The sequence below is a fragment of the Castanea sativa genome, chromosome 1, assembly GCF_040712315.1.
Source record: "Castanea sativa cultivar Marrone di Chiusa Pesio chromosome 1, ASM4071231v1".
Lineage (NCBI taxonomy): Eukaryota > Viridiplantae > Streptophyta > Magnoliopsida > Fagales > Fagaceae > Castanea > Castanea sativa.
In genome coordinates, this window is record NC_134013.1 from 61,326,711 (window position 1) to 61,398,799 (window position 72,089).

At 34.9% G+C, this 72,089-nt stretch overlaps 2 protein-coding genes and 1 pseudogene across 3 annotated transcripts; 2 read left to right on the forward strand and 1 right to left on the reverse strand.

Annotated features, from left to right (window-relative positions):
* Window positions 1–21,458: 21,458 nt before the first annotated feature.
* On the reverse strand, window positions 21,459–47,651 carry LOC142631515 (protein TRIGALACTOSYLDIACYLGLYCEROL 2, chloroplastic-like; annotated as a pseudogene).
* Window positions 42,557–45,903, forward strand: LOC142639482 (uncharacterized). Of its 2 annotated transcripts, none has more exons than XM_075813656.1 (5): window positions 42,557–42,715; window positions 43,149–43,234; window positions 43,330–43,484; window positions 45,236–45,361; window positions 45,480–45,903. In XM_075813656.1, the coding sequence occupies exons 2-5, from the start codon at window positions 43,190–43,192 to the stop codon at window positions 45,607–45,609; spliced, it is 456 nt and encodes a 151-aa protein (XP_075669771.1). In that variant the 5' UTR covers window positions 42,557–42,715; window positions 43,149–43,189; the 3' UTR covers window positions 45,610–45,903. The 2 variants fall into 2 exon arrangements, with proteins under 2 accessions (XP_075669771.1, XP_075669766.1); XM_075813651.1 differs by having other exon boundaries at window positions 42,575–42,715; window positions 43,108–43,234.
* A 4,969-nt stretch (window positions 47,652–52,620) lies between the features above and the next one.
* LOC142631524 (uncharacterized) lies at window positions 52,621–53,504 on the forward strand. Its single transcript, XM_075805694.1, has 2 exons — window positions 52,621–52,935; window positions 53,181–53,504. Exons 1-2 carry the CDS (start codon window positions 52,621–52,623, stop codon window positions 53,502–53,504), a joined length of 639 nt encoding a protein of 212 aa, XP_075661809.1.
* The last annotated feature ends 18,585 nt before the right edge of the window (window positions 53,505–72,089 follow it).

The following is a 72,089-nucleotide window of genomic DNA, read 5'->3' on the forward strand; positions in this document are numbered from 1 at the left end:
TAATAAAAAGAGGTAAAAAATGTTAAATTTATATAATAGTAAAAATGAGTTACTATGATATATTGGGTAACGGTTAAAAAAACTTAATGAAAAAGGTAAAAAAGGTTAAATGCAATATTAGAGTGCCATGTGGCAGGACCTCATGCACTTTCACATGAGGTCTCTGCTTTTTTATATAATAGTAAAAAAAAGTTACAATGATCTATTGGGTAATAGTAAAAAAAATTTAATAAAAAGAGGTAAAAAATGCTAAATTTATATAATAATAAAAATAAGTTACTATGATCTATTGGGTAACGGTTAAAAAAATTTAATGAAAAAATGTAAAAAATGTTAAATGCAATATTAGAGTGCCACGTGACAGGACAATAAAAAGAAGTTACTATGATCTATTGGGTAACAATAAAAAAAACATAATAAAAATAGATAAAAAATGTTAAATTTATATAATAGTAAAAATGAGTTACTATGATCTAATGGGTAACGGTTAAAAAAACTTAATGAAAAAGGTAAAAAATGTTATATGCAATATTAGAGTGCCACGTGGCAGGACCTCGTGTACTTTCACATGAGGTCTCTGCTTTTATATATATATATATATTAATTGATTATTGTTTGAGTGTAAATTACCAAAATAAGACACAAGTCTAACAACAAAGTATACTCATAAAAATATTTTAGTCAAATTATAGTCACCCCACCACTAATAGCTGTTCACTAATCTCAATAATAATATAACTTTCCCAAATTAAGCCCTACCATCTATTAAACCACAAAAACAAAATGGATTTGAAAATTTGAAACCCAAATCACAAATAACGTAGTGAAAAACTAAAGGGAGAGGGAGAAAGAAAGAGCTTGTAGAAATGGGATTCCCTAATTGTGGTGATTAAGCTTGCAGATGGTGCAATTGAGGCTTTGCCAGTGCATCTTCTTTCTACTTCCAATATATATTGCTATATGTGATTTGGCTACACCAAGTTTAGAAACCTCTACCCAGTGTCTTAGCCATTGGAGCTTTGCTGTGATGTTGTTTTGCAACTTGCATAGAGAACAACGAGACGTAGTAGGTACAAGTTGTCATTAAGCAATATTTTTGTCATTAAGCAAAATTTTGAGGATATTTTAAGTATTGATAGCCTTCAAATTTGAATGCTGATGAGTTTTTAAAATTGCAGTTTTGAAAAGGTTCAATTGTATTTCATTTCCCAAATGCCAAATTTGGCATTTTTGAAAACGCAATCACTAAAAAATCACAATGTCAAACGCTGGGAATTTTGCGTTTTGATTAAAAAACGTGCGTTTATGTGGTACAAATGCTTATCCAAATGGGCTCTTAGTCAAAACTACCCACATGTGGGTTTATTACAATTACCACTTACATATTTAACAATATTTTTAATAGAAGTAGGTTATAGAACGTTAGCGTCGTTAGCTCATGTAGGTAAAGTGTATGGGTAAGTTGTAATTTTTCATATTTTTAAACTCCTAAAAGCCCAATGAGTGAAACGTCATCACTTTACCTGACGATTCAACTTCCACGCGATTATTAATGCTCTGTTTGTTGAAAAATATTTTACACATTTTACCATATTTGTTTGGATGTAAAATTTGATCAACTATAAAATATTTGATGGTCTAACTGTAAAATAAGAGCATCTACATCTATAGATGCAAAATTTTTGTAAATTTGTACATTTAAAACTTACTTTTTCTATTTTACAGATCCATTTTTATAAAATACCCACATCAGTCTATCTATTCTACACATTTATTCAATAAAATATTCATTCTTTTATCATTTTTTATTATTTTCTCACTCATGGCCTCTTTCTCTCTCTCTCTCTCTCTCTTAGACCCAACCACCATCATCATCACCTAGCCACCATCAAATCGAAACCCACTCCTCTACTGTGGTTGCGAAGGTTGATCGGAGCCTTCTCTAGCTCTCGCCGAAGTCGACGCCAATGAAGACGATGCCATGTTCTCCGGCCAAATTTGACCTAAAACTCAGAATCCAAACACCTTTTACACAGAAGCACAGATCTAAAAATAGTGAAGCTTCAATCAAAGCAAACAAAAACAGTGCAAAGAGAAACTGCTTCTTTGTTTACCAGATGGTTGAGAGAGAAAGAGAGAGCGATGGCTAAGCATTTGAATCTGACATTTGTAACAGCACAAAGAGAATCGACAAAAAGGTAATGAAGCTAAGAAAGCTAAACAACAACGTAGAAAAACAAATTCTTTAAGAAAGAAGAGCTTACAGATGAGTGGTTGAAGCAGAGACAAGAGAGAGAAAAAAATGAAAAAAAGACGGAAAGCAACCAAAGACAAGAGAGATAAAAAATTAATATAATAATAAATGGATGAGCTACAGTTACTGTAGCAATTGTGTATAAATACACAATTTTACACCCATGAATGTGGGCTTTTTTTTGGGTCAAAATGTGTATTTTTTTTTTCTATTTTAGAAGACTTTACACCTGCGTGGTTGCTAACCTTCCTAAATGTAAAATATTTTCTTCTAAAAAAAAAATGTAAAATATTTTACACTTCTCTCTGCTCAACTCTCCCTCACTTTCACGACTACAATAGCCCCTTTCCCTCGGCCAAAAAAGGAAATTAACAATAATTTCCAAATAATATAATTAGTAATCACTGTTTTAAAACTATATTTTTTACTAACATTTTGAGTTTGAAAGACTCGATTTTTGGTCTATAAATCGAGTCTTTGAGACTTGATTTTCATGACTTGATCACGTATGATGTGACATTTTTTTCACGTGGCAACCACTTGGAAATCGAGTCTCTAAGACTTGATTTACACTCTTTACATATCAAGTAAAATGTTTTACAAATCAGGTCCTCTCTCACTGCTCTCTCTTTTCTTTTCTTTCATTTTCACCTTTCTGGCCCTCTCTCCGCTCTCACCTAATCTGCAATCCTTTTTTTTTTTTTTTTTTTTAATCTAGGTTTATGGACTACATGTAGGTGGTGGTGGTGGTGATGGATCCAGGCGGTAGTAGTTGTTGATTGGTGGTTTTGATGGGTGCGTTTTGATGGTTGCTAATCGGTAAGGGGAAGGGAGGCAAAGGGTCGGGATGGGTTTGGGAGGGGAAGGGAGGCGAAGAGACGGTTGGGTTTGGGAGGCAAAGGGTTGGCGGCGAGATGGGTCGACGGTGGAGGAGAGAGGGAGTGGGTGATATGGAGAGGTGGGGAAATGGAGGGTTGACGGTGAAGTTCAGAGGACAATATCGGGCTGTGGGTCGATGGTGAAGTTCAACGGCGTGCTCAGATCGGCGGCGGCGACGGGTCTGGGCTGTGGTGTCGACGGTGGCTGTGTGGGTTTTGATGGTTGCTGATCGGTGGTTTTGATGGGTGGGTGGTTGGGTAGGTTTTGATGGTTTCTCGCCTTGGGTTTTTTTTTTTTTTTTTTTGTGGTGGGTTTTGCCCAGTCATGATCTTCTACCATAAGTCGATTTTGAGGTGAGATAGGTAAAATGTGGGTTTTGGTGGTTGTGCTTCTGGGATGTTGTTAAATTTTTTTTTGGTATTTATGGGAATGGATTGTACTGACTTAGACTTAAAATTTTTTTGGCTTTTTAAATCGAGTCTAAGAGACTCGATTTTTAGATAGACGCTACGTGAAAAAAATGTCACATTAGACGTGATTAGACCATAAAAATCGACTATCAAAGACTCGATTTTTAGGCTCAAAATCAAGTTTAATAGTCTTGAGATGTTAGTAAAAAATATAGTTCAATAACGGTGACTATTAATTATATTGTTTGAAAATTATTGCTAATTTATCATTTTGGCCCTTTCCCTCGCGTCCTCGCGTCCTCACGTTCTCTCTTCCCTCAAACCAAAGCCACCGAGCCCCTCATCACTCTCAGGTTCGTCGGCTTCATTTGTCTCCAGCGCCGCCGCTACTCCTCGACGACTCGACCTCCATCGTCGTCGACTCATCTACCGATTCTCAGGTCAGGATTTTTTTTTACAACTGCGTTGGTTTTTTGGCTGGTTTGTGGGTTGTGGTGGTTAGCTGGGTTTGTGGGTTGTGGTGGGTAGCTGGGTTTTTGGGTGGCTTTGGTTGGGTTTGTGAGTTGTGATGGGTGGCTGAGATTTGGGGTGGGTTATTCATGGCTTTTCACTGTGGGTTCTTCATGAATTTTCTGGTAAATTGTTGTGGGTGATTCACGCTTTTCACTTTGGGTTCTCTTCTTCTAAAAAAAAATTCTGGTAATTTGTTGTGGGTAATTCCCGGTTTGAGTTTTGGGAATGATAATTTATGGTTTGATTCAGGGGTTGGGTTTTGTTTGTCATTTGAGTTTGTTCATTGAGAATTTTTGAGTTTGGGTTTATTTTGATTGAAGGAAACTTTTATACATTTTCATCTACACATCGAAACAAACAGAGCGTGAAAGTTAACACTACGGTTTCTCTCTCTCTCTCTCTGAATGGCGAATCAAGAAACTGGTTCGTCTTCTTCCTCTTCTCCACAGGTAATCAAACCATCAATTCTTCTTCTTCTTCTTCTTCCTCTTCTTCTAATTTTGTATTAGATTGTGATATGGGTTTCTGAATAATCTTGAGTCAGGGCCATCAAGTTCAACTTCAGCAAGAAGAGGAAGAGTTGCTATCAATATACGGAGCGAAATTGGGTTTGGTTGAAACTCGAACGAGCTGTGACCATCTGGCCTCTCTGTCGTCCGACCTCGCTCACATTCCCACACCCGATACTCCTTGTTACAGGTTTACTTCTTTTTCTCACATCCCAACTCTACTCTACTTTTACCATTTTCTATTTTTAACAAAAGATTTATTTTTATTTAAAAAAAAATTATAATCATACCCATTTTGTTTTAGAATTGTTATGATCAACTACTTCCATCAATTTCAACAATTAAAATCATTCACTAAAATTACTCGCATGAAAATAATTGGACCCACACGGGTTATGATTAGGTGATTAGTTGATTACATCATTATAGTCTATAGATTAAGGATAGCAATGCTTGACACAAACTGTGTACACCATATGATTTTTTGCTGGTTAGTGTTTACTGTTTAGTGGAAATGGGACGTGACATGATTAATAAATGGGTCAATTTTGTGCTGACTTGCTTGACCCGCAATCAACATGAAGAGACCGGGTTCATTATTCATGCTTTGACGTGAACCTATTTAACCTGTATCAATAAGTGTCATTTTCCAAAATAAATTTGGATTTGAAGTATAGGTGAATAGTTAAACAAATTTTTAATGGGTATGTTGATTCTCTTCTTTTTTTTTTCCCCCTTTTCTTATGGACAATGTTGAAAGTCTTTAACTGGCCCTTCTACCAAAAAACAAAGGGGAAAAAAATTCATTTAATTTTATTTTTCTTAAAAATTGTGTATTTTAAATTTGGATGAAAGTTCGTTGGGTTGAACTTAGAACTTTTAGATTATATGCTATTTGGTATTTTAATTGATGTTATTATCGAATAGAATTTTTTTTTTCTTTTTAATTAAAATTATTGTAATTTATGTGTGTATAAATAAATAAATGTCAATGGTGTCAATTTTTGAGTCATATATTCATATTTAAACGAGTTGAAATGAGTTAGGTCTATGCCAATAAACTCAATATAACACAACCTGTTTATTAAATGAGCTAAATATGTCATCTTTGTCAACAAAATACTACATGTTTATTAAGTGTTACGTGAATCATGTGTTTTCTACCTACTTACTAAACCGGCAATGTTAATGTTCTAGGGTTTTGACATGATTGCTAAATAGATCGTGTTCATGTCGACTCATGTAGTCAAAGTATTCAATTAGAAGAACGCAAATTGTAACCCCATTGTGGAGTGATGTGGGTGACTGAGTCTGCAGGTTCAAGTATTTTAGCAGAACAATTGCATATCATGTTATCTTGTGGTGTTATTTGTAATATAGAAGCCTATATAGTGTCAATAGTATTGTATTAAACTGCATTAGAGCATGGTTATATATTTTACCTTTGGCTTTCCAAAAAACTAAAAGACTTTGTTAAGAAGTGAAGTTGTCTAGTTCTATACTCAATTACCTATACATCTTTGAATATTTTACAATTTACACACATTTTTTAGATGAAAGGAAGAACACAGATCCATTTGGGACTGAAAGTAAGAATTAAGGCCCCTTATTTTTCTACAAAAGCTAGGTTTGATTTGAACTATACAGTTGAATCTAAGTAAGGTTCGTATTCTGTTAACAATTTATTGCATACTTGCTTTAGTAAATGTGTGACCTTTTTTTTTTGCTGAGTAATTGTTTATGCAAGGGATAGAACCCCTGAGTTGACGGTCACTAGGAGAACCAGGTACCACTTAGGCCAGAAGGCCCGGTGGTTAGTAAATGTGTGACCTTGACATAATGAAACTAAAACCGGATACAAGCTCAAATTAGAACATTCACTGTAATCTTTCTAAAGATTGTTTACTCTTTCGAGTAATTTATGGGTAATGACTCGCCTCATTGCTTGTTATGGTGTATTTGGCGTGAAAGAAATGCTAGAAGCTTTGAGGGATGTGAACGCTCCATGTTAGAGATTAAGTCTTTTTTTTTTACACACTCTCGTTGATTGGAGTGTGGTCTTTTGTCATTTTTCTTGTTCTTCCCTTCCTGTTTTACCTGATCGTTGTAATCTTGGTTCTTGATTTGTACCCCCATAGTACATTTCCAATGTATCCAAGTTGGCTGTTTTTCTTTGATTAATAAAATTTTCGTTACTTATCAAAAAAAAAAAAAAAAAATTATGGGTAATGACTCATGTCTCACCAATGTAGTCTACCTTTGTCCTTAAAAAGCCCTCAATTGTAGAAACATTTAAATTTTATATTTTGCTATGTATGTCAATGATAATTCAATTATCTTAAGTGAAGCTTGGCTGTTGAACTGTATATCGCATTATCTAATCTGTTGAAGCATTGACATTTGAAAGGTGCCAAGACCCAAATGACAACTGGTTATGTTTATGCTGTAAGGATGTGCTCTGTAGCCGTTATGTGAACAAACATATGATGCAGCATTTTCAACAGTCAAATCATTGCCTGGCACTCGGCTATTGGTATACATATTACAATTAGCATTATTTTATTCAAATTGTCATCTTTAATTTTATTTAATTTTCTTCGCAATGTTTTACAAAGCTGTCTTGGTCATGTTCTGTTACTTTTGGAAACAGTGATCTGTTAGTTTAGTGTTTCTCCTGCAATGCCTTTTTGGATGCTCAAGTGATTATGCAACTGCAGCCTGTTTATGACAGAGCCTACATTCTGAAATTTGGTGAGGCTCCAACATTTTGCACAGTCTAATAATTAAGCTTGCAACCATTTTGGTGCATAGTAGGGTTGGAGTTTGAACTGACTGGAGATTCGTTATACTGCTCACTTAAATCCAACACTAAATAGGAAACTGTAAAAAATTATTGATGTATGATTGTCACATCTATGAAAGGGCGTTTTTTAATCTCATATGGATCCATCAAATAATTATAGTGGGCATATTGCAAGTAGGGGTGGCAAAATAAGCCCAAACCCATTTGCCCACCCAAACCCACCCAATTATTATTTGGGTTAAATGGACATCAACCCAATTAGACCCAGTGATTATTGGGTTTTAACTAAAAACCCATTGAGGCCCATTTATCCCAAAAAAAAAAACCCAAATTCAACCCAGCCCTTCCCATAAAAAAAAAAAAACAGCCCTAAGACGTTTCACTAGGTTTTCAAATTTTCAAAATTTCCGTCATTTTCTCGGCCTCCAATCATGTTTTAATCGGAAACCCAGCAGCTTCAAAAGCTTCGGAAATTTCTGGGAATCCCTTGTCATTTCTCTCAGATCTTCGTCTCCTTAGAAAGCCCACCTGGTAATTTTCAAATTTCAGTCCTTTTTCTTTCTTTCTATTCAACACTTTGCACTGTTTGGTCTCTGAGAAAGTGAGAGAAAAGAAAGGAAAATGAAAATTTGAAACTTTTATCATAAAATGGAAGGTGAATTTTTTTTTTCTGGGTTAGTTTCTATCTTCCTTATGTTTACACTGCAACCAAATGGAGCATTGAATAGAAATAATAGAGAATTTTTTCCGCCCAATTTTCTGAAAACTTTGGTTCATAAATATGTGATTTTTACATGAAATTTTGAGCTTTTCTGTAATTTGTGATCAGTGGCCAATGTATTGGTATTGAACAACAAACTGAAAGTTATGTCTGTGACTGTGAGCTTGTGAGAGTGTGAGTTTGCTACCGGTCATAAAGTAAGAACGTCATATTGTCGTGTTTGGAATTTGAATAGTTGCAAGCATTGAATCCTGGTATATTTGTGGTATTTCATGTGAACTTTTTATTATTGTAATCCCATATTGTCATAGTTTTCAAATTCATAGTTATACCCATAATATCCAATTATTTGAGTGGTCAGGTTTTGGAATGGATGAGAATTTGCTAATTGGTTATGGATGAGAATTTACTTGTATATTTTCATTATCTTTGTCCATTTCTTCTTGGTGTATTGCATATACCCATATTTTGATACTATGGTGATTCTACAGTTTGGTTTTGTATATAGTGTTTGACCATAGATTTGGCCTATTTAAACAAACTCAATCTTTCCCTTTCTGAATGGTTCAAAATGCTGAGTTTTTTATTTCATTTTATTTTTATTGTTGTTGGTTTTGTTTTCCTCTACATTTTAGGTATGGATTCAATGAATGTAGAAAATGATGAGTATGGTGATACTGTTTCAAGTGCTCCAAAAAAAATGAGATGTAGGACTTCTTCTGTATGGTCGGATTTTGCAATATTACCTGAAGGTCCTGATGGGAAAGAGAGAGCAAAGTGTAAAGAATGTCAAAATTCTTTTGTTGCTAGTTCTAGTGGCACTATTTCTTTGTTGCGTCACAGAGCAAAATGCCATGAGGTTGACAATCAAATTGTGTCTTGTCAGCCTTTAAATCAAGCTACGTATAGGGAAATGGTTGCATTGGCAATCATTAAGCACAACTATCCATTCTCATTTGCAGAACATGAGAACAATAGGTTGCTTCATTGTTATCTGAATCCTAATGTTAAGACTATATCTAGGAACACTGCAAAATCGGATGTGATAAAAATATACAAGAGAGAAAAGGAAAATCTGAAACATGATTTAAAGTCAATTACTAGGAGGTTTTGCTTATCATCAGATATATGGTCTTCACCTAATTCTGATGAGTACATGGTTTTTACAACACATTATGTTGATGAACGCTGGGTGTTGCAGAAGAAAGTTTTGAGTTTTTCTCATGTGCCACCTTCATGTGGTGGTGTTATATTGGCAAAGAGGTTGTTAGGTTTGTTGAAAGAGTGGGGCATTGAGAAGAGGGTATTCACCATTACTCTAGATAATGTTTCATATAATGATACTTTGGTGAGTCATTTAAAGAGACACCCTTCTTTTGGACCTTTTTTACCTTATGGTGGTGAGTTCTTTCATGCGCGTTGTGGTGCACACATATTAAACCTTATCGTACAAGATGGATTAAAAGTCATAAATGAGGCTATGTATAATTTACGTCAAAGTGTTAAATATGTGAGAGGTTTGGATCATAGGAAGTTGAGGTTTGCTCAATGTCTTTCAGAGCTTCCTTTTTTGACAAGTAAGAAAGTACAACAAGTCCCAACAAGATGGAGCTCAACATACTTAATGATTGAGACTTGTCTTAAGTATCGAGATGCATTTTTTCACTTGAGTAGGATTGATAAATACTTTCTCAATTGCCTTTCTGAGGAGGAATGGGAAAGGGTGGAGAAGATAGCAAGGGTTTTGGGACCATTTTATGATATCACCAAGCTCTTCTCTGGGACAAACTACCCTATAGCCAACTTGTATTTCCATTGTGTTTGGAAAATTCAGTTGCGTATTACGGAACAGTTGGAAGATGATGATGCGATAATTAGAGCAATGGCAAAAGAAATGAATGAAAAGTTTGATAAATACTGGGAGTATTATAGTCCTGTGCTATCATTTGCTGTCATTTTGGATCCTAGATACAAGTTGCAATGTGTAGAATTTTGGTATGGCAAGTTGTATAAGCAGGAAGCAATATCTATGGCAGCGAATCTTCGTGATAAATTATATGACATCTTTGAGGAATATAAGAATTCTACTACTGATATCTGCAATATGGTTGAAGTAACATCCAGTAGTGGTGGAGTGCGTGGTCATTATGATAGGCATGATGATTTCTCTGGTTTTGAGACATATACGAGCCAACTTATTGGTTTAGATTCAAGCAAGTCACAATTGGATTTATACTTGGAAGAGACTTGACTTGACCATAGGTTTCATGAGGATTTGGATGTTATGGGGTATTGGAAGTCTCACAGTAATTGTTTCCCAGAACTTTCCTTGATGGCACGTGATATTTTGAGCATTCCCATTACTACTGTTGCCTCGGAGTCTGCATTCGGTATTGGTGGCCGCATTCTTGATAAGTTTCGCAGTTCTCTTTTGCGACAAACTGCAGAAGCTTTGTTATGTGCTCATGATTGGCTATATGGAGTACCAGGTATATCATATTTTTTATCACTTATGTGCTTGCAATATTCATTAATTTGTATTTGATGTGCTAATAAATGCTTTGCTTTCCTTTTTCAGCTATACATGATTTTGAGGAAGAAAGCCTCGTGGAGGATTTTGGCGACTTTTGCCTATCTCAATCTAGTTCATATGTTGATGAGGATTAGGTGAAAGGAAGCTATTTTAAGTTAAATTTTTCTGTTGTTTGTGTAATTTTTCTATAGGTTTTGGTAGTGGGAGCTAATTGTTCTTGTTTTAATTATTATGCCTTCTGGCACATTTATTACGTCAGTATACCTTTTCATTAATTGCTAGTTCATGGGATATATCCATTTTATAGAGAATGTTATATTTACTCAGTCTTGTTGGGATGATATAACTTTTGCAGTGAGAGTTGCTATAATATTATACTTGGAACAATGATCCATGTATGCGACAGAAATAACCAAATGTTGTAACTTCAGCAAGTGTGCACTATATTTAGATCATTTGAATTTTGCTGATTTCAATTAAGCAAAAAGTTTTTGAATCTATCTATTACTTGAAGCCATGGATGAGATTTCTTAAATATAGGTCCAGATGTATTGACTAATCTTTTCACTACATGGAGGATATATGTGAATATTTTGGCTTATTGTACTGTCTCTTATGCAACATTCTACTTTCTATTTATTAGAAGCTAATTATTGAAATGTATTGTGTTGTCCATTATGTGTGATTTTGTTAATTTTGAATGTAGAAGGCCATTGCTTCCATTGTTCCCCTCTGTGTTTTCGGCAAAACCTTATGAGCTAATGGGGGACCGCTTCCCTGAAAGTATTTCAGTTCTTGGAGACTATTCTGCTGACTGTCCTTATGAGTTTGATGTGATGTTTAAGTTATTTATTTTTCATAAAGTCAGTGTTTTGCATAGTGGGAGCTTTGTTTATTGAGTATGCAACTTCTGGGTCTTTTTATTGATCTTGTGGGTTTTGGAGGATAATATGACTAAGATGGTCAGATATCTTGCTGTGACAAGTTTTGTACTTTATTGTATTTCATGAAATGGAACAGCATATAGGCTAACAAGGGTCACAGGTTTTTGTTTGTTTGTTTGTTTGTTTTGAAAACTGACCAGTTTTGATATAGATACTAATGTATGATTCATAAACCTTGTTGTCTTCAGTCTGCTATCTATGCTTCAGTGCAATTTAGTTTTCTGGTTTCATGTATATAGTAACTCGCGTTCATGTTGAACACCAAAGCACATTTCTATGCCTATGATTTACATGGCTTAAAAGCTGATTCGTCAATGTCAAATTATCGATCACCGGATTTAAAATTAAATGTTGTATGTGATTCTAGTCCCTCAATGCAGGTGCCTTGACCATACTTCTCAAATTTTGATCCAAGTGGGTGTCTAGTTATCTTGATAGGTGTTGTTATGCATTAGGTGTTGTTATCAAGTTTGTTTATACGTTCGAAATGTGAAATTTTAAGAAATTGTACATAAATAGATTAAGCTAAAAAATTTTTAGTGTGTGATCAACCATACCTAGAATATTAAAGACTAGCAAGTGGTAAGGTGGAGCTTACAACGACTGCGAGGTATGAGCAAAAGGGACTGTTCATTTGACAAGGATTTGCATGGAAAAATCACCACTTTTGGTCCTTTTATATGTTTCGTGGACCACAGTCAGAAATCATCACCAAGAAAGTTAAAACAAATTAAGACCCAATCAGGTTTGAATCTCTCTGCATATATGACTTCTTATTTGACACAGTAGTCTCACGAGTCGGTTTCCTTGAGGAGGTGGGTGTCTATCTATCTATCTATCTATCTATATATATATATATATATATATAAACTTTTGCTAAAGAAGGTACCCGTAGGTCAAGGAGAAATAAATGGTCCTCTGTGTCAACAGTCTTTCCCTTTCTCAAAGACAAATTCTATACAAAAGCTCTTACTAGTTTCATAAACTCACATCCACATTCAAGAGCATATTTGACACACAGTAGTCTCACGAGTTGGTTTCTTTACAAAAGTTCTATAGACAGGTTACAAATATCTCTATAATTAAGAGAATAGAATGAGAATATATTTTTAAGAAATATTTCATATATTTAATTCTCCTATGAATTTAAAGAAAAGGAGTATACTAATAACTAGTAGAAAATGCTATTGCACTATGTTTCTGTCTAACCATTTTTTTTAGTAGTGGGATGAATATTTATCTTTTAATAAAATATAGGTCAAATATTGAATTTTTTAGTAGTGGGATGAATATTTTGGCAAAATTTTTGGGTTTAGGAGGTGGATTGGTCATTTTTGGGGTTTCAGGGGTATTTTGGTAATTTTTGGGTTTCATGGGGTATTTTGGTCATTTTTAGGTTTTGAGGGTATTTTGGTTATTTTTTGGATTTTGGGGGTGTTTTGGGTTTCGGGGGGTATTTTGGTCATTTTTGAGTTTTGGGGATATTTTGGTAATTTTTAGGTTTCAGGGGTATTTTGGTTATTTTTTGAAAATTTTAGAGTACTTTGGTCATTTTCACTTTAGGGGCATTTTGGTAATTTTGATAATTGGGTAATTGGGTGGGTTGGGGGTTTTACCCATAATAATTGGGTTGGGTTGGGTTGGGTTTGGGTTAGAAACAATTAATTAAATGGGTTTTAATGGGTGAATGTTTTATATACCCAACCCAATTATGCCCATCCTAAACCCACCAATTTGACACCCCTAATTGCAAGTCACTTGCAAAATGAGAATTTAGATTTGTGCACATTCTTTGAATTGGTTGCCTTGCCCCTGTATCCTCAGCTTTGTGGCAATGTCTGGCAGTTGCCAAGCTCCAGTTATATGTCTCTTTGTATGTTGATGCACATCACAAAAGGTTAAGAGTAGTACATCAAACTTGTTTCTTTCAATTAATTGTTAATATACACCACCGCAAGGCATGAAATTACAGGGTTCTTATACGGATGCTACAATGTGCCATTTTAGAGGACGTCATTAATGTTTGGTTGTTCGAACATGTTGGACAAGCGGGCATAGGATTTTATCGTTAAGGAATGCAGTTTGTGGGGCATTTTGGGTAATGTCTGTGGAGTCAGAAAGGTTGAGATGTTCCTTCAAGCTGCGCAGGAATGGTGTAAATTTCTCAATTGATGCAGTCATTTTCTCTAAAAACATGTGGCTTCTTTTTAAGTAAGAGACAAACTGGGCCTGGTTGGTTAGACGAATAAATAAGAACTAGTTGAGTTTTCACACGATGTGCGGTGTGATTTATTATTAGTTTTCTTTAATATTTTAATAAGATTTAGTTTAACTGGTTAACATCTCAATTTTTAATAAAGACATTTAGATTTAGATCCTTCATCCTCAACTATCGATGTATAAAAAAAATTCAATAACTTTCCTGGTAAAAAAAAAAGGTAATTTTTCGTTATTTTATAGACAAAATAGAAAGACATTAAGAATAGCGTAGTGATTTGATCATAGTGTATATATACACACACACGTCTATGTGTGTGTTTAAATTGAAAATTGCATGATATATTGGGTCATATAAATAGGCATGTTTCATGCTTACAAAAAATACAAATATCCTTCAAATTATATTTTTTACATTCTGGATTTTGTGTTAATAAAGTTATTTACTTTTTTCCCTTTTTGGTGGAAATTGTTTCAATAGTTGCAAAGACAACTAAAATTTTAGTAAGAATACCATATTTCAAATCAATTGTTCCTCACATAAAAAAAATCAATTGTTTCTCATATAAATCTTAGAAAAATGATATTAAAATTTCATTATGCTTAAAATAATTAACATAACAAAATAAACATATTCATTCTATTAGTTATCTTTCTAATTACATAGAATAAGTATTATAATGTTAGTTCATACATATATACATAATACATACATATATATATATATATATATATATATATATATATATATATATAAATATATCAATCACATGTTATTAGAAGGAATCGGGAAATTTAAAGAAATAAGATAAATTTTTAGTGAATTCACAAATATTTAATTTTTTGTTTTTGTTTTTGTGTCAATTTTTGTCAAAGCAACTGAACATGAGGAATAATGTCATATTGTAAATCTAATATTATTATTCCAACTAAAAATTATTTCTTAAATAGAGTTAATAAAAATAATCTTATAAATTCATTTAATATAAATAATTAATGTACAACTATAAATAATTAGTATATACATTTACTCTGAGTTGTTGAAAGAGTTCCATGATGTGCACAAAAAGGTATCTCATATGGTTTTTCGTAGTAGTGATTCTCGGTGGAAACCTCTGGCTTCTTGTGTGTATAAAATCAACTTTGGTGGTGTTGTATTTGAGGAGCAGGCTTGTGCAGGTCTCGGAGTGGTTATCAGGGATTTGGCGGGATTGGTCATTGGTGCTTTGAGCCAAAAAATTAGGCACCCAGGTTCTGTGGACATGGTGGAGGCTCTAGCTGCTAATAAAGCCATTGTTTTTGCCAAGGAGCTTTGTCTTTAGTCTTTAGTGGTGGAGGGTGATTCCTTACGAGTTATCCAATCTTTGACTACTGCTAGGCCTTCGAGGACTATGTTTGTTCATGTTATTGCTGATATTCATAGTTTAGTTTCTAATGTTGATTGTAGTTTTTGTCATGTTAAGAGAGAGGGGAATAAACTTGTGCATACCCTCGCTTGTAGAGCAGTTGCATCTGCTGATTTTGATTAGAAATGACAACGGGTTGGGTTCGGGCCGGGTTTTTTCATACCCGGACCCGACCTGATTATTAAACGGATTTTTTTACGGGGCCCAGACCTGCCCCGCTGGGCCCCGTTTAGCCCATCCAGATTTGGGTCCGTTCAACAATTTCATTTTTTCCTTTCTACACTATGAAGCACCCAAAAAAAAAAGAAAAGGGACAAGTTGAATCTAGCGCAACTGGGTGAGCATTTGAAGAACCAAGGAGCTTAAATGGGTCGAATGGTCACCGGAAAAGTGAAGGAAATTCTTTTTAAAATTCTTCTTTTTTTCTTTTATTTATAGACATGCATCAACCTCAATAGTCAATACTACATCACCAATTCAATCAAATATTATTTCCTCCCATTCACATCTTTAATCCCAAATTCCACTACCAATTGCACACCTAAAACCCAAAAAATGTCAAAATCTAGTGAACTTTCTCAACCTCCACGGAGAACCCAAATCACAAAACCATTAAAATCAAAATAAAAATACCAAACAAGAAGAAGAAGTTGACTCCTACACTCAATGAGTCACCAACAGCAGCAACTTTCCTCGTCTTGAGCCCAAGTGCCTTCTTTACTCAGACCCAGATCTCTGATTTGGTGTGGCACTGGTGAGGCGGAGCTTCAATGTTCTCAAGAGAGAGATTAGCGGGATTGAGATTGTGAGGGCCATCAAGAAAAAGATCTCTTCTGGGATTGAGGCGTGATGAGGCACTGAGGCGTGAGGGCATGATGAGGCACTAACTGAGGCGTGAATTGAAATGGGAATGAGAGGCGGCTGGGCTGGGTATTGGGTTAGTGAGTAGTGACTTAGGGTTTACAAATTACAATGACATATATATATATATATATATATATATATATATATATATATAAAAGGGGGGGTTTTAGTAATATCACATAACCGGGTAATATCTGGGCCGGGTTTTTTTTAATAAAACCCGGACCCACTTTGGGTTTTTTTTAAAAACCATACCCGACCTTATTCTTTATTAGGCCGAGTAAAATCCAGCCCATTACGGTTGGGCCGGACCGGGTATCTGCGGGTCGGATCTAAATTGCCATCCCTAATTTGATGTGTGGTTAGAAGATCTACCACGTGATTTGGAGGATGTTTTTCAATTTGATTTTCTTTAATAAATTTTCTTACTGGGTTCTAAAAAAAAAAAAAAAGTATATACATTTACTCTATTAGCTGATTCAATGAACTAATAATTTGATATAAATGCAAACTTAAAAAGCACCGATGCGGCAAAATGGGTGCTGCACCAGTGTTTGACGCGGGGCGCGGTGGGCGATGCTGCTGCCCGCGCGGCAATGCCGCATCCAGTTTTTTTTTCTTCGATACGCATCGATTTGTTGCCGACTCGGGCCGATTCATAATGATTCGAGCTGAATTGGTCCGTATTAGTAGAAATTGCCGAAATAGACCGATTCAGGCTGTACTGGACCCGAACCGGCCGATTCAGGCCAAAATTAAAAAAAAAGGGTGCAAAACACACTGTTTGAACTTAATCTCTAAACAACAAAACCCTAAACTATTTGCTCTTCGATTCATTCTTCAGCTCCCACTCTCTGCTCTCCGTCTCCCCTCTCTGCTCTCTGCTCTCCGTCTCCCCTTTCTCACAGACGCACTCAATCACTCCCTAAGACACAATCTCACAGCCTCTGGCACTCACTCTCCATCTTTGGTCTGTTCTTTGCATGACTCTCGGTCTCAAATCACTTGGACCGTGTCAACTCTCAAGTCTCAAGCTCACCTCACCGACCCACTCTCAACTTAGGTATCAAACTAATCAAAGCTTTCAATCTCAGTTTTTCACCCTCCATTGTACTCTCACATGCTCTATTACTCATTGTGAATCTGTGATTTGATTTTTTAAATTTAAATTTTTTTTTTTTATATAAGCTGTAATGTTGTGACTTGGGTTTGATTTTTTATTTAGTTAATAGTTATTATATATTTGTCAAATTATTTGTAGGTTAAATTGAATTTGCAATGGATGAAGTTACTAGCACAGAAACTTCACCTTCATCTAATGAAGAAGTGCCAAAGGATGAAACTCCTCTTTGGCAGTATATGACTAAATTAGACAAACCACTTGATTCTACCTCTAAATCAGGTGGAAACACACAGTTTAAGTGCAACTATTTTGGTGAAGTTTTTTTGGGATCCTATTATAGAGTTAAGGCTCATTTATTAAAAATTAGTAATAAAGGTATTAGAGCATGCCCTAAAATGGCACCGAGCCATAGGTTGGAAATGTAGAGAATGCATAATCAGATTGAGAATGATAAGTTAGAGAGAGAATGCAGAAGTCAAATTCCTTTACCCCCACCTCTCCCAGGCCGTGGGCCTATTCCCTCATTTCGGAGATAAGAAGGGAGTGATAGTATAGATCCGGTTGATGGTAAGAGGAGGAAGGTGACCACGAATTCTCCTTTGGAGAGAGCATTCCAGAATAATGCTAGACATGAATTGGATAGTAGAATTGGTAGGATGTTTTACACCGGTGGGCTTCCGTTTCACTTTGCAAGGAACTCATATTATCATAGTTCCTATGCATATGCTACTACCCATAACATTTCGGGTTATGTTCTTCCTAGATACAATGCCTTGAGAACAACACTTTTGCAAAAAGAAAGAGCTAATGTTGAAAGACTTTTGAAACCAATTAAGGACTCTTGACTTGCAAATAGTGTAAGTTTAGTTTTTGATGGATGGTTAGATCGACAAAGGAGGCTTCTTATTAATATTATGGCTACATCAGATGGGGGTCTAGTGTTTATAAAGGCAATTGATGGGTCAGGTGAGTTCAAAGACAAATATTTTATTGTTAGGGTGTTGAAGGATGCTATAAAAGAGATTGGACATGAAAAAGTTGTCCAAGGTCATCACTGATAATGCTAGTGTGATGAAGTCTGCTAGAGCTCTTATTGAAGGTGAGTATCCCAAAATATTTTGGACACCATGTGTTGTTCACACTCTCAATCTAGCTTTGAAGAATATTTGTGCAGCAAGAAACACTGAAAATAATGAAGTTACATATGAGGAATGTAGTTGGATTACACGTATTGCTGATGATGCATCCTTCATACGTGTTTTTATCATGAACCATTTAATGAGGTTGTCAATGTTTAATGAATTTTGTCCATTAAAACTGCTCCAAGTTGCTGATACTAGATTTGCTTCGGTTGTTGTAATGCTGAAAAAGTTGAAGTTGATAAAAAGATGCCTTCAAGTCATGGTTATTAGGGAGGATGATGTTGGAAAAGCTCAAAAGGTGAAAGATATGATTCTAAGTGATTGTTGGTGGGATGTTCTTGATTATATCCTTAAATTCACAACACCTATTTATGATATGCTACGAGCAGCCGACACAGATAAGCATTGTCTTCATCTTGTGCATGAGATGTGGGATTCAATGATAACGAAGGTGAGGGCAGTAATAAATCGGCATGAAGGCTTGGAAGATGATGAGTATAGCTCATTTTTTAATGTTATGATATACTCATTGATCAATGGACTAATAATTGTACACCACTACATTGCTTGACTCATTCCATAAATCCTAAGTAAGTACTTTTATTTTCTATTTTCCTTAGTTCTCCCTTCTAGTAAAACACATGTTTCATCATCTATATTTATTTTTTAATCTTTAACTAGGTATTACTCCATTGAATGGCTTTCGGAGCATCCAAAATGCATCGCTCCACATCGGGATCATGAAATTTCTATGGAAAGGAGCAAGTGTTTGGATCGATAGTTTAAAGATGAGAATGAATTAAGGGTGGTGAAAGTTGAGTTTGCTGCAATTTCAGGAGGGAGGTTTCCTTCACCAGATGCCTTGACAGATAGGTGGGTCTTACAACCTTTGGTTTGGTGGCAATACCATGGCTCCTCATTTCCAACTCTTCAAACCCTTGCCCTTAAACTTCTTGGACAACCTTGTTCATCCCCATGTGCTGAGAGGAATTGGAGCATATACAAATTCATTCATTCCTTAAAAAGAAACAAAATGGCTCCTGCACGTGCTGAGGATTTGGTATATGTGCATTCTAATCTTCGACTCTTGTCAAAGTGCAATGAGGAGTATGTAAATACAGCAACAAAGATGTGGGATATTGCAAGAGACTCTTGGTTGGAGAGCGACATACATGGAGGAGCTAGAATTCTTGAGAATGCTGCCCTTACAGTTGATGAGCTAGAGTTGGAGGCCATGGTTATTGGAAAATGCTAGCACTAGTGTTACTACTAGTGAGAGTGAAGTTCGAAGTGAAGCTATTGATCTTGATGATGATGATGCGGGTTGTATTTGATTGTCTTGTTGATTATCTTTTATTTGTTTTAGTTTTATACTTGTGGGTTGTGTTTTAATTTCCGAATATCATGGAATGTTTCAAACTTGTGGGTTGTATTTAATTTATGAATATCATGTTTTAGTTATTATCTACTATTACTCTTAAATTTGGTATATGTTTATATAATGTGAAAAAGTATGCTTAGTAATATATAGAAAATATAAATAAAAATATTTTTAGAAATTTTTTAATCCCCGCACCTGCACCTTACTTTTTCAAAAATTGTCAAGTCTTGCACTCGCACCTGAATCTGGAAACACACCTGTGCTTTATAGATGCAAACTCTTTGAGGTAGAAGTCTAAATAAAAAGAACTTCAAGGAATGCGCCACTTGACACAACCCAAGAATTCACAAATATTTTAATTTTTTTTTTAGTTTTTGTGTCAATTTTTGTGAAAGTAACTAAACATGGGAAATAATGTCATACTGTAAATTTAATATTAGTATTCCAACTAAAAATTATTTCTTAAATAAAGTTTATAAAAATAATCTTATAAATTCATTTAATACAAATAATTAATGCACAACAATAGATAATTAGTACATACATTTACTCTATTAGCTGATTCAATAAATTAATAATTTGATATAAATGCAAACTCTTTGAAATAGAAGCCTAAATAAAAAAAACTTCAAGAAATGCGCCACTTGACACAACCCTATGCTCTCCAACATGAGAAATCTACTTTTATATATATATATATATATATATATATATATATATATATATATATATTGATTGTTAGGTTGTTTGGTGTTAGCTATCTATTCATTTATGTTATAAGAGAGCCAGGTGGTTATGCTTTGGACCATTTATTGTTTTCATTTAATGTTCAACTTCTTAGGACCACCATGGTGTTGCTTTGTCTTAACTTGATGGGAGTTGCATGGTGGGAATGGCATTGCCAATCGTGAAGCAAGTGTATCTTGCTAGGGGTTCGCTGCACGGCCTTTTCTATATGAATAGCACATACATCAGATTGCTCATATTGGACTATTCTTGGGGCCAATAAACTTCCATGTCCTACTGTGCAACAAAAAATGGCATTCCATGTAAGTGAGAAGACCAAGGCAGCGCAAATACATGCTCTAGAAGCTGCTGCATGTCCTTGTACTGGAGACGTGTTCTTCGAATATACCGTTAGGGACAAGACAACCACCACCCAATTATACAAGGAGTCTTTGGCATAATCATGGAAATCGAGTCTCAAATTGCCAAGCATATAGAAAAATATTGGCTGAATAGCAACAACTGTTGTCTAGTTATAAGTTACTAGACAACTAGGGTAAAATGACAAGAAGTGAAGAAACAAAGAAACTTAATAAAAGGGAATGTAATTCAGTCCCATTACATCAGTTACAAATTCCAAATGTCACGAGCTAATCTAGGCATTCTTTTTCCTTATCTGCATCTGCAAACTCAAATTTTAAAAATTAAAGGGAAGGAGACAACCCAACAAGAGAAATTTATCCATGCTCATATGTTTGATGTTGCAACAAAACCCTTTGCAATAAACGGACGAAACCTCCAAGCCAAATGCTGAGAATGCATACTTTGACTAGAATTCAAATTTAAACCAGATAAAAGTATGCAACTTGTACCTCTAGCATCAAAGCCTTTCTATGCAAGTGCAACCAAAAGAAAATCCTAAAAAGGACAAACTTTAGTTTCTCCCTAACATGACAATGGAAGAAGAACACAATTTTTAACCATCTAATTAACTGTCATAATCTGTTTCCCCATTTCCAACTTTCATTTGTCTTTACATTAGCCTGGAAAGGGACCTGACAAGTGCTTTCAAATTCTGTTTTGTAGCCTCATCACCTGTAAATCCCTGACTATCAGATCATATATTCTGAAATGGTGGTTGGACCGAGAAATGGAAATGAATAGAGAAGGGGAAAAATTAACAAATAAATAAACATAGCTCACGACTTATAATCAGCAAAGATTTTAGGCAGTTTGTCAATTTAGGATCTCACCTCAATGTTCTTCAAGGTAACTGTTGAAGATGCATAAGCATAAGCTAAACGACAGCAGTAGTTAAACGGGAAAGAAATTTCTAAGAGTGAGAAGAAAACGACATCAAGTTGTTTTGGTGAAAGAAATAAAGCAGCAAAGGAAACGGTAGCGTTTTGTTTAATGAGAAGGCATAGCCAACAAGTGCGAGGTTGTGAATCAAAGAAAGTCACACGCAAGGCCAGATGTCATGATCTGATTGGTCACTGCTTGAAGCCGTTACACAGTAGAGTTTGTTAGGAATTAGTTATAGTTTCCCGCCTTTTTTGCTTCCTTCTTGGTGTTGTATACAAATAGAGCAGTTATTTTATTTTGTAGGGCAAATAACACTCCCCTCCCTTGAGGTTTGAGAAAATAACAAATACACCTCATCTGGTCTCTTACAACCTCTCATCCCATGGCCCAATAATGATTCCATAGTAAATACAACAAAAGCTGAATAACCAGGTAAATGTCAATGAAGCCCTCAATATTTCTTGTATTTTAGCATAGCTGAGCCATGGATTTTTGGAATTTATGTTTAGATAGATTGTTATGTGCACAATGGTATAATATTCACAAAACAATTTGTAAAGCTTTTTTTTTTTTTGTTGAAAAATCTCAATTTTTGTTGTTGTTAATGGATTTACTTCAAAGTTCAAAGACATTTCCGTTGATGGATTTTGTTTGAAAATGCTCGATTTGTTTGTTACACAATGCTTTGGATATTTACTCATGCTCTATTATCTTATTTCTTCTGCATTTTTTTTTTGCGAAGATTTAATATTTGTTGAATGTCCTAAACCAAAATTTTGAAATTAATATAACTAAAAAATTAGTTTTTGAGAAGTGGTTCTAGTATTTGGAAAAAGGCCAAACTATTTCCCTTGTGTCTATAATGCTTGAAAGGTAATTTGCAATTCAATAAGTGGATGCTACTTGTCAATAATTCAGCCAAAGAGACAATACTTGGCAGTAAAGAAGTAAATGTAAAAATGAGCTGGAAAGTAGAAGCCAAGAGCCATTGACATCTCACCTAACTTGCATGAAGAAAAATAATTGATTTGAACTTCTAGAGTTTCTCTTGTACTTTGAATAATTAAAACTAGCTTAATAAATCTATAAATAGATATCCTGTGTGAAAATGTGGTCTAACAAAATAAATTGCAATGAAATAAAAACAGCAACACAACAACACTTTGATAAACACACACACACACATATATATACACACACACATGCACCTATGTAAATTCTATCCAATTTACCCATGTGTAAAAGTTTTTTATATTGATAAGTGACTCTGAAAATTTCAAACTCATTTTTAAACAATAAAAGCTTGAAAGCTTCGACAAATTGTTTTATTTCATAAATTTTGATCCAAAGTGTTGGAGAGTGGTGCGATTAAAAAATCTAAGAGGATTATCAAACTTTAAAAAATTAGTTGGAAAGGTGCTAGAAGAGACTAAAAAATCCACTTAAGCAACATATTTTATAATATGCTCTTTTCATTTATTTTATTTTATGTGAATGCTCTTTTCACTAATCATGGTTAAACTTTGATGAAGAGAATCTTTTAAAAAATTGGAATATTCCGTTACTATATTAACAGAAGGGGGGGGAGTGTTATTTTTTTCAAATCTCAAGGGAGGGGAGTGTTTTTTCTTTTCAAGTTTGGGGGTGAGTGCCATTTCTCCAAATCTCAAGGGAGGGGAGTGTAATTTGCCCTATTTTGTATATACTCGTACAATCACTCTGTGATTTAGATATAGAATTCTATCATATTTAGAGAGCTTTTCCATTCTTGTTCTTCTAGAAAGTTCTTTTCTTACATGGTATTAGAGCTTGCTTGCTCATTCATGACTTCCAGTTCTGCTAATGACGCATCCAATTCTAATTCCACACAATCAGCACCTTCATCTGGTACAACAATGGCAGATGAGCCTGCTAATAATTCTTATTTTTTACCAGTGACTGAGAGTCCTGGAATTGTTCTTACATCGTAGCCACTGACTGGACCAGAGAATTACATGAGTTAGGCGAGATCAGTGTTTTTGGCTTTGAGTGCCGGAAACAAGTTTGGCTTTGTGAATGGTTCAATTCCAGAGCCAGATCTGTCTTCACCAGTGTTTAACACTTAGAGTAGGTGCAACACCACAGTTCTTTCATGGCTGACTAATTCTCTTAGCATGGATCTCAAGGCAAGTGTTATGAACATCAACACTGCCAAAGATTTATGGATTGACCTCAGAGACAGGCTTTCACAAGGCAACACTCCAAGATTGTTCGAGTTAAAAAAGGAAACCTCTCATCTTTCACAGGGATCACTCATTGTGAGTTCCTATTTCACCAAATTCATAACACTTTGGGATGAATTCATCAACTACCAACCCTTTAACTATGTGCACTTGTGCCTGTACTTGTGGATCTAAGTCTTCTCAATTGGATGCTCATCATAAGGAACATGTGTTTTATTTCTTGATGGGATTGAATGATAGTTATGGGAAAATTATTGGTCAGATCTTGTTAGTTGAACCTTTTCCTTCTGCTAGCAAAGTTTGTTCTTTGATTTTACAAGAAGAAAAGAGAAAGAGCATAGGTCATGGTGTTAACATGGTTTATCCTGTTGAAGCTACTGCAATGTATACTAATAACAACAGAGGGCATCAAGGTCATAATCAAGGATTTCATGGTGGAAAAGGAGGGAATTCTAAAAAGGAAAGACCAATTTGCACATATTGTGGCCTTACTGGTCATATAGCAGACAAATGTTACAAGCTTCATGGCTATCCCCCAGGGTACAAGCCTAAAGGAAGTAACAAAGCTTTGGCTAATCAAGTTTCAACTGTTTTGCCATCTGCTAATTTTGGGAATTTGGGTGGTTTTACTTCAGCTAACCCTAATTGTTTCCAAAAAAATGGTGTTTTTCCTGGTGTTTTCCAAATAATGGCATGTTTTCTAGTCCTGGTTCTCAAGCTGAGAATGGATATGGATCATAGAATCCCTTTACCACTCAATTTGTTGGTTCTTCACCACAGGCTCCTTCACAAGCATCTTTGTCACCGTGTCCTATCTCACAGGTTCAATGTGAGCAACTCATTACTCTTCTGAAAGATCTTTCAGCATCAAGATCAGGTGTTGGTACTCAACCTTCTCATCAAGCAGCTTCTGTGATGGCTCCTGCTTCATCCCTTCAACTAGCTTCATCTGTTGCTTCTTCTTCTTCTTCTTCTTCTTCATATTTTCCATCTAATTTTTCAGGTAAATCTTTTTGGATTCCTCCTAACATGACACATTCTATATTTTTAGCTCATCTTGTTGATAGACATTCCTATAAATCACATGATTGGATTATAAACACTGGTGCTATAGACCATATGGTCCATTCAGGCACTCAACTTACCACTGTTACTTCAATTGTCCATTCTTGTGTTTATTTGCCAAATGGGGAACAAGCTTTAGTAACACACATAGGCACTGTGAAGATTTCTTCTACTTTAACCCTCACTGGTGTATTATGTGTGCCTTCTTTCAGTTTCAATCTGATATCTGTAAGCAAACTTATAGAAAATCATTGTTGTTGTCTCATTTTTCTTGGTAATTGTTGTTTTATCCAGGACCTTGCTTAATGGAGCACGATTAGTTTAGGTAAAGAGTGTAGAGGATTCTACCTACTGCAGGATTTGGCTTCATACACTGCCTTATCTGTCAACACTGGTCACTCTTCTTCTTCGGACTTGTGGCACAATAGATTAGGTCATCTTTCTTTTTCAAAACTTGCTTTGTTGAATAAAGTTGCAGTTTCTGATGTTTCAAATAAAACACATTTTTGTGATGTCTGTCATTTTTCTAAGCAAAGGAGACTCCCTTTCTCTCCAAGCTCACATATATCTCATAAAGCTTTTGAGCTTGTACATTGTGATCTATGGGGTCCCTTTTCTACCTATATTGTTGATGGTTTCAAGTATTTTCTGACTTTAGTGGATGATTTCACTCGTTGTACTTGGGTTTATTTGCTTAAGAACAAATCTGATACACAATTCTTGATTCCTGAATTTGCCAAAATGGTTCATACTCAATTTGACACTAATATCAAGATTATCAGAAGTGACAATGGAACTAAATTTTATCTAAAGAATTTTTTCCACTCTAGTGGTATCTTGCATCAGTTGTCATGTGTTGATACTCCTCAACAAAATGACATTGTTGAAAGGAAGCATCAACACATTCTCAATGTTGCAAGAGCCCTAATGTTTCAATCCAAGGTTCCTTTGTGTTTCTGGGGTGATTGTATCTTACTTGCAGAGTACCTTATTAACAAAACTCCTTCTAAAATTTTACATAACAAGAGCCTTTATGAACTTCTTTTCAATTTACCACCTTGTTATGATCATCTTAGATGTTTTGGATGTTTATGTTTCATCTCCACATTACCACATAATAGACACAAATTTGCATCTAGGGCTAGGAAATATGTTTTTGTAGGCTATCCCCACAGCATCAAAAGTTATATAGTTTTGGACATTGAATCAAATTCCATTTATATCTCTAGAGATGTTGTTTTCTATTAGCATATTTTCCCTTATGCTATATCTGATCATCCATCCACATCCTATCTTGATTCTTTTGTTTTTCCTCATTGCACTCCTACTGAGACTACCACTCCCATTCTTTCATCCATTCCTCCAAATCATACCACTGAATCTACCTTAGTTCCTTCTTCTAGTATCCCTATACCTATTTCTCCTGATAATCAACATGCTTCTACAGACCTCATTTCTGTTTCTGATTCTGCAGATTCTACCTTAACTATTTCAGATACTCCACTTGTTGTTTCTGATTCTCTTGTTCCTTCCACTTCACCTACCCCTTCTACTTTTGTTTTACCTATTTTAAGGAGGTCTACTAGGCCTGATCACCCTCTTGCCTACCTCTCAGATTATGCTTTGTAAATTTGTTAGTACTAAGCCTGCTTTTGGTTTGCCATATGATATCTCAGATACTTTGAGTTACTCTCATCTAGGACCTACCTATTATTCCTTTGTTATGGCTGTGACTACTTCTCCACCAGAGCCTACTTCCTTTCATCAAGCAATCCAATTGCCTGAGTGGAGGGCTGTAATGGACAAGGAAATAGCTGCTTTAGAGCTCAATAATACCTAGACTCTTACTTCTTTGCCACCAGGTAAGTCTTCCATTGGATGCAAATGGGTGTACAGGGTTAAATACAACTCAGATGGCACCATTGAGAGGTACAAAACTAGGTTGGTGGCCAAATGTTTTACTTAGAAAGATGGTTTGGATTATTCTGAAACGTTCTCTCCTGTTGCAAAATCTGTTTCAGTCAGAATTGTATTGTCTTTAGCTGTTGTGAAAAGGTGGTTTCTTCACCAAATGGATGTCAATAATGCATTTCTCCATGGTGATTTGGTTGAGATGTGTACATGTGTTTGCCACCTGGCTTTCACAACAAGGGGGAGCATCTGGTTTGCAAGCTTAACAAGAGCCTTTATGGGCTTAAGTAGGCATCAAGGCAATGGTTTGAAAAGTTTTCTTCAACAATTCTGCAGATGGGGTTTATACAGTCTAAATCTAACTATTCCTTGTTTACGCATACACAAGGCTCTTCTTTTACTGTTCTTTTAGTTTATGTAGATGATATATTGCTCATTGGTAATAACTCTGCTTATGTTGATAGCTTGAAGAAGTTACTTGATGACAGGTTTGGTTTGAAGGACCTTGGTTCATTGAGGTATTTTCTAACCCTTGAAGTGGCTAGAACAGATGAGGGCATAAGCTTAAATCAAAGGAAATATGCCTTAGAAATTTTAAAGGACACAAGTTTTCTTGGTTCTAAGCCAGTCAAGTTTCCTATGGAGCAGAATTTAAGCCCTTCCAAGTATGAAGGGAAGCCTCTTACAGATCCTAGCATGTACAAAAGGTTGATTGGAAGACTTTTGTATCTTACCTTAACAAGACCTGACATCACTTATGTTGTGCATAGATTGAGTCAATTTTTGTCTCAACCTAGAGAGCCCTACTTACTTGCAGCCAATAGAGTATTACAATACATCAAAGGTTCACTAGGGAAGAGAATTTTCTTTCCTAGCAACTCAGAACTACATCTAAAATCCTTTTGTGGTGTAGATTGGGCAGGCTACCCTGATACAAGGAGGTCTTTAACAAGTTATGTAGTGTTTTTAGGAGATGCTTTAATACCTTGGAGATCAAAGAAGTAAGGTGTTGTCTCAAGATCATCAGCAGAGGCGAAATACAGGGCCATGGCAAGTGTGGCATGTGAAATCACTTGGGTACTTCAACTGCTCAAGGACTTGAAGATAGATCATCCTAAACTAGCTATGTTGTTCTGTGACAATCAAATAGCACTTTACATAGTTGCAAATCCTGTCTTCCATGAGAGGACAAAACATATTGAAGTGGATTGTCATTTGGTAAGGGATAAGATTATGGAAGGAATGATTAAAACATTTCATTTAGCCACTAACTCACAAGTGGCAGACATATTCTCTAAAGCTTTGGGAATTTCATCTTTCACAAGGCTTTCAGGAAGATTAGGCTTAAGAGACATTTTTACTCCAAGACAATCAAAGGCTAATTCCTCAGTTCAAGTCTCAGAACTTAAAGTTCAGGACTTGAGGGGGAGTGTTGAAGATGCATTAGCACCAGTTGAACGACAACAAAAGTTAAACAAGAAAGAAATTTCTAAGAGTGAGAAGAAAACGACATCAAGTTGTTTTGGTGAGAGAAATAAAGCAGCAAAGAAAACGGCAGTGTTTTGTTTAGCAAGAATGCATAGCCAACATGTGCGAGGTTGTGAATCAAAGAAAGTCATACACAAGGCCAGATGTCGTGATCTGATTGGTCACTGCTTGAAGCCATTACACACTAGAGTATATTAGGAATTAGTTAGAGTTTCCCGCCTTTTTTGCTTCCTTCTTGATGTTGTATATAAACAGAGCAGTTATTTTATTTTGTATATGCTCATACAATCACTCTGTGATTCAGATATAGAATTCTCTCAGATTTAGAGAGCTTTTCCATTCTTGTTCTTCTAGAAAGTTTTTTCTTACAGTAAAAAGCAAAGTTTGAATAGAATCATGAATCAGTACAATGTTCTTAGCGGTCATGAAAGATGAATGTACCCTTCTGCACAAATAAAAATAAAAATATTAAAATGGTTTCCTTTTCGGGGTAGGGAAAAGCGAAAGGGATTAGGATCTCTTTTCATGGCAAATGGCAAGGATCCTTTTCCAGGTATAAAGTGTGAGAAATTATTTTGAATCTACTAAAATGGTAACCATGTGATACAAGATGTCAATACCTCTCAATTAATATTTATGTCCAAATTTATACATAAAATAAAGGTAGGACAATTCACCTCAATTCCTCATAGGATTCTGTAAGGCTTCTGGTTAATTTATCAACGTCCTGTAGCAAACCACTATCACGAACTTCAGCCAGCAAAGGTTGAACATCTTCAGCCAGGGCTATAATTTGAGACATAACTACAATAAAACTAAATACGGTGCACAAGAATACATTAATGCTGATTACAGAAATGGATCTTTCTTAGTTATATAGATGCATGCACACATGACATAACACAGACACACAATGCTCAAGAAGATAATTCTTGCCAGTGGACTTGTCAAACTTAGACACAAATGGCAGACTAGGATGTTTATCTCATTTACGCACTTTGCCAATTCCCTAAGGACAATAACCCTCCTAAACAATTTTGAAAATTTGATCTTGAAGAGCACTACAAGAATATAAATGGGTGAATTCCTCAAGGATTGTCTTAAATTGAGAAAATAATTGGACAACAGGAAAGTTAGATGTAACTTTCTTAACTAAGTAATTTATACACTAGATCTTCAGTTTGTTTAATGCTCACTTCTATCTCCATGAATATTCAACTGATTTGATGTTTATATGGCAATTGCTAAAGCTACTCTCACTCCACTCCACATATGTTCAATTTAAGAATTGAACTCTTTTAAATTTTGCAATAAATCCACTTTTCATATATAAAAAAGCTTCATCCATAATCTTTAAGGACTGCCCCACTGCCACATCTCTTTAGATATGTTTAAGGATGTAATCGGTTTCCTATGCTAAAGGGCAATGCTTTGTTAAATTCTTTAGATTAGGCACATTCATTTGGTCTGCACTTTTCCCTTGTAAATAGATGCCTCAACAATTTCTCGCACATAGACCCTCATCCTATCTTAATAAATCAAATAGGGTAGCTTAATAGGAAAGTATGTAGCTACTACATTCTATATCTTTACTAACAAACTCTTCATTTTTCCATAAATTTGCTTGGCATTTGCAATATTAATACCGTTATCTAGTTCAACAAAGCAGTCAATAACTATTTTTAGTTAAACATATAAACCAAGAGATGTGCATCGTACCTTTAAGAGCAATGGCCTTGCTTCTTCAATAGCAGATAAAACTCGTTTAGCCAGTGAATGGTGGTTGGCAATATCAATGCCCTCCACTTCACATCCCAAATGGGTGAATATCCCCACCAATGCATCCAAACTTACTCCTTGATTTCCCTTTATCTTTTGGTGATCACATACAATTAGACCTTCTTCAGAACATTTTAGGTCAAGTGGCCCTACTAAAAGGTGTTGGAATTGGATTGCCAGGTGTAATTTCAAATAAAGTTTCCATGAGAAGACCCGATTGATTCACCTCTATAAGTGAATTTCGAGGTATGACTTTTATCATCATCAGCCTACAAAGAGAAGGTGATACAATAAAGTAAAATACATACACCCAATAAAAACCAACAAAATCTTGATCACATTCAAATATTTTTTGGTTAAGTAAGAAAGATGTATATACAAAATTATGGTGTGAAAGTCACTTCAACAACTGCTTCAATAGTTTTCAATGAAGGATTAATGCGGATGACATTGCCAACATTCACCCCTCTAATCCCCACTGGTGTTCTGGTTCTAATACCACAAGCTTAAGCAAACTCAAACACAGCCTGATACTTCTGGATTTATGCCGTATTAGATACCCCCCTCAACCAAGACAAACTAAGAGCTATGAGAACAATACTAAACACTAGAAACAACCCAACCCCACCTTCCCAAATGCTCTTCTAACTAAACCCAAAATCGTTCAATGGCCGCAATGTTTGCTTCCAAATTGAAGAGGATAAAATTGAACTAGACGGTCTCGTTTAACAGATTCTACCATGAGCGATGGTATTGGGTAGTGCATGATCAATGTGATGGAAGAAGACGGGGGGATGCGTCCAAGGAGGACGGACTCTCCATGACGGATAAATAAGAAAGCAGACAGATGCAAAGTTGACGGTGGCAAGGTCACGTGGCATCCACATGATTTAAGTAGTCCTCAAGAAACTTCAAATGAAAATGTCTTGTGCCTCACGATTAACTCTAATCAATAAATTCTCCATATGGAAAGGATCCCGTAAAATACATACATTTATGAGGATCTTTCTTATAAGGAAAAATTTCTCTTCACCTAGAAACAAAAGTTGGTTCTACACTACTATAAAAACCCAAAACCCTCATGAATCAAAGTACACATAATTTATCCCAGTTATAGTACTCTAGAGTTGTGAAGTTCTCTAACTTAACCTTCGAAGGGTATTTGGCCAATACCACACCGGTACTTTCTGTAAGGGTTTCTTCTTCTTCTTCTTCTTTGTTGTGCAGGTCTTGTCCAGAGCGTGTAAGGATCGTGTAGCTTACTGACGATTCTCGACATCATCAGTTGGTGTCGTCTATGGGAAACTTGCAAGCCATATTACCGCTTCCTAGACAAAGAGTTGCATGGTACTTACTCGCTCGATGGCGACCACCAACAATAACTAGGGAGATGAACTATGTACCACCGCCCTGGAAAGACAGGTTCAGACTCTTGCTGCAGCTGTCGAACGCCTCACCAAGCAAAACCATGACCTAGAGGAGTAGCTACGCCAAAAGAATGCAAGGCTTAATACTCAGGAGGAAGACCAAGAAGGTACCAGCGCAGAGCAAAGGGATCAAGAAGGGCCGGAAGGCAGCAACGCCCTAAGCAGACCAGAGCAACAAGACACAAGTCATACGTCCGCCATGGACATGGCTCCGCCATGCCTGGTCCTAGAGATGCAGATGATGAAAGAATTGATGGATTCATGATGAACGCCCTTAAGGGACGGGTATCAAACGACCTCGACGAGATGGTCCATCGGACAGACTCACCCTTCACTGTATCTGTCACTACATTCCCCCTGCCATTGAAGTTCCACACGCCACAAGTAGAGACCTACGATGGGTCAAGAGATCATTTGGACCATTTGGAATCGTTCAAAACCCTCATGCACATGCAAGGCATGGCGGATGAGATCATGTGCCGGGCTTTTCCTACCACGTTGAACGGCCCTGCAAGGGTATGGTATAGCAGGTTGATGCCAAACTCCATCAGTACCTTCAAAGAGTTAAGCGCCCAGTTTGCCTTGCACTTTATAGGGGGCACAAGTACAAAAAGTCTACTGCATGCCTAATGAACATCAAGCAACGAGAGGATGAGACACTGAGGTCTTACATCACCCACTTCAACAAGAAGGCCCTCTCGATTGATGAAGCTAACAACAAGATACTCGTGGTTGCGTTCACCAATGGATTACGGAAGGGGAAGTTCTTGTTTTCTCTATACAAAAACAATCCAAAAACCATGTTGCTTTACAGGATACATGAATGTGGAAGACATGTTGCTTGCTCGAGAAGAGAAGCCTAAGAAGAGGGAGAGACCAGAAGAAGCACGACAAGATAAAGGGTGAAAGATAACAAGAACTGGAGACAGACGAGAGGATAGGCACTTCAAACCCCCAGCAGGAAGGTTCGCTAATTTCACCCTGCTAAATGCCCCGATTGACCATGTCCTAATGTAGATCAAGGATGAAGGAGTCTTAACATTTCCTGGCAAGCTAAAGGGGGACCCCAGCAAGAGGTTTAGAGATAAGTACTGTCGTTTCCACCGTGATCACGATCACGATACATTCGACTGTTACGACTTGAAGTAGCAGATAGAAGCCCTTATTAGACGAGGGAAGTTGTAAAGGTTCGTTAGCAAGGAAATGACTAACCAACCACAAGAGTAAGCCGCCCAGAAGGAAAACGAGCGTCCTAGGCTATCCTTAGGAGACATAAGGATGATTGTAGAGGGCATCGCAATTATCGGTTCAATAAGGAAGGCACGCAAGACCTAGCTCAGGATGATTCCAAACGTCCAGCTGATGGGCTTAGTCCCGAAAATGGCACGCTTAGTCTCCATCACCCACACGACAATGCGCTTGTAGCTAGCGTACGGGTTGGGGACTACAACACTCACCGAGTCCTTGTGGACAATGGGAGCTCAGCTGATATACTCTACTACCCGGTGTTCCAGCACATGAGGATCGAGAGAGAACGGCTAGTTCTAACCAACGCGCCACTCGTTGGATTTGGAGGGATGAGAGTGTACCCCCTTGGTGCGATCACTTTGCCTGTAATATTCGGTGGTTACCCTCAACAGATCGCCAAGGATGTCACATTCCTGGTTGTAGACTGTTCATCCGCTTACAACACCATCTTGGGCCGTCCTACCTTTAATTTGTGGAAGGCCGTAACCTCAACTTACCACCTGATGATGCCACCGAATACGGAGTGGGAGAGGTACGAGGGGATCAAGTAGCAGTACACAAGTGCTACATTGCCATGCTGGAGATGGACGACTATTTACAGACCATGTGCATAGAAGAACAGCGGACGGTAGCAGAACCAGTGGAAGGATTGGAAAAGATACACCTTGACGACTTTAGGCCTGAGCGAATGACCAGAGTAGGTACTCTTGCTAGCCTGCTAGTCCATCAGGCACTCACAATATTTTTAAGGGAGAACCAGAACGTCTTCACCTAGAGCCATGAAGACATGCCCGGGATTGATCCTTCGGTCATAGTCTACAAATTGAACGTATCGCCCTCGTTTTCTCCCATCCGTCAGAAGAAACAGGTGTTCGTGTAGGAGTGGGACAAGGCCATAGCAAAAGAGGTTCGCAAATTACAGGAAGCAAGATTCATACAAGAAGTATGCTACCCCGATTGGTTGGCCAACGTGGCGATGGTCAAAAAGGCCAACGGAAAGTGGAAGATGTGTGTAGACTTCACGGACTTGAACAAGGCATGCCCAAGGACAGCTACCCACTTCCACGAATTGACATCTTGGTGGATTCGACAGCAAGACATCAGTTGCTGAACTTCATGGATACATTTTCTGGTTACAACCAGATCAAGCTGGACAAAGTTGATTAAGAAAATACTTCTTTTGTCACTAGCCAAGGTCTCTTTTGCTACAAAGTAATGCCGTTTAGACTTAAGAACGCAGACGCCACGTATCAAAGGCTGATGAACAAGATGTTTGAACATCGGATAGGGAGAAACGTTCAAGTCTACATGGACGACATGCTGGTAAAGAGCCAACTGGAAAAAGACCATTTGGACGACCTCAAGGAAACCTTTGATACCCTTCATCGTACAACATGAAGCTAAATCTGAACAAATGTGCATTTGGGGTGACGGCTGAAAAATTCTTAGGGTTTATGGTATCCCAGAGAGGTATTGAGGTCAATCCAGACAAGATACAGGAAATAATGAAGATGACACCGCCGAAAAACATCAAGAAAGTATCATAACGACAAAGTAGCCACGCTAAATAGGTTCATTTCAAGAGCAAGAGACAAGTGCCTGCCTTTTTTTGCACGTTGAAGAAGTCGTTTGAATGGATGGCTGAATGCCAAAAAGCATTCGAAGACTTGAAAGCATACCTCTCCTCCCTACAGCTGCTGAGTCCCTCCAAACCAGGGGAGGAATTATTCCTCTATCTGGCTGTCTCCCCGGCGGCTGTCAGCGCAGCCTTAGTCAGAGAAGAAGATAAGGTACAAAAACCAGTATACTACACTAGTCGAGCGCTCTGAGGCACAAAAGATAGGTACTCCCTAATGGAAAAGCTTGCCTTTGCATTAGTAATGGCAGCTCGTAAACTCAAGCCATACTTCCAAGCCCACACTGTGATCGTCTTGACAAACAAACCTCTGTGGAGAGCAATGAGCAGCCCTGAAGCAGCTGGACGGATGGTGCTATGGGCAATTGAGTTGAGTGAGTTCAACATAGAGTATCACCCGCGAACGGCCATAAAAAGGCAAGTCATCGCTGACTTCATTGCAGAATTGACCAACGTGGAAGGCTAGGGGGCAGGAGCACAACCGCAATGGAGTATCTACATGGATGGAACATCCAACAGACAAGCAAATGGAGCTGGTGTAGTACTCTATTCCCTAAAAAGGGGCGAGATCGAATGTATAATTCGACTCGACTTCCCTACGACCAACAACGAGGTGGAGTACGAAGCCTTGATAGTAGGACTCAATCTAGCCAAAGCAGCAGGAGCCGCAAATGTGGTCATATATTGCGATTCTCAGGTAGTCACAAGTCATGTTAATGGCAACTACGAGTGCAAGGGCGAACGGATGAAGAAGTGCATGGAGCATGTGAAGAATCGAGTGAATGATCTCCAAGTGAAATTTATTCAAATCCAAAAGGAGGAGAACGAGCAAGCCAACCGTCTTGCCAAGGTTGCATCAGCAGAACACATGCTCATCCCTAGTCAAGTACTGTCCTTTGTTCAAAATTCACCATTAATAAATGGCATTAGTGTGCAGGAGGTAGGTTTCGAAAACAACTGGACCACACCAATAACCTCCTACTTAAAGGACAGCATACTACTAGACAACAAGGAGGCCGCTAGGAAGTTAAAGGTTCAAGCAGCACGGTTTGTGCTAATTAAAAACATCTTGTACAAAAAGGGCTTCTCCAGTCCATACCTAAGGTGTCTTAACTTCGAGGAGGCGGATTACATCATGAGGAAAATCCATGAAGGAATCTACGAGAACCATTTAGGATCGCAGTCTTTAGTGCATAAACTGATCCGGGTAGGGTACTATTGTCCCACCATGTAGAAGGATGCCCATGCGTACGTCAAAGCTTGCGACAGTGTCAGAGGTTTGGTAACCTCATTAGATAACCAACAGAAGAGCTCACCCCAATGACGGCTCCATGGCCTTTCACTGAATAGGAGTTAGATATCATACGGCCGTTCCCAATAGCAATTAGACAGTTGAAATTCCTAGTAATGGGTATAGTCTACTTCACCAAGTGGGTAGAAGCCGAAGCCCTTGCCACCATCACGGAGACGAATGTGCGAAGCTTTGTATGAAGGAACATCATCTGCGGGTACGGTATACCTAAAGTACTAGTCTTAGACAACGGGTAGCAGTTGACAACGATTCATTCATGGATTTCTACTTATAGTTAGGGATAAAGAATCATTACTTATCACCCGTCTACCCTCAAGCCAACGAAAAGTCAAGGTCACGAACCAATCCTTACTCAAAATCATCAAGATTCGGCTCAAGGGGGCAAAGGGAATATGGCCGGAAGAATTGTCAAGCATTTTATGGGCTTACAAGACAATGGCAAGGACGCCTACAGGAGAAACTCCATTTCGACTAGCATACGGAAGCAAGGCAGTCATCACGGCCGAGATCGGACTCACAAGCTACAGAGTTAAAAACCATGATGAGAGTAGGAATGATGAAGCTATGCGCCTTCAGCTTGATTTGGTGGACGAGGTCAAGGCGATGGCTGTACAAAGGTTAGCACGATACCAGGACCTCATGGCCAAGCACTACAACTCCAAAGTCAGAAACAGGAACTTTCAAGTTGGAGATCTCGTCTTGAGAAAGATGATGGGTACCACGAGAAATCCTGCAGAGGGAAAGTTAGGACCTAATTGGGAAAGACCCTATAGGATCGCGTCATGGTAGAGAAGAGGCACCTACCACCTAGAAACGCTCGACGGGCAAAAGTTGTATCACCCATGAAACACGGAGCACTTGAAAATGTACTGCCAGTAGACAAGGGCACGAACGACGACACTCCTCATTTTCATTTTACTTCCTTTTAGTTAGTTTTTACCATTTAAAGTACTGTTTAAGCCCGAAGGGCAGTTTCTTATTTCTTTTTAGAAACAATTTCTACATGCACGTTTTTCACAATAAGAGGAGTATTCAGATATGCCGTGCGTATGTTTACAAGGATATTATTAAGTCCATAAGTGGGCGGGTTCATCCTAAGGGATGACTTATATTTATCAACTCCATCAGTGGACGGGTTCATCCTAAGGGGTGAGTCATATTTATCAAGTCCATAAATGGACGGGTTCATCCTAAGAGATGACTTATATTCATCAAGTCCACCAGTGGACAGGTTCATCCTAAGGGATGACTTACATTCATTAAGTCCACAAAGTGGACGGGTTCATCCTAAGAGATGACTTATATTTATCAAGTCCACAAGTGGACAGGTTCATCTTAAGGGATGACTTACATTCATTAAGTTCACAAAGTGGACGGGTTCGTCCTAAGGGATGACTTATATGTATCAAGTCTACAAGTGGACGGGTTCATCCTAAAGGGATGATTTACATTCATTAAGTTCACAAAGTGGACGGGATCATCCTAAAGGGGTGACTTATATTTATTTAGTCCACAAAGTGGACGGATTCATCCTAAGCGATGGCATATATTTATTAAGTTCACAAGAGGATGGGTTAATTCCAGGGTTGATCTGCAGTTATTAAGTCCAAAGTAGACGGATATATTGCAAATATGTACTGTAAGACATATAATCAAAATATTATAAAGGCCCATAAAGGGAAATGTCTACATGCAAAGCCTAGAAAGCAATAGGCAATGGTTAAATTGATATATTGTTCTTCCAAAAGATCTTTACATATGAACAAGAAGAAGAAAAAAAAAACTAAATCAAAGTAAAAAATAAAAATCTACTCCTGGTCCATGGGGTTCTCTCCGTCCTTCCTTTTAGCAGTCTGGTCCCTCTCAAGTGGACGAGCTTCGTCCCCAATGGATTTGGCTTGGTCTACAAGGGCAGTCTCCCCTTCACCTTGAGGGTCGGCAACAGTGTCATCAGCGAACAACTCATTGGAGCTTTCGGAGTAGATTTTTACAATTACTTTTCTCCCCTTTTTACAATTACTTTTCTCCCCTTTTTAGATAGAATACAATTCTAATATATATTATACATTGTATAATAATTGCTATTTATGATCAAATTAAAATACTAATTAATTAAATGCCAATAACTTTGTAACTTAACTAGTTGACACTACTAAGTGTTTTTAACCAAAATATCTAGAGTTCAAAATCTCTATTCACCACCGCACACCCTTGGTGCGATGGTCACTCCACAAGTATAAGTGTTTGTGGAGTGTGGGGGGCAAGGACCGAGGTTCAAGTCTCCAGGAGAGAGTTTCACACATATATACACTTAGATTAGGCTAGAGTAGAATTCTATCTTGTATCAAAAAAAAAATTCTCTATTCCCCCATTGTAACTATCTAATAATCAAAATAATAATAATAATTGGTTTTAGGTGTAAGCGCTCTGGATCGAATCATTGAAAAAAAAAACTAATTGGTTTAAGGTTTAGGTGTCCTATAGTCCTTATTCAATGACAAAGGAAAAGGTAACCTAAGTACCTAACTTTTATTGAAAGAAAAATCTCTTTTGGAGACTTTACCAAGTGAATAAACTATAGCCTCATTTGAAATTTGAGTTTCTAAGAACCGATTTCCAATGTCAATAATTCAACCCTCCTAAACTCAAGTTCATTCAAAATACGATTAGGATTTCCACCCTCCTAATAATAATTGGTTTTAGGTGAAGGTGCTCTAGATCGAATCATTGGAAAAAAAAAATTTGGTTTAAGGTTTAGGCGTCCTATATTCCTTATTCAACGACAAAGGAAAAAGTGACCTAAGTACCTAACTTTTATTGAATAAAATCTCTCTTGGAGACTTTACCAAGTGAATAAACTATAGTCTCATTTGAAATTTGAGTTTCTAAGAGTCAATTTCTAGTGTCAAGAATTCAACCCTCCTAAACTTAAGTTCATTCAAATACAATTAGGAATTTAAGAACATCTTAACTTAGGTTCTCTCCATGGAACTCAAGTTTTTGAAAAACCAATTTCACTTAAAACTTGATTTTTCAAAAACTCAAATTCCAAATGATGCATTTATATTAATATTCTTACCCAATGCCCACTACAATTGCTAAACATAATTTTACAATGACAAGAAAACCAATACACCTACAGACACAAACAAAGCCACAAATCCACAAGAACATACACCACAGATTCACTAGCCTTCCACTATGAAATCCAAAAATTGACTACTCAATTCTTCATAGAACAATCACAGAATAAAATTAATTAAATACAAAAAATTGAGGATAAAAGGTATCCACCAGTTTCCACATTCAACCAATTTTTTATTTGTCGATGCCTCACTAGATTGCAGTTCTTTCATTTTCTGTCGAAATTAATATCCAAAGGCGTCAACATTTTGACAACAGATATGAAAAACCCATAAATTTTTGCCTCAAGAAATTTCAATTCCAACAATTTTTCTTAGCATTAACTAGCGTTAGAAGGCATCAAAACGCTGCTTCGATCTCTCCCTTATCTCTCTCTTTCTTTAGCCTAGCCTTTCTCTCTCTTAAACTCCAACCCTCTCTCTTTTGTGGGTTCAGTAAAAAAAACCCAGATTTGTAAGGAAAAAACAATATGCAAAAAAAAAAAAAACCCAGCAACCCAGCAAATCCAACACTGCAACCAACTCACTAAACCATCAAGTCATAACCTCACCAAATTAACACCTCCAACACCACTACCACTGTTAAAACAAAGAAACAAGAAAAACGTAATCGTGAGAAGAGGAAGCATTCAACTCACGAGAACGGAGTAGCGGTGAGCAGCAGAGCAACGTGATTATCGAGATCAGTAGAGACCGAAGAAGCGGAATGCGGTGGTAGCAAGATTTGAGTGCGCTATTAGTCTCTTTCGTGTCTCTTTTATTATTTGATGAATAATCTATGTGTCTTTGTGGATTAATTTATACACAATAAAAACAAAGAAAAAGTAGTTGTAGTAATCTAATCTTGTGTTAATGAGTCTAGAAAATAGTGTGAGAAAGTTTTCTTGAGAGGTGTGTGATTTGTTTTCTTTTATGTTTTTCTATTAAAATGTATTTTTTCTAATTGCAATAGGAATGGTGGGTAACAGTGGTCTAACAGAGATCACCTCTAGTAGGTTAAGTAACAATTTTTAAAATGCTAGTAGGTTAAGTGACAATTTTTAAAATGCAAGTTGCTTAGGGTCTATTTGGATAAGTTGTTTTAAAAAGAGTGTTTTTAAAAATGATTATTTTTAAAATGTGCATTTTGAAAACACAATTTTTAAAACCACATATAAGCGTTTGGCAAAACTTATGAGAACATTGAGAAGTAGGTTTCTTTTTTCTTTTTTCTTTTTTTGTCAACTAAGCACTTGATCTTTATTTGTCTAAAATTATTGTTTGAGTGTAAATTACCAAAATAGGACACAACTCTAACAACAAAGTACACTCAAATAATTTTTAGTCAAATTATAGTCACCCTGCCACTATAGCTGTTCACTAATCTCAATAATAATATAACTTTCCCAAATCAGGCCCTACCATCTATTAAACCACAAAAACAAAATAGATTTGAAAAATTTGAAACCCAAATCACAAATAACGTATTGAAAAACTAACGGGAGAGGGAGAAAGAAAGAGCTTGTAGCAATGGCATTCTCTAATTGTGGTGATTAAGCTTGCAGATGGTGCAATTGAGGCTTTGTTAGTGTGTCTTCTTTCTACTTCCAATATGTATTGTTATATGCGATTTGGGTACACCAGGTTCAGAAACCTCTACCTAGCGTCTTAGCTACCATTGGAGCTTTGTTGTGATGTTGTTTTGCAACTTGCATAGAGAACAACGTGAAGTAGCAGGTACAAGTTGTCATTGAGCAATATTTTTGTCATTAAGCAAAATTTTAAGGATATTTTAGGTATTGACAGCCTTCAAATTTGGATTGTGATGAGTTTTTAAAATTGCAATTTTGAAAAGGTTCGATTGTATTTCATTTCCAAAACTCCAAATTCGGCATTTTTGAAAATGCAATTGCTAAAAAATCGCAATGCCAAAAGCTGGGAATTTTGTGTTTTGATTCAAAAACATGCGTTTGCGTGGTACAGACACTTATCCAAACGAGCTCTTAGTCAAAACCGCCCACATGTGGGTTTATTGCAATTACCACTTACATATTTAACAATGTTTTTAATAGAAGTAAGTTATAGAACTTTAGCTCAAGTGGTAAAGTGGATGGGTAAGTTGAAATTTTCCATATTTTTTAACACCTAAAAGCTCAATGAGTGAAACGTTGTCACTTTACCCGACGGTTCAACTTCCACGTGAGTATTGATGCTCTGTTTGTTGAAAATATTTTACACATTTTACCCTATTTGTTTGGCTGTAAAATTTGGTCCATATAAAATATTTTATGGTCAAACTGTAAAATAACTCCAAATTTTTTTTAAATAACATTAAATATTAAAAAATTTAGTTAGTTATCACGTTTCAAAACAATGTTGAAAACTAGCGTCTCGAGTGTCTAAAACTCAAGTTCCAAGATAAAACTCAAGTTTTTAAGTCTCGATTTGTAAGTGATGGTAGCTGATGTGGAAGAAAAATCCACGTGGAACCATGTGAAACTCGAGTTTTTAAGACTCGAGTTTCACCATCCAATTTTCCTTCTTCTTCCTTAAGCTCTTCTGACCCAGCGTTGTTCTTCGACACTGCAGATCGTTCCTCTTCAGATTGGACCTCCAGCGTTCAATCAACAAGCGTTCTTCGTTCAATCAACCAGATCGGAGCTCCAACATTCTTCGTTCTTCCTCTGTTCTCCGCTTCAGTTCTTCCTTTGTTTTCTGTTATTCATCAGATCGTCGACGCTGCACATTGTTCCTCTTCAGATCGGAGCTCCAGCGTTCAATCGATTGTTGTTCTTCGTTCAATCGACCAGATCTGGGCTCCAACGTCTGCGTTCTTCCTCTGTTCTCCTCTTCAGTTTTTCCTCTCTTCTCTGTTTCCTCTGTTCTCTGTTCTTCGCCGTTCCTCTTCTTGCCCGTTTGGATACAGCTTTTTTACGTTTACATTTGTTGTGTTTTGCATTTTCAAGTTTTCCTCTTTTTTCTTTTTTTTTTTCTTCTTCTTCAGTTACTGCACGCGTTATAAAGGGACAAAATTCACTGTTGAGCATTGTTAAGCATTGTTGAGCCGCAACTTTTGACTATTCTCCTATGAACAGTGTACCCATGTACTGTTCATGAATCCCACAAATTTCACTTTTTAGCAATTTTTTCATTAAAAATGAGTCCCGCAATACTATTCACATATTTAAAAATTATTTTGCTATAGTATTTTCAGTTTTCAGCAATAAACTCTATCCAAACGGACCCTTCGTCTTCAGGTACCAAAATCAAGTCTTAAAGATTCGATTTTGCTTTTTAGAACTCGAGTCTCTCAGACTCGAGATCTATCTGGCAAATACTTCCCAGATCAGCCAGCGAAATTCGAGTATTTGAAACTCGATATTTAGATTGAAATTGACATTTTTAAGCTCAAAATGCTAGTTTCTAATATTTTTTCTACCGCATGTTAACTTATTTTTTTATTTCCCTCACCAACATTTTTCTGCAAATATCCTCAAATAACTCCTCCCCAAGTGTAAATTATTTTCTTCTAAAAAAAAAAGAAAAAAAAAAGAAAAGTGTAAAATATTTTACACCTCTCTTCGTACAACTCTCCCTCACTCTCACGACTACAACAGCCCCTTTCCCTCACGTCCTCAGGTTCTCTCTTCCCACAAACCAAAGCCACCGAGCCACTCATCACTGTCAGGTTCGTCGGCTTCATTTGTCTCCAGCGCCGCCGCTACTCCTCGACGACTCGACCTCCATCGTCGTCGACTCATCTACCGATTCTCAGGTCAGGATTTTTTTTACAACTGCGTTGGTTTTTTGGCTGGTTTGTGGGTTGAGGTGGGTAGCTGGGTTTGTGGGTTGTGGTGGGTAGCTGGGTTTTTGGGTGGCTTTGGTTGGGTTTGTGAGTTGTGATGGGTGGCTGAGATTTGGGGTGGGTTATTCATGGCTTTTCACTGTGGGTTCTTCATGAATTTTCTGGTAAATTGTTGTGGGTGATTCACGCTTTTCACTTTGGGTTCTCTTCTTCTAAAAAAAAATTCTGGTAATTTGTTGTGGGTAATTCCCGGTTTGAGTTTTGGAAATGATAATTTATGGTTTGATTCAGGGGTTGGGTTTTGTTTGTCATTTGAGTTTGTTCATTGAGAATTTTTGAGTTTGGGTTTATTTTGATTGAAGGAAAATTTTATACATTTTCATCTACACATCGAAACAAACAGAGCGTGAAAGTTCACACTACGGTTTCTCGCCCTCTCTCTGAATGGCGAATCAAGAAACTGGTTCGTCTTCTTCCTCTTCTCCACAGGTAATCAAACCATCAATTCTTCTTCTTCTTCTTCTTCCTCTTCTTCTAATTTTGTATTAGATTGTGATATGGGTTTCTGAATAATCTTGAGTCAGGGCCATCAAGTTCAACTTCAGCAAGAAGAGGAAGAGTTGCTATCAATATACGGAGCGGAATCGGGTTGGGTTGAAGCTCGAACGAGCTGTGATCATCTGGCCTCTCTGTCGTCCGACCTCGCTCACATTCCCACACCCGATACTCCTTGCTACAGGTTTACTTCTTTTTCTCACACCCCAACTCTACTCTACTTTTACGATTTCTATTTTTTACAAAACATTTATTTTTATTTTAAAAAAATCATAATCATACCCATTTTGTTTTAGAATTGTTATGATCAACTACTTCCATCAATTTCAACAATTGAAATCATTCACTAAAATTACTCGCATGAAAATAATTGGACCCACATGGGTTATGATTAGGTGATTAGTTGATTATATCATTATAGTCTATAGATTAAGGATAGCAGTGCTTGAGACACACTGTGTACACCATATGATTTTTTGCTGGTTAGTGTATGGGTTGTGACGTGATTAATAAATGTGTCAATTTTGTGCTGACTTGCTTGACCCGCAATCAACATGAAGAGACCGGTTTCATTATTCATGCTCTGACGCAAACCTATTTAACCCGTATCAATAAGTGTCATTTTCCAAAATAAATTTGGATTTGAAGTACAGGTGAATAGTTAAACAAATTTTTAATGGTTATGTTGATACTCTCTTTTTTGCCCTTTTTTTATGGACAATGTTGAAAGTCTTTAACCTGGCCCTTCTACCAAAAAACAAAGGGGAAAAATATTTTATTTTATTTTATTTTTCTTAAAAATTGTGTATTTTAAATATGGATTAAAGTTCATTGGGTTGAACTTAGAACTTTTAGATTATATGCTATTGGTATTTTAATTGATGTTATTATGAAATAGAATTTTTTTTTCTTTTTAATTAAAATTATTGTAATTTATTTGCATATAAATAAATGAATGTCAATCGTGTTAATTTTTGAGTCATATATTCATATTTAAACGGGTTGAAATGAGTTAGGTCTATGCCAATAGACTCAATGCAACACAACCTGTTTATTAAATGAGCTAAATATGTTGTCTTTGTCAACACAATACTACATGTTTATTAAGTGTTACGTGAATCATGTGTTTTCTACCTACTTACTAAACCGGCAATGTTAATGTTCTAGGGTTTTGACATGATTGCTAAATAGATCGTGTTCATGTCGACTCATGTAGTCAAAGTATTCAATTAGAAGAACAGAAATTGTAACCCCATTGTAGAGTGATGTGGGTGAGTGAGTCTGTAGGTTCAAGTATTTTATCAGAACAATTGCATATCATGTTATCTTGAGGTGTTATTTGTAATATAGAAACCTATATAGTGTCAATAGTATTGTATTAAATTGCATGAGAGTGGTTATATATTTTACCTTGGGCTTTCCAAAAAAATAAAAAACATTGTTAAGAAGTGAAGTTGTCTAGTTCTGTACTCATTTACCTATAAATCTTAGAATATTTTACAATTTACACACATTTTTGAGATGAAAGGAAGAACACAGATCTATTTGGGACTGAAAGTAAGAATTAAGGCCCCTTATTTTTCTGCAAAAGCTAGGTTTGATTTGAACTATACAGTTGAATCTAAGTAAGGTTCATATTCTATTAACAATTTATTGCATACTTGCTTTAGTAAATGTGTGACCTTGACATAATGAAACTAAAACCGGATACAAGCTCAAACTAGAATATTCACTGCTGTCTTTCTAAAGATTGTTTAATCTTTTGAGTAATTTATGGGTAATGACTCATGTCTCACCTTTGTAGTCTACCTTAGTACTTAAAAAGCCCTCAATTGTAGAAACATTTAAATTTTATATTTTGCTATGTATGTCAATGCTTGTCACTTGAACTGTATATTGCATTATTTAATCTGTGGAAGCATTGACATATGAAAGGTGTCAACACCCAAATGAGAACTGGTTATGTTTATGCTGTAAGGATGTGCTCTGTAGCCGTTTTGTGAACAAGCATATGCTGCAGCATTTTCAACAGTCAAATCATTGCTTGGCACTCAGCTACAGGTATACATATTACAAGTAGCATTATTTTATTCAAATTGTCTTCTTTAATTTTATTTAATTTTCTCCGCAATGTTTTACAAAGCTGTGTTGGTCATGATCTCTTTACTTTTGGAAATAGTGATCTGTCAGTTTGGTGTTTCTCCTGCGATGCCTATTTGGATGCTCAAGTGATTATGCAACTACGGCCTGTTTATGAGACAGCCTATATTTTGAAATTTGGTGAGTCTCCACCATTTCGGACAGTCTAATAATTAAGCTTACAAGATTGTCAAGCTAGGGGTTGAGGGCTCATCATCAGGCAGTGGAAGTTTCACGTGGTAGAATTTGAGGTTTACCTTTCAGTGCATAGGAGGGTTGGAGTTTGAACTGACTGGAGATTCATTGTACTACTCACTCAAATCCAACATTAAATAGGAAACTATAAAAGATTATTGATATATGATTGTCACATGACCAGTGCATAAGTTGAACTTTTTGATATGCAAGCCATCTTTGTACTTGACCAAAGATAAAAGCATCTATGAAAGGGCTTTTTTTAATCTCATATGGATCCATCGAATGATTATAGTGGGCACATTGCAAGTCACTTGCAAAATGAGAATTTAGGTTTGCACAAAATTTTCCTGTGTATGTATGGCATTCTTTGAACTGGTTGCCTTGCCCCTGTATCCTCAGCTTTGTGGCAATGTCTAGCAGTAGTCAAGCTCCAGTTATATTTCTCTTTGTATGTTGATGCACATCACAAAAGGTTAAGAGTAGTATATCAAACCTGTTACTTTCAATTAAATACTTTTATACAAGGCAAGACATGAAATTACAAGGTTATACAAATGCTACGATGTGCCATTTTCGAGGATATCATTAATGTTTGGTTGTTCAAACATGCTGGACAAGTGGGCATAGGGTTTTATCGTTAAGGCTCCATTTGAGGTTCATAAGAGAATGGAATGATCATAAGGGAATAGAAAAGAATGGAATGAAATGTAGTTAAGTAAAGGAAAGGAATGGAATAGAATGGAATTAAGTAACCTTGATTGGATGTTTTAAAATAAAAGAATGGAAATGAATAAGAATGAATGGAAGGTAAGTAATCTTGTTTGAGAGCAACATGGAGGGAATGAAATAGAATCATTTTATGATAATATTACTATTAGATCCCCATTTTAAAATAAATGATTGAATATATAGGAGTATTTTGAGAGTTTTAATAAAAAAATCATTAAATCTAATTTCATTTCCTCCCATTTCTCTCAATTTGGGGAGAATGAAAATTTGAGGTTTTAAGGGAATAGAGAGGAATGAGCGTTCCCTCCTATCCATTCTATTCCCTCTCACTTAAACCTTCAAACGAGGAAATGGGCATTAAACCTCCCAAACAAGGGAAAATAAAAATATTCTAAAATTATTCATTTCATTCATTTTTATTCCATTCTATTTCCTTCCTTAAGGAACGCAATTTGTGGGGTTATTTTGGGTAATTCCTGTGGAGTCAAAAAGGTTGAGATATTCCTTCGTCAAGTTGTGCAGGAATGGTGTAAATTTCTCAATTGATGCAGTCATTTTCTCTAAAATTATGTGACTTCTTTTTAAGTAAGAGACAAACTAAGCATGATTGGTCAAGTGAATTAATAAGAACTAGAACTAAAAATAATTTCAATAACTTTCCTCAACAACTGCTTCAATACTTTTCAATGAAGGATTAATGCGGATGACATTGTCAACTGTTAGAATTATGGTTAAGCGATCCCTGTCCTCACTAGTGTTCCGGTTCTAATACCACATGCTTGAGCATACTCAAACACAGCCTGATACTTCTGGAATTTATGCCGTATTAGATACCCCTCAACCAAGACAAACTGAGAGCTATGAGAACAGTACTAGACACTAGAAAGAACCCAGCCCCACCTTCCCAAATGCTCTTCCGACTAAACCCAAAATCATTCAATGGCCGCAATGTTTGCTTCCAAATAGCTTGAGGAACATCCAAAACCAAAGAAAATGGGTTCTTAGTTTTCACATTAGAGGGTGGTTGACTATGTCCTGTATCAGCGGATGTAGCTCTCATCCGGGCTGGTTTCCTCTGTGAGCTCAATGGAAACTGAGGTAAGCAATTTGAAGAACTGCTCGGTAAAGTAAGAATTGGTGAGTATAGCACCTTTGGGCATACTGAGACATTCCATAGGATTTCCAACCATCTTTTACTCAACCCCAGGTGAGAAGTTTTTGCACCAAATGGGTCATTCAAATTGACGAACATTTGGGGTGACGATGCTTTGCTTGCCTCCTGCATTGATGCTTGTTCTTGTTATGTGCTTGGCCTCTTTGAAGACATTTTCAGTCAGTGGTGCAGTAATAATCACAGGGTTACTACTGTATCCTACTTTAGTTCATGCAAAGGATAGGAAATGGACACAATTTGATGCAGGACAACCTCCCTTGCTTACAATTCATTATTCTAGTAAATGCAACAATTTGTAGAAGTATTTGCGGTCTTTGTAAATAAATTTATCTTGGCAAACTTACAACATTTTTTAAGGAATCAAAAACTATAATGGTTCATTTGGATTTGGATGAAAGTATTTAAATAGAATGATCTAAATTTCAGTTTTTAGTTTGTTCTTTTGGTACAACTTTTTTGCCTCTTGAAAATGGGTGGTTGAAAACGCTCTGTATCTAGAAAAAAAGTGAAAGTTTTTTTTTTTTTAAGTATTTTTTTTTATTGAAGAAATTCATGAATGGATTCAAGCCTTAATAATTTGTAGATTTGTAATGATAATATTTTTTTTAACTTAAATATGGAAAAAACTTAAGTACTCCGGAGCAATGCTCCCTCCTCTCACATGAGGGGTGGGTCCCATGCTCCCTCCTCTCAAACGAGGGGTGGGTCCCATGGTGGGATCTACGTGTAGGGCTCACCCCTCATATGAGAGGAGGGGGCATTGCTCCCAAAGCATGTAAGAATTACTCCTTAAATATAGAAAATTGTAAGTTTGTTGCATTCAGCACAATTTTAAAAGGTACTTCTGTGACATTTTGGAAATATGTTTAATTGTTTAGGGTTTTATGTCAACTATATAAGGTTGATTTGGGTTATGAGGATGATTATAAAGAACCTAACTGTTACTAGTCTTTTTAAGAATAGTATAGATGTGGCTAACTTATCCTCAAAGATTGTGATAGCTTGGGTTAATTTAGGATATACAAGTGATATGGACAGTTTCAATTATAATACAACCTTTTGGAGTTCAAATGGCTGAATCCCCTGGTCATGACAAATTCAGTAAGACATTGCTAGCAATATGGAGGACTGCAGGAGGTGTTGCTTTCAAGAGCAACAAGAGCGAATTTTTTTGTTCTTTGAACTCTAGTCTAGAGTCCTAAAATGCAAACCAATTTAAATACTGAAAATTGTTGTTTGAACTCCCTTGCCAAATAGGCCTTAAATAACTCATCACTTAAGACTCCTTAACCACATGAAACTCCCATTTGTTCTCAATTAATTTGCCAACTTATTATTTAATTACCTTTGAATCACCCTCTTTGGTATTTTAGTTGCCCCCAAATTAGAGAGGATCTCAATTTGGTCAATAAAAATGTTGCTGACCTTGTGGACAGCTCATCCAACAATTGGAATCATGAGCTAGTGAGGAAGTTATATCATTATCCCCTTAGTGAGGAGATTTTGCAAATCCCTTTGGCCAAAACAGATGGAGGTCAGGATTGAATCATTTGGAAACACTCCATCTCTGGTGACTTTCAAGTTAAAAAATCTTGTGACCTCTTCCTAAAGATTGCAGGGATTCTAGCCTTACAAAGTTCAGAAGTACAGACTTACCCAAGGAAACTTGGCCATTAGTTTGGAAAGTAAAATTTCCTGTGAAAATCAATACTTTCATTTGGAAATTATTACATGACTGCCTGCCTGTTAAACTTAACCTTACTAACTGAGGCATTCCTACTGACAATAACTGTCCCATGTGCAAGGAAGAAAGAGATTAAATCATCCTCACACCTCTTCTTGGCCAGAGCTGTTTGGTTTGTTCCTCCTTAGCAATTAGAACATCTGATATGGCCCAGATTTAATTAAAAAGCTTGCTGGTAGATTGTATTTTGAGAAAAAAAGATCTGCATCAAGATAATATGTTCTTCCTCCACGGTCTTCACAACTGTTTTAGACAATTTGGTTGCAAAGGAATCAAATTGTTCATGAAAAGAATAGACTTGTTCCTATGGAAATTATTCTAACCACCAAATGTCTTTCATGCAGGTATCATGCTGATTTCAACAGAGAACTTCCCCACTCCAAAGAACTCCGGAATCCACTCAGCCGAGCCTTACCGGATAGGAGTTGGCGGCTCATCCTCAAAGTGGACGGCAGTAGAACTGTAGAAGCACAAAATACAAAAGATGCGGGTATGCTTATGAAGCATAAAATAGAATGGGCAATATAATCTTTGGTGGTTGCCAAAGCAGCAGAGCCAAGACACCTCAAGGGCAGGAAACTTTATCTTTATCCTAACCAAAAGCAGGAACTTGGTGAAGATTTGCAATGGTAGATGCAAACCCCATTGGCTAGACAAAGCTATGGTAGCTGATCTAACCTTTCTAGAGCAACAGGGGATGTTATTCCATACTATCTAATATCTGTCCCCAATTTTGTTTTATATCCTCCGGTTAAGTTAGCAGCTATAGCCTCTAGATTTCCGGTCCACCACCACTGGGTTTACCCAGAATTTTGTAATACTTAAGTGAACTCTAACAGGCCTATCAATGTGTTTGTAATGTTTTCATATGGTATCAAAAAAAATATATATATATATATATTAAAATTATATTTTATTATTCATATGTCCAAAATTTTATAAAATGTACTGTTCTTAAATCTTAACTAACTAGATTCAATGACATACCAAACTCATCCTAAAAAGCAACCTCGTAATGCATACCACGCACTCTATTATGAGATGATAAAAAATATAATAGAAACCAGAAACCAACCTCATGGTGTTGTAAGTCTTTGTGGATGTGTCGATCCATTGATGAGAATGATTGATGATCCGTTTAAGAACACTTGGAACTATGTTAACAGTGAGACTTTGGGGATATGGAGGGAAATTGGATAATGAGTTACGTTCTATGGATGTTGAAAATGTAAATTATATAATGGAATGGGTTTGAGAGAATGTAAGAATGCTTTGTGTGGAAATTGAGCTCCCTTGATCTCTGATGTCTTCCCCTATTTCAACATCTTAAGCATGATTGATAGTCCTTTAAGATCTAAAGAACATAAGCTTACAAGTACAAGCTAATACATGAATATGCTTTGCCATAAATTTTACAACACGACCTTTATTACTAGGTCTATTATTAACATTCATCTCTACTAAGCAATCTCATCTTGTTTTTGGGCAATGATATTTTACATTGTTGTCTCTTTTTATTTTTTCCTTGTACGCACTGGAAAGAACAACACAAACTCAATCTAAACACTTGCTTATACCATCATTATTCCCCTTACTTTGTCTATTGCTAAATCCAACTAAACGAGCATAATTCTAATAAAATTATATGTTTCTTGGTGAGTCTCAAACTCCACGTCTAATTTTGGAATCACTTAATTAATCTATTATATATAGTTTCTACAAATTCAACTATCTTGGGGGAGTCCTTATCTTCATTCCTCAACAACAACAACAACAACAACAAAAAATAAAAAATAAAAAACCTTTTTTTGACATAATTGGCATTTAGTTTTACCAATTGAAAATGTCTATTTAGACCCCAAAGAGCTTATGCAATAGATTAATTTATGTATTGACGAAGTTATTTCAACAAGATATATGTATATATTTTGGAACCGGAACCAAATGACTTTCATTAATTCAAAAGACTAGAATCCAAATACAAAGCATCCACTACTGGGGGAGGATCCTCCTCCATCCATACAATTTCATTATTAGATATCCTAGCAAATCTTGCCAAAGCATGAACACTATTGGCACTACGCCTAACACAGCTAACTGAGATGGCTCTAAAACCTACAGCCAAGCACCAAATATCTTCATAGATTAATCCAAGCTGAGAAAAATTTGGTTGAGCCTGTGACACAGTCTTCATCACCAGAGCATTATCACCTTCTAGTATCACCTCCGTAAAACTAGTGTCTATAGCAAATTCAAGAGCTTCGCGACAAGCCATCACCTCCAACCCTTCACTATCCCTCACAACACCACCCTTGGCAAATATAGCAGCCATAACCTCACCATTCCCATTACGAATGACAACACCATAGCCCGAAGTTGTACCATTATCAAATCAGGCTCCATCAAAATTCAACTTAAAGAACTCTTCTTGCAGTGGCTGCCATGCTTGACTTGCTGGGATGTGGACGGAAACAGGTACACTCAAATGGTCCTGTGCGTCAACAAACTCTCTCAAATAATCTGAGGCACGTTGGTGAGACTGTGATGGATGTTGGAAGGCACCCCCATGCAAAATCGTGTTCCTCTACAACCAAATTTGCCAATAGATCACCAAAAATAGATCCCATTCCTCCAATGACAGCTTTGACATGAGACCAGCTACCAACTATCTAAAATCCACTTGCTCAGTCCCGAATTTTTGAAATCTGATAGCACTACCAGCCCACACATCCTGTGCAACCCCACACTCCCAAAGCACATGCAATACCGTTTCCGTAGCTCTATGACAGAAGCAACAACTCACATCATCCATCACCCTTCTCCGAACCAAATTATCCCGTGTAGGGAATATGTTTTGACATGCTCTCTAGGGAAAGATTTTTACCTTATTGGGGACCCTTGCTTTCCAAACCCATGACCATAAGGAAGTGCTTGCTCTATGCACCAAAGCCTCTCCAAAAGAATTCTCTGCCATCCTCAATTGCTTAGCTACATAGTACCCGGACTTCACACTATATCTGCCATTCTTTGTAAACAACCATACCAAGGAGTCCTGCACAACCCGCCTACTCAAAGGAACCTGAAGAATGGCTTCAGCATCAAACTGATGGAATAGTGCTTGAACTCGTTCTCTATCCCACTGGTGGTTCTGCCAATCAATCAAGTCTGAAACCCTCCACTCCCAAACTTCCTCTTCGGGTTGGAACAAAATTCTTCCAATTAGCTGATTAAGTAGCCAACAATCCTTCAGAACATGGATGGAAGCACCATTACCCATTCTCCAATAGCACCCTTTCCTCAAAACTGGTTGGGCAGCCAGCAAGCTCTTCCAAACGTATGGAGATAGGAATATTAAAAAATTTCATTCCAAAATCCAAAGCCTCCCAAAGAAGGCGACGGAATTATATTGAGGGAATCAAGAATGCTAATGGGGTTTGGGTGGAGGAAGTTGAGAAAGCGGCAGAGGTGGCGTCGGATTGTTTCATGAATATTTTTACAGCAGGCACGTGTGACAAAATGGAGGATTGCCTTAATACATTTCCTAATAAACTCACAAATAATATGCATGAGGTTCTTTCCAGGTCGTATAGTAGTGAAGAAGTTAAAGCAGCATTGTTCCAAATGGGACCAACAAAAGCTCCGTACCTAATGGTATGAATGCACTTTTTTATCAAAAATTTTGGCATATTATGGGGAATGAGGTGACTGATGCTGCGTTAGATTTTTTACAGTCTGGTAATATGGAGCCTGATGTTAATTATACTCATATTATTCTGATTCTTAAAGTAAAGAAAACGGAAAAAATGATAGATTTTACACCAATTACTCTTTGTAATGTGATATATAAAATTATTTCAAAAGTTTTGGCGAACAAGTTAAAGTTGATCTTGCCACAGATAATTTCTCCTACTCAAAGTGCATTTCTACCAAGTCGCCTTATTACTGATAATGTGCTTGTAGCCTATGAGACTTTGCATGCCATGCATATTAGAAGGAAGGGTAAAAATGGGGCTTTAGCTCTTAAGTTGGATGTGAGTAAGGCCTATGATAGGGTGGAATGGAGATTCCTTAAGGGTATGTTGATCAAATTGGGTTTTCCAGAGATTTGGGTGGATAGGGTTATGAGGTGTGTTTCTACACCTTCCTTCTCAGTTCAGATTAATGGAAAGGCCTATGGAAATTATTCGCGTAAAATAATCTGCAAGCGCACAGAATCGTAACAAGTAGTAAAGTGTTTTTAGAAATCGAATGTCGAATCCATAGGAATTAACTATGTTATTGAATACCGAAATTCACTAAATTAATTACTATTTGGAAAATTGAAAATAAATGGAACGTTCTACTATTTGAGTTAAATTAAACTATTTAATAAAAATAAATCTACGAATAAAAGATTAACAAAATGAAAAAATCTAAAGGTGTAAAAATATGATAAGAATGGATCTAGAGCGGTTGAAATCCCACACAATTTATTCTTCCTAATTATTAAATTCTAATATTCTCCCGTTGATGATTAAAAATTCCTTAAGTATTCAATATCTTCTCTCGAATAATATCAAAAATATATTCAACTAACAATTCCATATCTCTATGTGAATTTAATTAATTGGAGACTCATTACGTACTTTGAATTTTCTGAAAAAATCACACTAATCGCAGTAAAGCATCTCTACTTTCACTCAACTAATGATGTTTACTTCTAGAACTAAAATAACAAATCACCTCTCGGTCTCATTGTAATTCAATTGATCAAACAATTATTCGTAAAAAATTAGTAAGCACTAAGAATAAGAATTAAACACTCAATCATGGAAATATTAAAAATAAAATAACTTAGAATATAAATTGTGTGTTCATTGCTAGACTACATCAACGCTCTAGAAAATAAATTTAGTTCATAATAAAACTGAAAAGAAAACAAATAAAGCTTATGTCTTTCATCTGAATTGGTTGACCAACATGAAGCTCTCGCCTTTGTCCTCAGATCCTCCTCTTCATAATGACTCCCAAAACAAGTTCTTCTATGCAGCACCCCCTTTTCCTCTCTGGTCTTCTTTCTTTTTTCACTAAAGAGCCTTTAAATAGGTCAAAGAATCCTATTCCCGTGTGGAGAAAATTCCAGATTTTTAGGCATCAATTAACCAACGATTTTGGCCCATTTAACGTTAGAATTTGGACTTTTGGTAAACTAAAAAGTTGTAGCCCTTTAAGTTAAATTTCCAACCCAACTTGAATCATCTCGATTGGATATTTGAGCCGAAAGTTATGTCAAAAATACTACTGATGTGCAGGCTGAAATCTTAATCCGAATTGGACTTGGATTTGGTGCAAATTTCCTTTGATTCCTTGCTCCACTTGGACTTGAATTTAATTGGGTTGGTCTTCTCTTAAATTCATGCCTGGCTGGATGAAAGTTGGCTTGATTCAATTGGCTTAGCCCCACTTTGCATGTAAAGCTCTTGTTACCTATAATACAAAGATATTATACAATCAGTAACAAAATAACATAAAAGTAGGGCTAAATATGTAAATATGTGAGTACTTTATTGTATATATTTCATGCACATCAGAAATGTCATTTCTTCTAGAGGTCTTTGACAAGGAGATCTGTTGTCCCCTTATCTGTTTCTGATATGTGCTAAAGGTTATACTTCGCTCCTTGCTAAAGCATAATGAGATGGGAGGTTGCATGGAGTGGTAGTCAATAAAAATGCTCCTTGTATAACTAATTTGCTTTTTGCTTATGACTCTTTGATTTTTTTGTTAGACTAATAAAGATGAAGTGCAGGTTGTCTCAGATACTCTACAGTTATATGCTAAAACTTCTGGCCAATGCATTAACTTGGAGTAGTCTTCTGCCTATTTCAGCAGCAATGTGTCTGTGGAGCATAAAGCATGGATTGTTGATATATTGAAGGTGAAGGCCGTGGAATGGTTTGATTCTTACTTGGGGTCGTGGAAAGGTTTGATTTTTGCTTTCCTTAAGGAACGGGTTTGGAAAAATATGCAGGGTTGGAAGGAGAAGTTGCTTTCTAGACATCAATATATAATAAAATTTTAGTTTAGAAGCCGGATTGAGCCAAGTGGATGCACCAAATTGCAGAAATTTTTTTAAAATTTTTTTAAAAAATAAATATAATTTTATTTGTTCTTATCTTCTTCTTCTATAATTTCTAAATTGATAAAATATTAATTTAATTACAATCCAAACTCTTCATCTAATCCTTTTAATATTATAATTTATAAGTTGATAAAAAATCTTAATTTGATTACAATTCAAAATCTTCATTTGATCCTTTTTTTTTTAAAAAAAAACTATATCACTACTTGATAAAAAAACATAGTACACATAAAAAACAAAAAACAACAACAATCTTTTTCTATTCCTTTTTTTTACTTAAATTATGTTACTTAGTGTAAAAATAATACTTAGTGTAAAAAAAAAAACATAATACCCATAAAAAAAAAAATAGCAACGTGTTCAACAACAAAATCTTCCTCTTTACACACGTGACTTTTTTCTGAGGCAATTATTGTAACATCTTATTAATTCTTATCAACTTATCTTCCATTGATTTATCACTTATTTGGATGAAGTTATGTTGATAACAACTTATTCTTCTTTGTGTGTTTTTTTATATTTTATTTTAGGTTTTAATTTATACATTAATTGATAATTAGGTTTCTTTTTGTGTTTTATTTTATTTTAATCTATTTAATTGATAATTAGGTTTAAGAAAAAAATTCTATTATATTTCCTTACGTTTTCTTTTTTCTTTATTTTTTTATGTTATGTTCATATCAACAATTTTTTTTCCTTTCATTCTATTCATATGACTTTTTTTTTTTAATTCAAATTGCATAAATTCTTTTTAGCTCAAAAAAAAATGTAAATAAATCATCTTCTTTGTTCTTATCAACTTTTCTTCTATGACTTTCTCACTTTTTTGGATAAAGTTATGTTTCTCAAAAAACTTCTTTTTTTGGGATAACTTTAAAATTCAAAGCTGATTATAATTTCTTTTACATTATATTTATGTCATTGATGTCAACATTTTTTTTTTTTCAATCAATCTATGACATTTTTTTTTGTGTGGATAAACATACATCCTAAGTCAATTCTTCTTCTCTTATAATATGATTAGAAATCTAACTTCCTCATAATTGAAAATTCTCTCTCTCTCTCTCTCTCTCTCTCTCTCTCTCTCTCTCTCTCTCTCTCTCTCTCTCTCTCTCTCTCTCTATATATATATATATATATATATATATATATATATATATATATATATATCTATGTGTGTGTGTGTGTGTTTTTCCGTGCATTCTTATATATTCTTACATACAACTTCTTCTTCTTCTTTTCTCTCCCCCATTATCAATAATTTTCATTCTCTTACAATTTCTATGTTGTTTAGAAATCTAACTCTCCTTTTTTTTTCTTCCTTTTCTTATTACTTAGGCAATTTGATGTTTGTGAAATCCATAATAGAAGTCTTGATCAAACCTACCATCCAAACTATTACAAGTATGTATTTCTCTTCTTTGTTTTTTGTGTCTTTTTTTATTAAGGTTTGCTTATGAGTCATAAATGCAATTTTAAATCCATGAAATCTATTATATAAACGCTTTATCTATTTATTATTTAAGAATGATCAAATTTTGTATTCTCTCCTACAACAAGGGTTCCTTATGTATTTGTGTTATGTTTATATGTGCGTTATTATATTAAATTAATTCTCTTGAGTTGTAAAATTTTTATTAATAAAAAGGAGAATAATTGAGCAAAGGCATGACGCTTTAAAAATTTATATTTTAGCTTCACACCTCCACAAATTAAGAGAGTTTGAGTATAAGTTTAGTATTGATTTTACTTTTTAATGACAGTCCTATGAAGATAGTTTTCTTGACATTAAACTCTATCAGCTAAAGTTTCAATATTATAAAATTCTATTTCCACTAAAATTCAATTTCAACTAAATCTAGAGTAAGTTTACAACTTTTAAACTATTGCTATATTAATTTTTGGATAGATACAAAAGTTTATTTGTTGATATATATCAACTTTTTTTTTCCTCTTCATCACTCTATGAATTATCTACAATTTTTATTTTGTCAATACACTTTTTTTGTCATCAATTTCAATTTAAGTGTTAATTTATTTACTTTTAAAATTTTCAATCCACACACTTGAAAAAATTAAGTTCTACAAATTTCAGTTTTTATCCGTGTGTTAAGAGTTTTTTTTTAGTATTTATTTTACTTTTTAATAACACTCTTATGAAGAGTTTGTTTGTCAATTTGGTTACAAAATATGTGAAGATCTCATATATTATTATTTTAAGCAACTTTACTCCACACATAAGATTAACACTTATTCTTTCTTTGTTTACATTATGCATTAGGAAAGTCAAAATAATGCTCATAAGCCTTAAATGCCATGTTTTATCTCCTCAAAATGCCCATTCCTTTTCAATTTTTTCCTTTCAAAATTAAAGTTTTTTTAGTAATAGGTTATACTATAAAATGCATACTATTATTAATTATTAATATAGTGACCATAGATAGTTAATGTAGATCAAACTCTCGAACTCAGCTGGAATCGGTGTCATCGTGCGTGACTGGCGAGGCGCTACCATGGGTGCTCTGTCCTCGCCTATTATGCTATCGGCTTTAGTTGCGGATATGGAAGCTCTCGCCTGCCTTAGAGAGGTCCAATTTGCTGTTGAACTTGATCTTCACAGCATAATATTTGAAGGAGATTCGGCCACTATCATATCTGCAGTTTCCCGGGGGACTTCATTGCTCTCTTCTTTTGGAAATATTGTAGACAATGTTAGGCACTTACTTTCTAGTTTTTCTTCAGTTACATTTAGCCATGTTAACCGCACTGGTAACATAGTAGCGGATGCCCTCGCTAAAAAGGCTTCTTCCAATGTTGATTGCCAAGTTTGGATGAATGCCTTGCCTTCAGACATTGCTACTTTGGTAGACTTTGATGTTCATTAAGCCCTGTTTTGTCCATTTAATAAAGTCCCAGGCTTGTGGTTTGGTTTCTCAAAAAAAAAAAATTACTATGAATAACAATCTCTTTTCTAAACTCTAAGAAATTTAAAATTCTACTTCATCTAAGATTCTATTAGCAAAAGCTTCAAGTAATTTTAAAAAAATTTAATATTTATTTTAATTGTATATCATAATTTTATGTTTGAATATGTAAAATTTATATATTACACACCGTGCTCATAAAAAGTGACTCAAATGTATGTATTAATTATATGTCGTAACATTAATGAATTTTATAATGTGACTATATATATAAGTAGAGACCTCATGTTAGAGAGCATGGGGCTGTGCCAAGTGGCGCATTTCTTGAAGTTCTTTTTATTTAGGCTTCTACTTCAAAGAGTTTGCATTTATACCAAATTATTAGTTCGTTGAATCAGCTAATAGAGTAAATGTATATACTAATTATTTATGGTTGTGCATTAATTATCTATATTAAATGAATTTATTAGATTATTTTTATAAACTTTATTTAAGAAATAGTTTTTTGTTGGAATAATAATATTAGATTTACAATATGGCATTATTCCTCGTGTTTAGTTGCTTCGACAAAAATTGACACAAAAACTAAAAAGAAAAATTAAATATTTGTGAATTCACTAAAAATTAATCTTAACCCTTTAAATTTCCTGATTCCTTTAAGTGACATGTGATATATATATATATATATATATATATATATATATATATATATATATATATATATATATATATATAGTTGTGCCAAGTGGCGCATTTCTTGAAGTACTTTTTATTTAGGCTTCTACTTCAAAGAGTTTGCATTTATATCAAATTATTAGTTCATTCAATCAGCTAAAAGAGTAAATGTATATACTAATTATCTATAGTTGTGCATTAATTATTTATATTAAATGAATTTATAAGATTATTTTTATAAACTTTATTTAAGAAATAATTTTTAGTTGGAATAATAATATTAGATTAAATATTTGTGAATTCACTAAAAATTAATCTTAACCTTTTAAATTTTCTGATTCCTTTTAGTGACATGTGACACACACACGCGCACGTATGTATGTGGAATGTATTTATGTATGTATGTGGAACTAACATTGTAGTATTTATTCTATGTAATTAGAAAGATAACTAATAGAATGAATATGTTTATTTTATTATATTAATTATTTTAACCATAATGAAATTTTAATATCATTTTTCTAAGATTTATATGAGAAACAATTGATTTTTTTTTTATGTGAGGAACAATTGATTTGAAATATGGTATTCTTACTAAAATTTTAGTTGTCTTTGTAACTACTGAAAGAATGTCCAAAAAAAAGGGAAAAAAATAAATATCTTTACTAACACAAAATCTAGAATGTAAAAAAAAAAAAAAAAAAAAATTGAAGGATATTTGCATTTTTTCTAGGCATGAAACATGCCTATTTATATGACACAATATATCATGCAATTTCCAATTTAAAAACACACACACATATATATATATACTATGATCAAATCACTACACTATTTTTAATGTCTTTCTATTTTTCTATAAAATAACTAAAGATTACCTTTTATTTATAAGGAAAGTTGTTATACATCAATAGTTGATGGTGAGGGATTAAATTTGAATGTCTCTATTAGAAATTGAGATGTCAACCAGTTAAAATAAATCTTATTGAAATATTGGAGAAAACTAATAATGAGTTGCACCGCACATCGTGCAGGAACTTAGCTAGTTTAATTGAAACACATTAACCGATTAACAAACCAAAGCAGTTACCAAATAATGTACTTACAACACCTTTGATCAAGTAGATTCTCTAATAATGCCCCAATTTTCCTTCCACAATAATGGCTCTAGAACCTTTGAAATCTTTCTAAGTGAATCTTCTCCAAAAAATGAACCTTATTTCCAACCCAGAACTAAACAAATGACGACACATTATTGAATAAGTAAATCTGTAGTTTCAAGGCTGGTTTAAAGCTCAAGTAGTATCAACATCACACAATTGGTTTTACTGTATAGGATCAAAGTACAATAATGGATTTTTTCTGTTTAGGCCCAATGAGAAAGTTTTATAGTTTGGCTTGGTATGGCTATGAGTACAACATTCTATACAGAAAGTGTCTTATATAGTTATGAGTACAACATTCTATACAGATAAGTGTCTTATATAGTTAGGGTTAAGAATTTGAGAAATCACACTTCTTTCTAGCCAAATTTGAATTTTAACACTAGATAATTTTATTTAATGTTTCACTAGGGCCAGTCTGCATTTCGCCTAAGTGATAGTACTATTTTTTAAAATTTTCATTTTGCTCATCTTAGACATCTAACCTAAATCAAATACATAAATTTCAAAATTCTCTGACTATTTTTGTCACATAAAATTAGCTAACATCTAAAACACAACAGTACCATTATCATTGCTATGTTCAAACTTTATGGCCGTAGGACATATCAAATTCAAACTTTCTCCTAATTTAGACTTAGAGGTGAAAGTTTCATTACTAGATATATAGTCTAGTGTATTGATTCCATTCACATTGTATTTTGTATAAAAATATGGGAATTGGAAGCATTAAATGAGACGTTCAAAACTAAGATATTCATGTATGAATTTTCTAAGAGGTTCTAGGGAACCCAATTGTGAATTTAGAGAGATGTAATGGGCATAACATAAGGCGCTCAGATGAGAATTTTTAATTTATAGGGTTGTAGAAATTGTACGCCAACAGCTTTTAATTTCTTAGAATGATATGTTGTTGCAAACTTGTAAGACAATAGACACAAAAAGTAGCTAGTGATGGACTGCAGGTAGTTTTACAGATTTACTGGACAAGTAGAACAAGCATTCAATTTGGTAGGAGAGGTTGACAAGAAAGTTAAAAGGTATTGAAGATGAAAAAGAACCCAAGAAAAAGCACGAGGAATAAGGATGTAACATCTTTGGATTTTGATATCTGAACAATGACCCTTTGGTCGATTGTGCTTTTGCTTCATGCTTGGTGTTGCTGTTTATTGCAATGACATTCCATAGAAGTAGTAATCGACCAAAAGACTATTGAGTTTTGATGGGTGACACATTTATATAAAGAATCTTAGGGTGACTAAGGGTCCAATCAATGGGACTGTAAGTGTAATCTCTACTCTCTTTTTTTGATAATCAGAAACTTTTATTAAGCAGGAAACAAACTACAGCAAGCAACTAGACTCTCTCAACACAACAGAAGAGAAACAGTCCAGGCTAAAGCTAACATCAAAAGAGCCATAAAAATTGCAACATAAAGACCACTTGGCTAAAGTGTGGGCAGCCTCATTACAGATCCTAGGCACCCATCTAACAGCTACACTACTATAATTAGACAAAAAGGACCTCAAATCAGAGCATAAAAACTTGATTCTCCAAGGGGGAGGCGCTGTTGAGTTTGAGAGGAGTTTGGCCACGACTTAAGACTCTGTTTTCACTAAGACAGAATCACACCTCAAATCTGGAACTAAAGAGAGCACCCATCTCACTGCTTCCGCTTCAGCTTGAAGAGGGATGGTGGTGTTCACTTTCCTTAACCCAGCAAATACCACTTTCCCTCTCCAATCTCTTGTGACCGCAGCAATGACAGAGAATCTTGGTCCTACCGCAACATCTACATTTATTTTTAAGCCATGCCTCGGTGGAGAACTCCAACCTAGGGAAGATGCAGAAACTCGAGGTCTAACAAGGGGGGGTCTAGCACTTTTATGTTCAACAAAAAGGCTGAAAATTCTGGCTGCCACTCCTTCCAAATTTATGTCCATAAACTTAAAAAGCTAATAATAATATACAAATTCAACTTTTGAGATGGAGATCATAGGGCTAGCAAGAAAATGTATAATAAGAATTGCAATAAAACAGCCTTAAGTACCTCAAACAATAAGATTATGAGTTTGTACCAGGTGAATTTGCCATTACATATAACGAATTCTAAAATACATAAACATTGTTAAATATGTATTTATCAACTGGACAAGAATGACTCATTCTTACCACCTATTACAAGTTACTTACACAACATTAGCAATAGACCACTTCCTTATTAACAAAGTACATAACTTTGAAATGAGATAGTACTAAAATTTATAGTGCTGATTTTTCGATTGTAACATTAGGCTCTGAAATGTTTCAGAGTGACTTGGTTGAATATAACACAATATCTCACAGAGACTAAAATGGAATGGAAATGAAAATCGGAAAGACTAGCTGATTCTTCCTTGAGTGCAACAGCTTCGACTCTGGTATAATCCTTGCCGTCTGAGTCTTGGAATTCGAATTCCTCTTCGTCCATGCGAGAGAAAAGGAGGGAGGAGGTTTGGGAATTAGAATTGGAAAGGGTTTTGGAGAGAGTGGATCCTCCACACTCCACACTCAACACCCCACACCTTGCATTTTTTTTATTTTCTACTATGTTTGATTTTTCTCTTTTATATATATCAAATCAATCAATATCAATCAATTAATATATATATATATATATAAAAGCATGAACCTCATGCCGGAGAGCATAAGATTGAGCCATGTGGCCCATTCCTTAAAATTTTCTTTATTTAATTTTCCACTTCAACAAAGTTTGCATTTATATTAAAGTATTAGTTCATTGAATTAGCCAATAGAATAAATGCATATATTAATTATCTATTGTTGTGCATTAATTATTTCTATTAAATGAATTTATATCATTATTTTTATAAACTCTATATAGAAAATAATTTCCATTTGGAATAATAATAATAATAATAATAATAAAATTTAGAATATGACATTCTTACTTATGTTCAGTTGTTTTGACAACAATTGCCACAAAAGCCATAAAAAATATATATTTGTAAATTCACTAAAATTAACCCTCTAAATTTCCTAACTCCTTTCTGTATGTGTGTGAGAGCCTGTGTGTGTATGTATGTGTGTGAAAATAACATTGTAGCATGTATTTTATGCAATTATAAAGATTATTAATATGATAAATAAGAATATTTCGTTATATTAATTATTTTAAGCACAATGAAATTTTAAATTCAATTTTCTAATATTTATATGAGAAACAATTGGTTTTTTTATGTGAGAAACAATTGATTTGAAATATGGCATTTTTATTTAAATTTAGTTTTTTTTGCAACAATTGAAACCATGTCCAACAAAAAGGGGAATTTTTTTTAGTAACACACAATCAATAATGTAAAAAAAATAAATAATTGAAGGATATATGCATTTTTTAGTAGGCATGAAACATGCCTATCTATATTAACTACTATATCATACAATTTTCAATTTGTAAACACACATATATAGTATGATCAAATAACTATACTACTCTTAGTATATTTCTATTTCGTCTATATATAAAATAACTAAATATTACAATTTACAATGAAATTTATTGAAATATCTTTTTTTTTATATCGATAGTTGTAGGGTGAGGATCTGAATGCTAAATATTTCTATTAGAAATTAAAGTGTCAATCAGTTAAGTTACAAAATTTTTAGTACAACTAATCAAAATATTGGAGAAACTAATAATAAGTTGCACCGCACTTCGTGCAGGAACTCAACTAGTTTGATATTAATAGATGGACCCAAAGAGGGATTGAGTGGAGACTGAATGATTTTTGTAGATTATTTTATAAAAAAAATTATTGGTTTAACGAACCATCTCTCCTTTTTGAAATCTTTCTTTTGGTAATCATTAGGTACTCTATTGTCAAAGGAATATTGATAAATTACCGAGTGGCATTATTGAAGGAAATTAATGTCTATGTATTATAATGACACTAATATTTTTTTTAGTTATTTATTAATACTTTAATCTTCTTTTGGATTTTTTTATAAAAAATATTAGTCAAGTAATGCATTTTCAACAAAATTTTTGAATAGACATTGGAATGGAAATGACTAGGAAAATCAATAAGATGCAAATGGTAAGGCAACCATTTTGGTGAGTTATAAGTGTGCTTTAGGACTTGGAGACTTCTATTGTAATATTTGTTTATAACTTATTAATAATGTAATTAAGGTTTGCAACTGAAAATAGTCTATTTAATTTTGGCATTTTTTTTCTTCTATTTAGTTTCTTCACCTCAAACGTTTTTTTAGCATCAAATGTAAGGCAACCCTTTTTCTTTCCAAGGTGTTTTTTCATTATTAAATATGATAATTATTAGATGTTTTTAAACATGTCATTGTTATAGGCTTTGATAAAAGGGCACACGTGCCATCACTTTGTCTATCTACCAATTTTAGGAATCCAACTTTTATAATATATACTAGTTAGGGCAGCACATGCAAGGCACATGCTTGCCGTGGAAAAAAAGTACGCTAGTAATTAAGGTTAATTCTAGATTTTATTTGTATTACAAAACAAAAATATGAATCATTTGATTTTTAAAGTATATAGAGATTTACATTAATCAAAAGAGATATTAATTTTAAGAATTTTGATAATTATGTCGTAAAACGTTGATTTCATTCATTTAAGAATTTTGATCAACCACAAAGTTAGAGTAGCTATTTAACATATAAATATTTATTTAACTATAATAGTTTTTTAGTACCTACTTGCTAAAGACAATATATCTATTCTCTAAAAATTTCTAAGAATGATAATGAATATTATCATCTTCCAACAATAAACAACTGAGTTTTGCTAAGAAATTTAAAAAAAAAAAAAAAAAAAGATAACAAGAGGCATGTGTCATCGAATATCATCATTCTAACTTTCTAAGAATTTTTATCATTTAAAACTCAAAATACGTAAAGAAAATTTTTAGGATGTTAAAATTTAGTAGGAGTAATTTAGACATTACACAATAAAATATTTTAAGAATCATAAGCTTTCTTTAGAGTTTAACTGAGAGAATAACAATATGACATATTTGCTATTTTCCAAAATATTAATGTGTAAACTACCCCAAACATAATTACTTGATTTTAAAGTTTAAGGAAGAATTATAAACTACCCCAAACATAAAGGATGAAAAATGTTTTTTTTCTAGGTTTTTGTTTTTGTGTGCAAAACTATGTATTTTTACTTAAAATAGTGTGTAAAAAAATATATACAAAAAGTCAACCCAAGAAAATTGTATGTGGAATAGTGAATTTTGACTCAATAAAATTGATTAAACCAACAAAAAATTTCTAAAAACACAACAGAATAACGCAACATTTAATACCTTTATAATTTTGTTATATTTTATTTTAACTTGTAAAGAATTGACAGCTCAGCAATTTTGAAAATATTGTGACAACATCAAGATATCTTAACATTTTTCACACAAAAAAAAATGTTATGTCCATTACATTTTCACAACAAATCATAAGTAGTAGGTTACTACAAGTTGTTATTGGTGGGCAAAAAAGTAGTTTCATTGGTAAGTTTAAATTTGAACCAATAACAATTTACTATATTTGATTTGTTATGAAAGTGTTGTGAAAATTATTGTGGACAAACCAAAAATAATATAGCAAATATACTACAACTTTATGCATTCAAAAACAAATGCCAGTAAAATAGTGAAAGTTAAACAAACCAAAACTACTGTAGCGAAATTACTATAACTTTTCTCATTCACTCTTTTAATATAATATATATATATATATATATATATATATATATATATACACACACACACATTGCACTTACTATGTAAATTTATATTGTAAACATATAAAAATTGGTAAATGTTGTACACATTTGCAAAATTTGTACAATTTTTTTTTTTTGCAAATGTATATAATATTTGCTATTTTTTGTGTGTATACAATGTAAGCATACATTACAAGTAGAAAGTAAACATATAAAGATCCTTTAAAAGAAAAAACAAGCTCAAACCAAGTTGGTGAACTTGAAGGAAAAAAAGGGGAAAAAAGGCAAGTCACTAAACCAAAAATAATGTTCATAATACTATTCATGAGCCTATTCGCTCTTTTTATATATAGAAAAAAAAAAAAAAAAAAAAAAAAAAAAAAAAAGAGCACAAATCGATGACTAAAAAAAACCAATGAACAGTACATATTGAACAAACCAAAAATATTATAGCTTTTACACATTCACCCAACAAGTGTCACAACATTTTCACATAACATTTATTTTCAGTTGTGGTTAGTCACAGTTTCATATTTTATTATTTTATTTTAACTTATAAAAAATTGACACCTCAATAATTATGAAAATATTGTGAAATTTGTTGTATTAATATAACAATATATATATATATAAGGGAAAAAAAAGTACAAACGAAAGACTGAGAAAAAAAAACTGTACCTATTGTAGCTATAGTGCTGCTTGGCACTATAGCTACTATTCAAAACTTGGGGAAAAAAAAAAGACAAAGTGGCTAACTAAACCAAAATGGCACTATAGAGACATTACCTCTTTTTATATAGTTAATAGATATATATACACACATACACACACATACATATTCTAGCCTCATCAAATGTGTTTCGCGTGTGCAATGAGACTTTTTATTTTTATTTTTTGGTTTAGTGTTATAATTTTATATTCATTTTTCCCTTTTAATTCAACGCAAAGTCCACATTAACCATTTATTGCAAAAATAACACTCTCCCATGGTTCCACCCAAATTGTAAAGGTGTATAAACTGAGTTCTTGAAAGGAAAGAAATGAATATGCCAAACCAAATCAACACGTACCTAAATATAAACACAATGACATTGATGGTAATGATTCCTCTCCTAAATATAAACACAATCATATTGTTGGTTATGATTTCTCTTCTACGTTTAACTTTAAAATTGTGTAGAAGAAAAATGTACACTTTCAAACCAAAACAACTAATAAAATTACTTCTAAAAAAACCCTAATAAAATGAAATATAACCAAACAAAAAAAAGGAAGATAACAACTTGCAAATATCTAGCCTAAACCCTTACAATAATAATTTCAATGTGTGAAAGGAAACAATCTTAAAGCTCACATTTGTGCTAAAACACAAAAGCTTGTTTAGACTCCAAATTTTAAATAACAACTAAATTGCTTTTACTTTAACTTATCTAAGTGTGGAACAAGAGTAAATAAAGCGCAATCACCAAATCTACTTTAGTGCATACACATTAACAATAAACAATAAAAGTAAAGCACAAGAGTAACAGAAGAGAGATGCAAACACAATATAACACCAAAACGTGTTATCGAAGAGGAAACTAAAGAACTCAGCGAAAAATCTCTCCACGACCCTCCAAGTTGAAATCGATTCACTAGAGAATAAAGTTAGAGTACACAAATAACAAAAAACCCTCCAAGCCTAGTCTACCCAATGTACTTGAGCAGTGTATACCGAAGTGTTTCGTCATTTCTATTTGACTCATATGCACATTCTTAGGGGGAGAAATTCTACCTCATGCACATTCGTAGGGGGAGAAAGGCATAAGGGAGATGCATATACCAAGGGGGAGAAGACATTTTTTTTTTTTTTAGAAAACCTTGTTTTGCTTTGTTTTACCTTATGTTTGTTTTCTCGTTGCTTTATGATATTTTGAGTTATATTTAGTATCTATGCCTTGTAGTATTTTTTAAGATGTTTTATCTTTTGTTTGAACTTCATTTTCTCATTCATTTTGCACCCCTCTTGCATATATACCCTTGTTCATATCTTCTTCTTTTTCCCTCCTTCCTCTTAATTCATCTGTCTATTTGTGACAAAAATGGGGAAAGTATACCAGAGTGTATACTGTAGTGTTTCGTCATTTCTATTTAACTCATATGCACATTTTTAGGGGGAGAAATTCTACCTCGTGCACATTTGTAGGGAGAGAAAGCCAAAAGGGAGATGCATATACCAAAGGGGAGAAGACATTTTTTTTATTTAGAAAACCTTGTTTTGCTTTGTTTTACTTTATGCTTGTTTTCTCGTGGCTTTATGGTGCTTTGAGTTATGTTTAGTATCTATGCTTTGTTGCTCTTATCACATCTTGTTTATGTGTTGGACATGTACACATCCTTATGTCATTGTGCTTTAGTGGTTGCATGTTCGGATGATCATTTGTTTTGCTATATGATCATTGTAGTCATTTCCATATAACTGTCATGTGTTTGATTAAGTTGCTCATATGTTTCACATTATGTTTATTTGATCGTTTTTTACTTGTTACATTATACTTGTCTCTTTATCACTTGATTTACCTTGAGGGTTTAATGTATTTTATGCAAGTGTTTCAAATTACAGTTATAGTCTGGTATAGGATATTTTGTCACGGAATAGCCAAAGAGGGATATTGTAAAGTTGTAATTTACAACTATATTTTATGTTGGCTTTATTCCATGACAAAAAGTATTGTAATTGCATTAATTTTGTTCCTTGTATTTTGTGGGATTTTATTATATAAGGTTTAGTATTAAGTTGGTGAAGAATCAAGCATGAATTAAAGAATTAGTGCAGTTTCACGACTAGTTTGCAAGAAGTTCATGAGAAGAGTAACCCACAAAAAGGTCACGTGAGAAGCACATGTTGGAAGCTGAAGAGTTGTGTTAGGCTGTTAATTTCGCGACTGTCTCGTGAGTAGGGCCAACCCGCGAGGTACCTGCGAAACTCTCTGCCTGGAGGATTTTAAATGTGACTTTCTCACCCTTCACTCATACTATATATACTCTCATTACCCACAAAAGTATGAAAGGCTATTCAGAGAAAAATCCTAGATAGGTTTTCTACAACACACACCCATCTTTTAGAGAGAGCTACTCGTCTCGAGAGGAGATTTGTACCTAAACATAACCCACACCTATTTAGAGTGTAGAGAGTATTTTGGAGCTTGGGAAGTTTTGGAGATTTGCTAAAAGAAGCCGGTGAGGCTTGGCGGATGCAATCGGACATATTGCATGATCCGGAAAGTTAGAGAAAACATAACTCCAAGAAGTTCGTTGGTAGCAGGAGCTTGGAGGGCTCAAGTACATTAAGTAGGCTAGGCTTGGAGGGTCTTTTGTATGCTTCTATGAATGTTTTAGATGTTTTTGAGTGTAACATGCCATGTGTTTGTGAAAATGCCACTGTGAGTGTTAATCCTCATGATAGTGATGACATGTTACATATATCTATGGGTGTTGTTGAAATTCCAAATATCAAACTCTTGAAAAAAAAATGCTAAGAAGTTTCATGAGAATTTATGCAGATTTATTTGTGAAAATGATGATTTGATTGCTAAGCTCAATGAATCCAACAAATTGGTTAAAAGTATAAGAAACTTGCTAAACATTCTTTTGAAAAATTAAAGGAGTTTGAATGTTTGAATGTGGATTTGGATGCTAAACTTGTTTTGTCTAACAAACTTGTTGATGATGTTAAATGTGAAAATGAATCTCTTAAGATGCATGCCAAGTGTTTGATTGATGAACCTATTGCTAAAAAGGAAGAAATTTTTTGTTGCAATCATGTTGTGTTGCCCAATTTTGTGCCTATTGTGAGTTCTACCTCTAAAGACAAATCGGTGCACATTCCTCCACACAAAAGAAACCAAAAAGTGGAGAGAAATGCTCTTAAGCCTAAGCCTTCATTTAGATCTCATCCTAGAGATTTGAATGGATCTAAGTTTGTTCCCACTTGCCACCATTGCAGTTTGATCGGTCACATAAGACCTCAATGCTCCATATTGAAGAGAAAACAAAACCATGTTGCTAGATCCCTCCCTAAAAAGTCTAGTGGACCTAAATATATTGTTTGTCACCATTGTGGTGCATTTGGTCATCTAAAACCTCATCACTCTAAGTTTCAAACTCTTAAAAGAATCACAAGAAAAGAGAAAGTTGAGCTTCTTGGAAATTGTGCTTTGCAAGCTAAACCGACTCTGATACCAATTAAAAACTAGGATTTGTGCTAAAACACAAGAGCTTGTTTAGACCCCAAATTTTAAATTACGACTAGATTGCTTTTACTCTAACTTATATAAGTGTGGAACAAGAGTAAATAAAGCGCAATCACCGGATCTGCTCTAGTGTATATACATGAACAATAAACAATAAACGTAAAGCACAAGAGTAAGGGAAGAGAGATGCAAACACAATATAACACCGAGACATGTTATCGAAAAGAAAACCGAAGAACTTGGTGAAAAACCTCTCTGTAACCCTCCAAGTCGAATCAATCCACTAGAAAATAAAGTTGGCGTACACGAATAACAAAAGACCCTCCAAGCCTAGTCTACTCAATGTACTTGAGCCCTCTAAGCTCTTGCTACCAACGGACTTCTTGGAGTTATGTCTTCTCTAACTTTCCAGATCCCGCAATACGCCCTATTGCGTCCGCCAAGCCTCACCGGCTTCTTTTGGAAAATCCCCAAAACTTCCCAAACTTCAAAATACTCTCTACACTCTGAATAGGTGTGGGTTGTGTTTGGGTACAAATCTCCACTCAAGGTATGACAATGGGAGAGGAAATGAGAAGATGCTACAATGATTTCTCATGAAGGATGAGTAGCCCTCTCTCTAAAAGATAGGTGTGTGTGTTGTAGAAAACCTATCTAGGGTTTTTCTCTCTATATAGTCTCTCATACTTTTGTGGGTAATGAGGGTATATATAGTATGGGTGAAGAGTAAGAAAATCACACATAAAATCTTTCAGGCAGAAAGTTTCGGGAGTACCTCGCGGATTGGCCCAACTCGCGAGACAGTCGCAAAATTAACAGCCTGGCACGACTCTTCAACTTCCAACATGTGATTTTCACATGTGATTTTCACATGGCCTTTTAGCGGGTTACTCTTCTTGTGAGCTAGTCGCGAAACTGTACTGATTCTTCAATTCATCCTCGTTTCTTCACCAACTTAATACTAAACTCAATACAATAAAATGCCTCAAAATAAAAGAAGCAAAATTAATGCCATTACAACACTTTTTGTTATGGAAAAAAACCAACATAAAATATAGTTGTAAATCACAACTTTACACAAACTTTTTTGAAATTGGAGATGGTGATGAAATGAGTAAAAAGTTGAGACAATCCAAAAAAAATCTATGTAAAGAAACTAAAAGGATACATGTGGGATATATTTATATAGATATTAGCCTCTAAACACGCACGTTGTGCGTGCTTAGAAACTCTTCTATTTTTTTGAGTAAATATTAATAATTTGTATCTATCTATTACTATAATTTAGAAATATATATTTTATTTTTCAAACAAATAAAAATGATAAACTTTAGAGATAAGTAGTGACTATAATTTTTTTTTTGAACGTGAAGGGTAAAAATCCTAAATTTTAGGAGTTCTCTTTTTTAATTCAAAATAAAATTTGTTATTTGACATTTATGACCCTATTTCTAAATGAAGTTATCCTTCATTAATGAGAGTATTTTTGAACCACATAAAAATTCAGTTGAAAGGGGACAATCCCACTCATATTTTACATGATAATAATGATATAATAGGTACATTCAAAACAGGATTGGCAGAGAACGTTCAAAAGGTAAATATGTCCCATGCAAACTCAGTTTTTCATGTGAGCTTGGTTGGAACAAAAGAAAGAAATCATGTGGCCAATAAACATTAACATAAAGGAAATGGAAAAAGAGGGGGTGGGGGTTAATGGAAACTCTGCCTTTTTGATCTTCATCATACCACTAAAAAAAAAACGATTGTACAAATCATAAACCAAATTGGGGAAAAAATAAGAATATGAAAGCAAGGGAGATAGAGAGAAACTACCTTTAATGCCTTCAAAAACTCAGAGCAAAGATTATGCATTTGAGAGATATACGAAAGCTAAATGTGAAGATCTATGCGAGAGTGAAACTTTGT

Excerpts from the sequence above, each read along its gene's own strand:
- LOC142631524 (XM_075805694.1), top strand. The coding sequence starts at position 52,621 with ATGGAGATAGGAATATTAAAAAATTTCATTCCAAAATCCAAAGCCTCC. Across the intron at positions 52,936-53,180 it reads CAAAAGCTCCGTACCTAATG|ATAATTTCTCCTACTCAAAG; the intron begins GTATGAATGCAC and ends ATCTTGCCACAG.
- LOC142639482 (XM_075813656.1), top strand. The coding sequence starts at position 43,190 with ATGGCGAATCAAGAAACTGGTTCGTCTTCTTCCTCTTCTCCACAG. Across the intron at positions 43,485-45,235 it reads CCCGATACTCCTTGCTACAG|GTGTCAACACCCAAATGAGA; the intron begins GTTTACTTCTTT and ends GACATATGAAAG. Across the intron at positions 45,362-45,479 it reads TGCTTGGCACTCAGCTACAG|TGATCTGTCAGTTTGGTGTT; the intron begins GTATACATATTA and ends TTTTGGAAATAG.